Raw genomic sequence first — 72,089 nt, 5'->3', positions numbered from 1 at the left:
CTACAAATGAACTCTGAAAATGTTGAAAGTTGGCATGCTATCATCATTTCACCCACATAGCATGTGTTAAAAAGTTGAGAGGGCTACGACAAAAACTGGATGCAGTTCGTGTACAAAACGGACAATCTCTCTCGAAGTAGCAGCGTTTCGAACGAGAACTCTTCTCTTACAAAGGGATTTCATTTTTTTGAACTTATTTGAACTCCATACTTTTGGTGTGTTCAAAATGCACCATTCTAAGGCACATCACAAAATTTCAACAATTTCTGACTTCATTTGGTATATTTCGTGCATTTACTTATTTTTTTTGAGCTAGTTGACCCTGAAATTGAAAAGCACTACAAATGAACTCTGAAAATGTTGAAAGTTGGCATGCTATCATCATTTCACCCACATAGAATGTGTTAAAAAGTTGAGAGGGCTACGACAAAAACTGGTTGCTGTTCGTGTACAAAACGGACAATCTCTTTCGAAGTAGCAGCGTTTCGAACGAGAACTCATCTCTTACAAAGGGATTTCATTTTTTTAAACTTATTTGAACTCCTTTCTTTTTGTGTGTTCAAAATGCACCATTCTAAGGCACATCACAAAATTTCAACAATTTCTGACTTCATTTGGTATATTTCGTGCATTTACTTATTTTTTTGAGCTAGTTGACCCTGAAATTGAAAAGCACTACAAATGAACTGTGAAAATGTTGAAAGTTGGCATGCCATCATCATTTCACCCACATAGCATGTGGTAAAAAGTTGAGAGGGCTACGACAAAAACTGGATGCAGTTCCTGTACAAAACGGACAATCTCTCTCGAAGTAGCAGCGTTTCGAACGAGAACTCATCTCTTACAAAGGGATTTCATTTTTTTGAACTCATTTGAACTCCATACTTGTTGTGTGTTTAAAATGCACCATTCTAAGGAATATCACAAAATTTCAACAATTTCTGACTTCATTTGGTATATTTCGTGCATTTACTTATTGTTTTTGAGCTAGTTGACCCTGAAATTGAAAAGCACTACAAATGAACTCTGAAAATGTTGAAAGTTGGCATGCTATCATCATTTCAACCACATAGCATGTGTTAAAAAGTTGAGAGGGCTACGACAAAAACTGGATGCAGTTCGTGTACAAAACGGACAATCTCTCTCGAAGTAGCAGTGTTTCCAACGAGAACTCATCTCTTACAAAGGGATTTCATTTTTTTGAACTTATTTGAACTCCATACTTTTTGTGTGTTAAAAATGCACCATTCTAAGGACATCACAAAATTTCAACAATTTCTGACTTCATTTGGTATATTTCCTGCATTTACTTATTGTTTTTGAGCTAGTTGACCCTGAAATTGAAAAGCACTACAAATGAACTCTGAAAATGTTGAAAGTTGGCATGCTATCATCATTTCACCCACATAGCATGTGTTAAAAAGTTGAGAGGGCTACGACAAAAACTGGATGCAGTTCGTGTACGAAACGGACAATCTCTCTCGAAGTAGGAGCGTTTCGAACGAGAAGTCATCTCTTACAAAGGGATTTCATTTTTTTGAACTTATTTGAACTCCATACTTTTTGTGTGTTCAAAATGCACCATTCTAAGGACATCACAAAATTTTAACAATTTCTGACTTCATTTGGTATATTTCGTGCATTTACTTATTTTTTTGAGCTAGTTGACCCTGAAATTGAAAAGCACTACAAATGAACTCTGAAAATGTTGAAAGTTGGCATGCTATCATCATTTCACCCACATAGCATGTGTTAAAAAGTTGAGAGGGCTACGACAAAAACTGGATGCAGTTCGTGTACAAAACGAACAATCTCTCTCGAAGTAGCAGTGTTTCAAACGAGAACTCATCTCTTACAAACGGATTTCATTTTTTTGAACTTATTTGAACTCCATACTTTTTGTGTGTTAAAAATGCACCATTCTAAGGACATCACAAAATTTCAACAATTTCTGACTTCATTTGGTATATTTCGTGCATTTACTTATTTTTTTTGAGCTAGTTGTCCCTGAAATTGAAAAGCACTACAAATGAACTCTAAAAATGTTGAAAGTTGGCATGCCATCATCATTTCACCCACATAGCATGTGTTAAAAAGTTGAGAGGGCTACGACAAAAACTGGATGCAGTTCGTGTACGAAACGGACAATCTCTCTCGAAGTAGGAGCGTTTCGAACGAGAAGTCATCTCTTACAAAGGGATTTCATTTTTTGGAACTTATTTGAACTCCATACTTTTTGTGTGTTCAAAATGCACCATTCTAAGGCACATCACAAAATTTCAACAATTTCTGACTTCATTTGGTATATTTCGTGCATTTACTTATTTTTTTGAGCTAGTTGACCCTGAAATTGAAAAGCACTACAAATGAACTCTGAAAATGTTGAAAGTTGGCATGCTATCATAATTTCACCCACATAGCATGTGTTAAAAATTTGAGAGGGCTAGGACAAAAACTGGATGCAGTTCGTGTACAAAACGGACAATCTCTCTCGAAGTAGCAGCGTTTCGAACGAGAACTCATCTCTTACAAAGGGATTTCATTGTTTGGAACTTATTTGAACTCCATACTTTTTGTGTGTTCAAAATGCACCATTCTAAGGCACATCACAAAATTTCAACAATTTCTGACTTCATTTGGTATATTTCGTGCATTTACTTATTTTTTTGAGCTAGTTGACCCTGAAATTGAAAAGCACTACAAATGAACTCTGAAAATGTTGAAAGTTGGCATGCTATCATAATTTCACCCACATAGCATGTGTTAAAAATTTGAGAGGGCTAGGACAAAAACTGGATGCAGTTCGTGTACAAAACGGACAATCTCTCTCGAAGTAGCAACGTTTCGAACGAGAACTCATCTCTTACAAAGGGATTTCATTTTTTTGAACTTATTTGAACTCCATACTTTTGGTGTGTTCAAAATGCACCATTCTAAGGCACATCACAAAATTTCAACAATTTCTGACTTCATTTGGTATATTTCGTGCATTTACTTATTTTTTTTGAGCTAGTTGACCCTGAAATTGAAAAGCACTACAAATGAACTCTGAAAATGTTGAAAGTTGGCATGCTATCATCATTTCACCCACATAGCATGTGTTAAAAATTTGAGAGGGCTAGGACAAAAACTGGATGCAGTTCGTGTACAAAACGGACAATCTCTCTCGAAGTAGCAGCGTTTCGAACGAGAATTCATCTCTTACAAAGGGATTTCATTTTTTAAACTTATTTGAACTCCTTTCTTTTTGTGTGTTCAAAATGCACCATTCTAAGGCACATCACAAAATTTCAACAATTTCTGACTTCATTTGGTATATTTCGTGCATTTACTTATTTTTTTTTGAGCTAGTTGACCCTGAAATTGAAAAGCACTACAAATGAACTGTGAAAAGGTTGAAAGTTGGCATGCCATCATCATTTCACCCACATAGCATGTGGTAAAAAGTTGAGAGGGCTACGGCAAAAACTGTATGCAGTTCCTGTACAAAACGGACAATCTCTCTCGAAGTAGCAACGTTTCGAACGAGAACTTATCTCTTACAAAGGGATTTCATTTTTTTGAACTTATTTGAACTCCATACTTGTTGTGTGTTCAAAATGCACCATTCTAAGGCACATCACAAAATTACAACAATTTCTGACTTCATTTGGTATATTTCGTGCATTTACTTTTTTTTGAGCTAGTTGACCTTGAAATTGAAAAGCACTACAAATAAACTCTGAAAATGTTGAAAGTTGGCATGCTATCATCATTTCACCCACATAGCATGTGTTAAAAAGTTGAGAGGGCTACGACAAAAACTGGATGCACTTCGTGTACAAAACGGACAATCTCTCTCGAAGTAGCAGTGTTTCAAACGAGAACTCATCTCTTACAAAGGGATTTCATTTTTTTGAACTTATTTGAACTCCATACTTTTTGTGTGTTAAAAATGAACCATTCTAAGGACATCACAAAATTTCAACAATTTCTGACTTCATTTGGTATATTTCGTGCATTTACTTATTTTTTTTGAGCTAGTTGTCCCTGAAATTGAAAAGCACTACAAATGAACTCTGAAAATGTTGAAAGTTGGCATGCCATCATCATTTCACCCACATAGCATGTGTTAAAAAGTTGAGAGGGCTACCACAAAAACTGGATGCAGTTCGTGTACGAAACGGACAATCTCTCTCGAAGTAGCAACGTTTCGAACGAGAACTCATCTCTTACAAAGGGATTTCATTTTTTTGAACTTATTTGAACTCCATACTTGTTGTGTGTTCAAAATGCACCATTCTAAGGCACATCACAAAATTTCAACAATTTCTGACTTCATTTGGTATATTTCGTGCATTTACTTATTTTTTTTGAGCTAGTTGACCTTGAAATTGAAAAGCACTACAAATAAACTCTGAAAATGTTGAAAGTTGGCATGCTATCATCATTTCACCGACATAGCATGTGTTAAAAAGTTGAGAGGGCTACGACAAAAACTGGATGCACTTCGTGTACAAAACGGACAATCTCTCTCGAAGTAGCAGTGTTTCAAACGAGAACTCATCTCTTACAAAGGGATTTCATTTTTTTGAACTTATTTGAACTCCATACTTTTTGTGTGTTAAAAATGCACCATTCTAAGGACATCACAAAATTTCAACAATTTCTGACTTCATTTGGTATATTTCGTGCATTTACTTATTTTTTTTGAGCTAGTTGTCCCTGAAATTGAAAAGCACTACAAATGAACTCTGAAAATGTTGAAAGTTGGCATGCCATCATCATTTCACCCACATAGCATGTGTTAAAAAGTTGAGAGGGCTATGACAAAAACTGGATGCAGTTCGTGTACGAAACGGACAATCTCTCTCGAAGTAGGAGCGTTTCGAACGAGAACTAATCTCTCACAAAGGGATTTCATTTTTTTGAACTTATTTGAACTCCATACTTTTTGTGTGTTCAAAATGCACCATTCTAAGGACATCACAAAATTTCAACAATTTCTGACTTTATTTGGTATATTTCGTGCATTTACTTATTTTTTTTGAGCTAGTTGACCCTGAAATTGAAAAGCACTACAAATGAACTCTGAAAATGTTGAAAGTTGGCATGCTTTCATCATTGCACCCACATAGCATGTGTTAAAAAGTTGAGAGGGCTACGACAAAAACTGGATGCAGTTCGTGTACAAAACGGACAATCTCTCTCGAAGTAGCAGCGTTTCGAACGAGAACTCATCTCTTACAAAGGGATTTCATTTTTTTGAACTTATTTGAACTCCATACTTTTTGTGTGTTCAAAATGCACCATTCTAAGGCACATCACAAAATTTCAACAATTTCTGACTTCATTTGGTATATTTCGTGCATTTACTTATTTTTTTGAGCTAGTTGACCCTGAAATTGAAAAGCACTACAAATGAACTCTGAAAATGTTGAAAGTTGGCATGCTATCATCATTTCACCCACATAGCATGTGTTAAAAAGTTGAGAGGGCTACGACAAAAACTGGATGCAGTTCGTGTACCAAACGGACAATCTCTCTCGAAGTAGCAGCGTTTCGAAGAAGGAGAAGCGACCCCCACAACAAAACTGGTTCCGCGGCACGCCACGTGGTTCCGCTGCACGCCACGTGGTACCGCTGCATGCCACGTGGGACTAATGGTCTTTCATTTTTAAATGACTAGTTTAATCAAAAACAGATCTTTTACAAAAGGGATTTCATTTTTTGAACTTATTTGAACTTAAGAATTTTTGTATATATATGTGGTCGAAATGCATGATACCATGAAGTTAGAAAGGGCTAAACCATTCAAAAGTAGCAAATGAAGTTAGAAAGGGCTAAACCATTCAAAAGTAGCAAATGAAGTTAGAAAGGGCTAAACCATTCGAATTTGGAAACTATAATGGCACAAACAGAAACTAGACATATATAAATTGGTCCAAGAAGTACATGATACTAGTCCAAACAGTACATAATAATAGCTACCATAGATATATATACAAGTGTTCGACGTTCAGAACACTACTCGTCTGAATCATCTGAATCAGAATGTCCACCTTCCTCGAGGTGACGCTGGCCGTACTAGACGACTCGAATCTTGCGGTACAACTCGTATGAAATGTATGCATCTTTTTCTGCATACTCAATGTTGATATCATCAAGTGGGCCCTTCTCCCAAAGTCTGTGCTGAGACTTTGGGAAACTGGTCTTCATATCACCATATGACTCGTCGATCAAGGCAACTGCCATATGAGCCATCGAAGTCCTGTCATGTCGAAGCCTGAATATCGTTTGGAGATCAACGAGGCAACCAGCAGGTATCTCAATACCGAAGCTGTGCCTCATCTTCAGCTTGTCGTTCCTTATGTCAACGGAAGCAAAAGTGATGCCGCTGCGAAGGAACTCCATGAGTTCTGGACAATGCTTGTCACTCCTGCAACAGAAACAAATTAAATGGAACAAATGTTACATACTGCTGCAATAAGGAAACATGTTTCACTACAACTAAAGAGAAACTTATGTTTAGGATTCAAATAGAACATATGCAATGGAACCTAGAGAGATCACTATAGCTATCCAATGGAACCTAGAGAGATCACTAGCTATATGCAATTTTCATGACTATGACATATCATATTGCTATCCAATGGAACCTAGAGAGATCACTAGCTATATTCAATTTTCATAACCTTGGACCAAAGAACACCGCATAAAATTGTATCACTACAACTATGATTTCAATGGAACATATTGAACCAATCAGATTTTTTAGATTGTGGAACACTATTCCAATCAGATTGTGTTCCCTTCAACTAATCAAAATTATTTCACTACAACTATTTGAAGCGAACCAACTATGATTCCAATGGAACATATTAAACACTAGTTGATTCTAATACGATTTTTCAGATTGTGGAACACTATTCCAATCAGATTGTGTTCCCCTTCAACTAATCAAAATTGTTTCACTACAACTATTTGAAGGGAACCAACTATGATTCCAATGGAACATATTAAACACTAGTTGATTCTAATACGATTTTTCAGATTATGGAACACTATTCCAATTAGATTGTGCTCCCTTTCAACTAATCAAAATTGTTTCACTACAACTATTTGAAGGGAACCAACTATGATTCCAATGGAACATATTAAACACTAGTTGATTCTAATACGATTTTTCAGATTATGGAACACTATTCCAATTAGATTGTGCTCCCCTTCAACTAATCAAAATTGTTTCACTACAACAATTTGAAGGGAACCAACTATGATTCCAATGGAACATATTAAACACTAGTTGATTCTAATACGATTTTTCAGATTATGGAACACTATTCCAATTAGATTGTGCTCTCCTTCAACTAATAAAAATTGTTTCACTACAACTATTTGAAGGGAACCAACTATGATTGAAACAAATAAACTTACAATGTCATTATCTTGGATCAAAGAAAGCCTCATAACTTACCTCGCCCATTGGAAGATCAAGACATGGCGTGCGAAGCATAGTTGGATGACGGCAACACCACGTTGATCGGCCGTGTACTCCAGATCAAGCCCCACGAACTTCTCATGATCCGCTGCGTGGTCAAACCATCGTTCCTTCAACTGTTGAAGAAAAAACGGCACCTCCCTGCTCAGGTTCGTATACACGACACGGAGCTTGGTCGTGCCATGTGCGAGCACCTCATGAAAGCTAGTTGGCATGGTGGAAGAAGAGAAGGGAAGAAGAGAGGAGAAGAACAGAGAGGGCGGCGCGCGAGAGAAGAAGAACAGAGAAATGGCGACTGTACACTTCGGTTCGTGCTTTTCATCGCCCGAAACGACGCGGGATGCAAACCGTTTGGGCCTTTAGTCCCGGGTTGAGCCACCAACCGGGACTAAAGAGGTATACCAAACGGTTGCCACCACTACGGCAGGCCACGTGTTAGGCCTTTAGTCCCGGTTTGAGCCACCAACCGGGACTAAAGAGGTATACCAACGGTCGCCACCACTACGGTAGGCCACGTGTTAGTCCTTTAGTCCCGGGTTGAGCCACCAACCGGGACTAAAGGGGGATACGAATGGTTGCCACCACCACTGCCCGTCGTGTAGCCCTTTAGTCCCGGTTTGGGACACGAACTGGGACTAAAGGATCCTTACGGGCCGGGACTAAAGCCTCGAGGGAGGCATTGAGAATTGGGGCGACGTGGACGGGCCTTTAGTCCCGGGCCAGAGGCAGGCCGGGACTAAATGGTCCACGCCAAAGGCCCGTTTTCTACTAGTGACCGCCGTCACTTTGAGGGCGGAAATAGCCGTGCCGGGTCTACATGGAGGGAACCTAGTGATGGGTTGGACTCAGACCATGTTCTTACATGTTCCTATGGGCTGACCTATCGAAACCAGGTGGAAGAGTCCACTGGTCAAAGTCCATCCGACGCAAGTCAAAGGGCTAGATCTACGGGTCAACGGGGCTAGGGTTAGTCTGATCGGGTGGCTGTCAGGGGTAGCTATGCCACCGAAACATCGATCAGGTCCTAATGTATGTGTAAAAGTGATCTCACATGCGTAGACGCCCGTCGCGACGCTCCCGTGTGTGTCCCCCTTCATGTACGGCAATGTATGTCGTCACTTTGAGGGCGGAAATAGCCATGCCGGGTCGACATGGAGGGAACATGTATGATTTTTTTAATAAAACTAATCTGTATGTATATTTTCAATAAAAGATCTAATAAAAAAATAATTTATGAGTAACATATATGAATTTTGTTTAATAAAATTTTTGTGAAGCCCTAGCTATGCCTACAGCTAAGCTGTCGGCATATCTTCTGCCACGTCACCGATCTACGACATCGAGGAGGCCGTGTGGGGTCCGAAGCTATGCTGACGGCTAAGCTGTAGGAATAGATAGGGCTTATCCCCTTAGCATCCCGTGCCTGCAGGAAGCCCTTGTGCCTATGCCCTCCTCCTCCACCCGCGCCGCCGCCGTCTCCTCCCGCGCCGCCGCCTCCGCCCGCGTCGCCGCCTCCCACCTGGACCCTTCCCCGTCCACGCCCCGGCCACACCGCTGCCCCACCTCGGCCACCTCGTCCCCACCCCGGCCGCACTCGCACCAGCTGCCCCACGCGCGGCCGGCCCTCCCCTGCTGCAGCCCTCCATCCCCCCGAGCACCTTGTGCCCTGCGCGTTGCCGGACCTCCCGTGCTCTAGCCCTCCACCCCCGAGCACCTCGGCCCCGCGCATGGCCGGCCCTCCCGTGCTCCAGCCCCCCATCCCCCCGAGCCGGATTTCTTTGTACAGGGGCGACCCCGCGGTGCCACACTCCGACCCACAGCGGCTGATGTGCACCTGGACCGGCGCCTTCGGCCTCGGCGCTGCCGCCTGGGTCCAGCACCGCGTCACCGTCTCGCCTCGGTATGTCCTCCTCTAGTTCAGTGTTATCTACAGCAGCATTTCTCTTCAAATTTGCAAGAACCAAACAACCAATGGATTTCTTCTCTATTGTTCCCTTTATTTTATTTCTCGTAATGAATGGATGCTTGTACTGGTAAATGGATGATGGTGGACGAAATTACAAGAGAAATGGATTCAGATGTGGCTGAGCGTGAATTGCTTGTAATCTGGATAAACTGTTGACGCCAAAAATATATAATCTATGCATTTGGTTCTTGTCCATGTGACCATATTCCTGCTGCCATCCTAATGCATTTCTTAGGTAATTACATATATGTGTATGCAGGTTTTATTCACTTGGCATAGAAATTTTTAAAGTGTCAAGGCTTAATGTGAGGTGATGACCTAATTTTCTTTCACTCTCGTGGAATTAACAGGATTTGTGGTGTTTCATCTTCGTGGAGTGATCATCAACGTTAGAGGTGTTGGTCCACGATCGTACCTCCTCTGATCGACTACATCCTCTACATTCGAGGGTGAGTAACAATTCCAGCACCTCGTTTGCTTTTTTCCAGGTCACTAGATTTCATCTTCACATCAAGTCGCGTAACCTAGGCGTCTCCCGTCCGAAAGAGTTGCATCGATAAATATGCATTCAATTGCATATTTATCACCGCAGCTCTTTCGGATTGTCCAACGTTTTCCACGGACAGCCCGAGGATGTGTAGATTGGGTACGTTGTCCATGCTCTACCCCGTTCCGAGACAGAATTTCGGCTGCACCTCCCCGTTGTTCTCCGGATGCACATTCTCCCGGCATTTTCCGAGATGTGTATTTGGAGAACAACGGGCAGGTGCTGCCGAAATTCTGTCTCGGAATGGGGTAGAGCATGGACAACGTACTCAATCTATACATTCTCGGGTGGGATTAGGACCCATCTTTACCTATTAGAGATGTAGGTTAATTAGATGTCGTTTCTCGTCAACCCTATAAAAAATAAAACATTGATGTGAGTAATTTAAATAAATCCTTAATTTGTTCTGTGGCTCCAATAAATCAGAGATGGCAGATAATCAATGGATGTATAGTGGGTTTTTCCGTCGGAATCAAGTAACAGCAGAGTGGGTCGAGAAAACTGATGTGTTTTTGAAAGAGATACACCGCAGTCCAATGAGGATGGTGCCAGAATGCCCCTGTGCCAAATGTAAGAGACGTATGCGCAGAGATAAGAGTGAGATGACTAATCACCTTCGCACGCATGGATTTATGCCAAACTTTAATATGCCGATAAACTTTGCCCAACGGGACCGTGGTAGAGAGGAGGTGATACGACAACACATCGCTGGTTATGAGGACGATGGGGTTAGAGACATGCTAGATGATGTCTTTGCTGCACAACCGACACCTCCATCACATTCTGCGAATGAACCGAAGGAGCCGGAGGAAACCACAAAGGCCTTCCTGGATATCTTGGCCTCGTCAAAGAAACCTCTTTATGAGGGTTCCAAGCTCTCTGTGTTGGATGCCATCTCGCAACTGATGACAGTGAAGGCCGAGTACGGCTGTAGCCAAAATTGCTTCGAAGCATTTCTGGGAGTATGGGCTAACAGCCTCCCTAAGGGCCATGAACTGCCGAAAACCATGTACGCTACGAAGAAAATAATGAAGGCGCTCACCATGGATTATGAGAAAATAGATGTTTGTCCAAAGAATTGCCTTTTGTTTAGGCATGAGTATGCGAGAGACAACTACTGTAGTATTGGGGAACGTCGCATGGGAAACCAAAATTTTCCTACGCGCACGAAGACCTATCATGGTGATGTCCATCTACGAGAGGGGATGTTCGATCTACATACCCTTGTAGACCGCCCAGCAGAAGCGTTAGTGAACGCGGTTGATGTAGTCGAACGTCCTCACGTCCCTCGATCCGCCCCACGAACTGTCCCGCGATCAGTCTACGATCTAGTGCCGAACGGACGGCACCTCCGAGTTCAGCACACGTACAGCTCGACGATGATCTCGGCCTTCTTGATCCAGCAAGAGAGACGGAGAGGTAGATGAGTTCTCCGACAGCGTGACGGCGCTCCGGAGGTTGGTGGTGATCTTATCTCAGCAGGGCTCCGCCCGAGCTCCGCAGAAACGCGATCTAGAGGTGAAACCGTGGAGATATGTGGTCGGGCTGCCGTGGCAAAGTTGTCTCAAATCAGCCCTAAAACCTCCGTATATATAGGGGGAGGAGGGGGAGCCTTGCCTTGGGGTCCAAGGACTACCAAGGGGGTCGGCCGTGCCAAGGGGGGCAACCCTCCCCTTCCAAACCGAGTCCAACTAGGTTCGGAAGGAGGAGTCCTTCCCCCTTTTCCCACCTCCTCCTTTTTTTTTCCTTTTCTCTTTGATTTTCTTCCTATGGCGCATAGGGCGTTCTTGGGCTGTCCCACCAGCCCACTAAGGGCTGGTGCACCACCCCCAATGCCTATGGGCTTCCCCGGGGTGGGTTGCCCCCCCGGTGAACACCCGGAACCCATTCGTCATTCCCGGTACATTCCCGGTAACTCCGAAAACCTTCTGGTAATCAAATGAGGTCATCCTATATATCAATCTTCGTTTCCGGACCATTCCGGAAACCCTCGTGACGTCCGTGATCTCATCCGGGACTCCGAACAACATTCGGTAACCAACCATATAACTCAAATACGCATAAAACAACGTCGAACCTTAAGTGTGCAGACCCTGCGGGTTCGAGAACTATGTAGACATGACCCGAGAGACTCCTCGGTCAATATCCAATAGCGGGACCTGGATGCCCATATTAGATCCTACATATTCTACGAAGATCTTATCGTTTGAACCTCAGTGCCAAGGATTCATATAATCCCGTATGCCATTCCCTTTGTCCTTCGGTATGTTACTTGCCCGAGATTCAATCGTCAGTATCCGCATACCTATTTCAATCTCGTTTACCGGCAAGTCTCTTTACTCGTTCCGTAATACAAGATCCCGCAACTTACACTAAGTCACATTGCTTGCAAGGCTTGTGTGTGATGTTGTATTACCGAGTGGACCCCGAGATACCTCTCCGTCACACGGAGTGACAAATCCTAGTCTCGATCCATACTAACTCAACTAACACCTTCGGAGATACCTGTAGAGAATCTTTATAGTCACCCAGTTATGTTGCGACGTTTGATACACACAAAGCATTCCTCCGGTGTCAGTGAGTTATATGATCTCATGGTCATAGGAACAAATACTTGACACGCAGAAAACAGTAGCAACAAAATGACACGATCAACATGCTACGTCTATTAGTTTGGGTCTAGTCCATCACATGATTCTCCTAATGATGTGATCCCGTTATCAAGTAATAACACTTGCCTATGGCCAGGAAACCTTGGCCATCTTTGATCAACGAGCTAGTCAACTAGAGGCTTACTAGGGACAGTGTTTGGTCTATGTATCCACACAAGTATTGTGTTTCCAATCAATACAATTATAGCATGGATAATAAACGATTATCATGAACAAAGAAATATAATAATAACTAATTTATTATTGCCTCTAGGGCATATTTCCAACAGTCTCCCACTTGCACTAGAGTCAATAATCTAGTGCACATCACCATGTGATTCCAACGAATCCAACACCCATATAGTTATGGGGTCTGATCACGTCTTGCTCATGAGAGAGGTTTTAGTCAACGGTTCTGAAATTTTCAGATCCGTGTGTTCTTTACAAATCTTTATGTCATCTTATAGATGCTGCTACTATGTGCTATTCGGAAATACTCCAAATATCTACTCTACTTTACGAATCCGTTTCACTACTCATAGTTATTCGGATTAGTGTCAAAGCTTACATCGACGTAACCCTTTATGACGAACTCTTTAACCACCTCCATAATCGAGAAAAATTCCTTAGTCCATCAGTTACTAAGGATAAATTCTGACCGCTGCTAGTGATTCAATCATGGATCACTCTCTGTACCTCTCAACAGACTTGCTGCAAGGCACACATCAGGTGCGGTACTCAGCATGGCATACTTTAGAGTCTACGGCTAAGGCATAGAAGACGACCTTCGTCTATTCTCTTTATTCTGCCATGGTCGGGTTTTGAGTCTTACTCAAATTCACACCTTACAACGCAACCAAGAACTCCTTCTTTGCTGATCTATTTTGAACTCCTTCAAAACTTGTCAAGGCATGCATCTTGTTGAAACTTCCATTAAGCGCTTTCGATCTATCTCCATAGATCTTTGATGCTCAATGTTCAAGTAGCTCAATCCAGGTATTCCTTTGAAAACTCCTTTCAAACAACCTTGTATGCTTTACAGAAATTCTACATTACTTCTGATCCACAATATGTGAACCACATATACTTATCAGAAATTCTATAGTGCTCCCACTCACTTCTTTGGAAACACAAGTTTCTCATAAACCTTGTACAAACCCAAAATCCTTGATCATCTCATCAAAGTGTATATTCCAACTCCGAGATGCTTGCACCAGTCCATTTAAGGATCGCTGGAGCTCGCATACTTGCTAGTATCTTTAGGATCGACAAAACCTCATGGTTGTATCTCATACAATGTTTGCTCAAGGAAACCGTCGAGGAAACAATGTTTTGACATCCTACATGCAATATTTCATAAATAATGCAACAACTACTAACATAATTCTAACAGACTTTTAGCATCGCTACGGGTGAGAAAGTCTCATCATAGTCAACTGTTTGATCTTGTCGGAAACATCTTTGCGACAAGTCGAGCTTTTCTTAATAGTGACTTATCACTATCATCGTCTGTCTTCCTTTTAAAGATCCATCTTTACTCAATAATCCTATGATCATCAAGTAGTTCTTCCAAAGTCTACACTTTGTTTTCATACATGGATCCTCTCTCGGATTTCATGGCTTCTAGCCATTTGTCGGAATCTGGGCCCACCATTGCTTTCTCCATAACTCGTAGGTTCACTGTTGGTCAACAACATGACCTCCAAGACAGGGTTACCGTACCACTTTTTAGTAGTACGCGACCTTGTCAACCTACGAGGCTTGTAGTACCTTGATCCGATGCTCGATGATCACCATCATCAGCTTTCACTTCAATTGTTGTAGGCGCCACAGGAACAACTTCCTGCGCCCTGCTACACACTGGTCGAAGTGATGGTTCAATAACCTCATCAAGTTCTACCACCCTCCCACTCAATTCTTTCGAGAGAAACCTTTCCTCGAGAAAGGATCCGTTTCTAGAAACAAACACTTTGCTTTCGGATCTGAGATAGGAGATGTACCCAACTGTTTTGGATATCCTATGAAGATGCATTTATCCGCTTTGGGTTCGAGCTTATCAGACTGAAACTTTTTCACATAAGTGTCGAAACCCCAAACTTTCAAGAAACGACAGTTTAGGTTTCTCTAAACCTCAGTCTATGCTGTGTCATCTCAACGGAAATACGTGGTGCCCTATTTAAAGTGAATGCGGTTGTCTCTAATGCTTAACCCATAAACGATAGTGGTAATTCGATAAGAGACATCATAGCATGCACCATACCAAATAGTGTGTGGCTATGACGTTCAGACACATCATCACACTATGATGTTCTAGGTGGCATGAACCGCGAAATAATTTCCACATTGTCTTAACTGCGTACCAAAACTCGTAACTCAGATATTCATTTCTATGATCATATCGTAGACAGTTTATCCTCTTGTTACGACGAACTTCACTCTGAAACAGAATTGAAGTTTTCAATATTTCATACTTGTGATTCATTAAGCAAATACTCTAGTATCTACTCAAATCGTCATTGAAATAAGAATATAATGATATCCACTGTGTGCCTCAGCACCCATTGGACTGCATACATCAAAATGTATCACTTCCAACAAGTTACTATCTTATTTCATCTCAATGAAAACAAGGCCTTGCTCATGTGGTATGATTTGCATGTCACTAGTGATTCAAAATCAAGTGAGTATAAAGATCCATCAGCATGGAGCCTCTTCATGCAATTTATACCAACATGACTCAAGCGGCAGTGCCACAAGTAAGTGGTACTATCATCATTACCTCGTATCTTTTGGCACCAATATCATGAACATGTGTAACACTACGACCGAGATTCAATAAACCATTGAAGGTGATTATTCAAGAAAATAGAGTAACCATTATTCTCTTTAAATGAATAATCGTATTGCAATAAACACAATCCAATCATGTTCATGCTTAATGCAAGCACCAAATAACAATTATTTAGGTATAACACCAATCCCGATGGTAGAGGGAGCGTGCGACGTTTGATCATATCAACCTTGGAAACACTTCCAACACGTATCGTCACCTCGCCTTTAGCTAGTCTCCGTTTATGTCGTAGCTTTCATTTCGTGTTACTAATCCCTTAGCAACCGAACCGGTATCCAATACCCTCATGCTACTAGGAGTACTAGTAAAGTACACATCAACATCATGTATATCAAATATACTTCTTTCGACTTTTGCCAGCCTTCTTATCTACCAAGTATCTAGAGTTGCTCCGCCTCAGTGACTGTTCCCCTCATTATAGAAGCACTTAGTCTCGGGTTTGGGTTTAATCTTGGGTCTCTTCATTAGTGCAGCAACTGTTTTTCCGTTTCACGAAGTATCCCTTCTAGCCCTTGCTTTTCTTGAAACTTAGTGGTTTTACAAACCATCAACTATTGATGCTCCTTCTTGATTTCTACTTTCGCTGTGTCAAACATCGCGAATCGCTCAAGGATCATTGTATCTATCCTTGATATGTTATAGTTCATCACGAAGCTCTCACAGCTTGGTGGCAGTGACTTTGGAGAACCATCACTATCTCATTTGGAAGATTAACTCCCACTTGATTCAAGTGATTGTCGTACTCAGACAATCTGAGCACACACTCAACGATTGAGCTTTTCTCCTTTACTTTGTGGACAAAGAATCTTGTCGGAGGTCTCGTACCTCTCAACAAGGGCACGAGCATGAAATCACAATTTCATATCTTTAGAACATCACTTATGTTCCGTGACGTTTCAAAACGTCTTCGGTGCCTTGCTTCTAAGCCATTAAGTATTTTGCACTGAACTATCGTGTAGTCATCAGAAACGTGTATGTCGGATGTTCACAGCATCCACAGACGACGCTCAAGGTGCAGCACACCGAGTGGTGCATTAAGGACATAAGCCTTCTGCGCAGCAACGAGGACAATCCTCTTCAAAGTTTGCTACTATCAACTTTCAACTAAATTTTCTCTAGGAACATATAAAAACAGTAGAGCTATAGCGCAAGCTACATCGTAATTCGCAAAGACCATTAGACTATGTTCATGACAATTAGTTCAATTAATCATATTACTTAAGAACTCCCACTCAAAAAGTACATCTCTCTAGTCATTTGAGTGGTACATGATCCAAATCCACTATCTCAAGTCCGATCATCACGTGAGTCGAGAATAGTTTCAGTGGTAAGCATCTCTATGCTAATCATATCAACTATACGATTCATGCTCGACCTTTCGGTCTCATGTGTTCCGAGGCCATGTCTGCACATGCTAGGCTCGTCAAGCTTAACCCGAGTGTTCTGCATGTGCAGCTGTTTTGCACCCGTTGTATGTGAACGTTGAGTCTATCACACCCGATCATCACGTGGTGTCTCGAAACGAAGAACTGTCGCATAATGCTATCGTCGGGGAGAACACAATTTCGTCTTGAAATTTTAGTGAGAGATCACCTCATAATGCTACCGTCGTTCTAAGCAAGATAAGGTGCAAAAAGGATTAACATCACATGCAATTCATAAGTGACATGTTATGGCCATCATCATGCGCTTCTTGATCTCCATCACCAAAGCACCGGCACGATCTTCTTGTCACCGGCGTCACACCATGATCTCCATCATCATGATCTCCATCAACGTGTCGCCATCGGGGTTGTCGTGCTACTCATGCTATTACTACTAAAGCTACGTCCTAGCAATATAGTAAACGCATCTGCAAGCACAAACGTTAGTTTAAAGACAACCCTATGGCTCCTGCCGGTTGCCGTACCATCGACGTGCAAGTCGATATTAACTATTACAACATGATCATCTCATACATCCAATATATCACATCACATCGTTGGCCATATCACATCACAAGCATACCCTGCAAAAACAAGTTAGACGTCCTCTAATTTTATTGTTGCATGTTTTACGTGGTGACCATGGGTATCTAGTAGGATCGCATCTTACTTACGTAAACACCACAACGGAGATATCTGAATTGCTATTTAACCTCATCCAAGGACCTCCTCGGTCAATTCCGATTCAACTAAAGTTGGAGAAACTGACACCCGCCAGTGATCTTTGAGCAACGGAGTTACTCGTAGCGATGAAACCAGTCTCTTGTAAGCGTACGAGTAATGTCGGTCCGAGCCGCTTCGATCCAACAATACCGCGGAATCAAGAAAAGACTAAGGAGGGCAGAAAAACGCACATCACCGCTCACAAAAACTTTTGTGTTCTACTCGAGAAGACATCTACGCATGAACCTAGCTCATGATGCCACTGTTGGGGAACGTCGCATGGGAAACAAAAAATTTCCTACGCGCACGAAGACCTATCATGGTGATGTCCATCTACGAGAGGGGATGTTCGATCTACGTACCCTTGTAGACCGCACAGCAGAAGCATTAGTGAACGCGGTTGATGTAGTGGAACGTCCTCACGTCCCTCGATCCGCCCCGCGAACTGTTCCGCGATCAGTCCCACGATCTAGTGCCGAACGGACGGGCACCTCCGCGTTCAGCACACGTACAGCTCGACGATGATCTCGGCCTTCTTGATCCAGCAAGAGAGACGGAGAGGTAGATGAGTTCTCCGGCAGCGTGACGGCGCTCCGGAGGTTGGTGGTGATCTTATCTTAGCAGGGCTCCGCCCGAGCTCCGCAGAAACGCGATCTAGAGGTGAAACCGTGGAGATATGTGGTCGGGCTGCCGTGGCAAAGCTGTCTCAAATCAGCCCAAAAACCTCCGTATATATAGGGGGAGGAGGGGGAGCCTTGCCTTGGGGTCCACGGACTTCCAAGGGGGTCGTCCGAGCCAAGGGGGGCAACCCTCCCCTTCCAAACCGAGTCCAACTAGGTTTGGAAGGAGGAGTCCTTCCCCCTTTTCCCACCTCCTCCTTTTTTTTCCTTTTCTCTTTGATTTTTTTCCTATGGCACGTAGGGCCTTCTTGGGCTGTCCCACCAGCCCACAAAGGGCTGGTGCGCCACCCCCAAGGCCTATGGGCTTCCCCGGGGTGGGTTGCCCCCCGGTGAACACCCGGAACCCATTCGTCATTCCCGGTACATTCCCGGTAACTCTGAAAACCTTCCGGTAATCAAATGAGGTCATCCTATATATCAATCTTCGTTTCTGGACCATTCCGGATACCCTCGTGACGTTCGTGATCTCATCCGGGACTCCGAACAACATTCGGTAACCAACCATATAACTCAAATACGCATAAAACAACGTCGAACCTTAAGTGTGCAGACCCTGCGGGTTCGAGAACTATGTAGACATGACCCGAGAGAGTCCTCGGTCAATATCTAATAGCGGGACCTGGATGCCCATATTGGATCCTACATATTCTACGAAGATCTTATCGTTTGAACCTCAGTGCCAAGGATTCATATAATCCCGTATGTCATTCCCTTTGTCCTTCGGTATGTTACTTGCCCGAGATTCGATCGTCAGTATCCGCATACCTATTTCAATCTCGTTTACCGGCAAGTCTCTTTACTCGTTCCGTAATACAAGATCCCGCAACTTACACTAAGTCACATTGCTTGCAAGGCTTGTGTGTGATGTTGTATTACCGAGTGGGCCCCGAGATACCTCTCAGTCACACGGAGTGACAAATCCCAGTCTCGATCCATACTAACTCAACTAACACCTTCGGAGATACCTGTAGAGCATCTTTATAGTCACCCAGTTACGTTGCGACGTTTGATACACACAAAGCATTCCTCCGGTGTCAGTGAGTTATATGATCTCATGGTCATAGGAACAAATACTTGACACGCAGAAAACAGTAGCAACAAAATGACACGATCAACATGCTACATCTATTAGTTTGGGTCTAGTCCATCACATGATTCTTCTAATGATGTGATCCCGATATCAAGTAACAACACTTGCCTATGGCCAGGAAACCTTGGCCATCTTTGATCAACGAGCTAGTCAACTAGAGGCTTACTAGGGACAGTGTTTTGTCTATGTATCCACACAAGTTTTGTGTTTCCAATCAATACAATTATAGCATGGATAATAAACGATTATCATGAACAAAGAAATATAATAATAACTAATTTATTATTGCCTCTAGGGCATATTTCCAACATGTAGGAAGTGCGGTTCCTCTCGGTATGTTGAGGTGGTCAATGAGCAGGGTCAGAAGAAGCAGCTAAAAATCCCTGTGAAGGTTCTTCGGTATCTTCATTTCATAGAAAGACTGCAGCGCCTTTTCATCACTGCGGAGTCTGCCAAAATGACGAAGTGGCACAAGGAAGGGAAACGGTACAATCCAAAGAAAATTGTACATCCATCAGAAGGTGAAGCATGGAAGTCATTCGATACAGAATACCCTGAGGAAGCAGCTGAGGCTGGGAATCAAAGAATTGCTATATCAGGTGATGGGTTCAATCCATATGGTATGTCGTCTAATACATACAGCTGTTGGCCCGTGTTTGTTATTCTGCTCAATCTCCCTCCCGGCGCCATAATGCAACGCAAGACTATGTTCCTGTCGCTTATAATTTCGGGGCCTGAATATCCGGGGAAGAATTTGAGTGTGTTTATGCAGCCGTTGGTGGATGATTTGCACCACTCTTGGTACTTCCCGAGGTTGACATTCGACCGACATCTGCAGAAAATTTTTTATATGAAAGTTTGGCTACTGTATTGCATGCATGACTTTCCCGGCTATGCCCTATTCAGCGGATGGTGTACAAGTGGGAAGATGCCTTGCCCAGTGTGCATGCAGGCCTTGCGTTTCATGTGGCTGAAGAAGGGTGGCAAGTATGTTGCCTTTGACCTGCATCGACAGTTCCTCCCTCTAGACGATCCTGATAGGGAAGACAAGAATAACTTCACAAAAGGCCTAGTCATCCATGAAGTAAACAAGATTCCAACGTTTTCTGGTGCGGATGTGCTTGCTCAGCTGAAAGCTCTTAAGCCTGCCGACGAAGGGAAAGGCAAAGGCAAAGGCAAAGCCAAAGCCAAAGCCACAGGCGAGGGCGAGTGTGAGGTCAAAGGAAATGGAAAAGGGAAAGCCAAAGGTTTTGAAGGATATAGTGAGACGCACAACTGGACTCACATTACCCCCTTCATGCAACTTCCCTATTTCAAGGACCTCAAACTTCCATACAACATCGACGTGATGCACACCGAAAATAATGTCGTAGAGGCCCTTTTTCGCACGATCCTCAACATTCCTGATAAGACAAAGGATAATGTTAATGCTAGAGTCGATCAACAGAATATTTGTGATAGACCACGTCTACACATGTGGCCTCCCACAGGCGGTCGAAAATCTTGGTTCAAGCGAGATGCTGACTTCGTACTTACAAAAGATCATAAGATGGAAGCATTCAAGTGGCTGAAACACGTCATGAAATTCACTGATGTTTATGCATCGAATATAAGTAAGGGGGTCAATCTTTTAACTGGCAAAGTGACCGGGCTCAAGAGTCATGACTACCATGTATGGATTGAGCGGATTATGCCGGTGATGGTTCGAGGCTATGTTCCCGAGCGTGTCTGGCGTGTGCTTGTGGAGCTAAGCCATTTCTTCCGCATGCTTTGTGCTAAAGAAGTATATTTCGAGATGATAAAAGAAATGCATAAGAAGGCACCGGAGTTGATATGCAAACTAGAGAAGATCTTCCTGCCGGGCTTCTTTACTCCGATGACACTTCTCATTTTGCACCTCGCGAACGAGGTATTGTTGGGGGGCCCTGTGCAGAATCCTTGGCAGTACGGCCCTGAGAGACAGAACAAGCATTTGAGACAGAAATGTCGAAACTAAGCTAAGATTGAAGCTTCCATAGCTGAGGCAGTTATCCTAGAGGAGGTGGCAGACCTCAGGACATCGTACTATCCGTACCATGTTCCCAAGCTGCACAATAAGGTGTCTCGATACAATACAGAAGAACCCAAGTATAAACCCAAGCTGCCTCTATTCAACGGGCAAGGTGGCAAGGCTGGATGCACGACACCTTATATCATGCCACAAGATGAGTGGGAGGATGTCATGTTCTATATCTTGCACAACATCAAGGAAGTTGAGGATGAGTGGATGAGGTAATACCTTTGCACCGTTCTTTTAGTCAATTTGTTATGCCCACTTTGCCTTGTTCTAATACCCCTTTTCTTATTTTAGTCGATTCGTTGATGAAGAGTGGACGGGAATGCTGCCTCCTACTGAAGCAGAGGCACTTGCTCTTCTCCGAAAGGGTGCCGATGGAAGGAAAATTTTGTTGCGTGGTTCATGGAGAAAGTAATTTTTCACACTTCCCTATTACCGAGTCCACCCTGCAATTCAAATTAAACTAATCCACCCTATAATTTCAATTAAACTTGTAGGGAAAAGATCCGAACACATCAATGGATGAAGAGTTGAGATGGGTTTCCATGGGCTTTAACAGTCGGGTCATGACATGCTCAAAGTATGATGTGAATGGGTATCGCTTCCATACAGAGGAGCACCAGAAGAGTCGGCCTGATCCCAAAACTATAAATACCGGAGTCTTCACCGAAGGAGATAATAAAGTAGAATACTACGGAAGGGTAGGAAAAATATACAAGCTTACATTCAAACGTGGTTAAATGAGGAGTTAAATGAGGAGAGAGAGGACTAATACACATTTTAGTAGGGGTACCCCTGACTAAAAGATTTTAGCCTCAAGACTAGTTTTAGCCTCTCTTTAGTCAGGGGTGCTTGGAACTTTAGCCTCCTACACAAACTAGTTTTAGTCAGACTAGTTTTAGTCCATTGGATCCAAGCACCCTCCAGTATATGATACTACCCATTACAACCAGCCTAAGCTTGTCTATCTTCGGGCATCATGTTCATGTTTGTCTATGTTTGTGTCATGTGTTGTATCCCTCGCTATACTCACTCTACTTCTTCTATCTCAATGCAATGAACGTGGGAGGCATGGGCGAGTCGCTGCCTCGGGGACGTGGGAGGTGGGGGCGTGTCGCTTCGTCGGGAACGTGGGAGGCAGGGCCAAGTTCTGTGGGGCTGGTGTGGTGTGGGAACGTGGGGATTGCGTTTAGTAGCATTTCATTAACGATTAACGAAGGCAATTTCATTAACAATTTTTTAGGCCCTTAATTGTGTGATTAGATGGTCTAGATTTTAAGTTGGATCTCCCCTATCGTTCTTTTATAAAAGTAGTAGATGCAATGATACACAAGCTTTGCGTATTCATAAAAAACATATAAAATGCAGCCACTAGTGTGTCATGATATAAGCCGGAGTCTTGTGGTCGGAGAAAAACCGCATTTATACAAGATTGTTAGGATCTGAAATTCTGAATGAACGAAAATTTCGGCAACGGTGCATGAATGGTTTGGGGCTCTCTGTCCACCGTGGGCGCGTCTCAGCCGAAGCGTCCGGGAGTGATTGCTACTTCCTGGAGTAGAAATTCGAAATTCGGAGCTGCATCATGGCCTTGTTTGGGACCGCTCTGCTCCATCAAAAGTAGCTCCGCTCCACCAAATCTACTTTGGAGCAGTTTCATATAGAAGTTGTAGCCCTTTTAAAGAGAATGTATACATCCTCCCCTAAGGGCCAGTTCTTTTGAGCAGATTCTAGAGAATCTCGGTCTCAAAAATCCCGAGCATAAAAACTCAATTGACCTTTCAAAATCTCGACTAGATTATGTAGAATCCTAGTGCAATCCAAAATCCCTCGAAACTCCCACAATCTCAGGATTATGATAAGTCCCTCAAAATAAAACGTTTCGGAATAAAGGTATACCCATATCCGATCAGCTAATTACTTCGAAAATGCCACCGAGCTGTTTAGCCGCTTGACCGAGTAAACGACCGGCCGGCGGTCTCGCTCGAGGCTCACCTACCCTGCATCGGGGGGGAGGGGGGGAGGGGTGAATCTCACGAGCAGGTAGGGTTGCTTCGCGCCCCCGCCAGACCCACTTCGCTGTTGCTGGCGACCAGGTTCCCTCCCTCGCTTCGCCCCGCAGTCCGCCCCGCCCCACAGCTCCGCCCCGTAGCCCCACCCCGCCCGCATCTCCCACAACACTGCCACCGGACCAACCTCGTCGGCCATGCCCTCACAGCCGTCGGTCAGGCCCTTGCTGCCGTCGGCCTGGCCCTTCCCGTCGCCTAGCAGAGCTTCAGTTGCACCTCGTCAGCCTCCCATTGCCGCACCTCGACGGCCTCCCGGCGCCGCATCTCGACGGCCACCAGGCGAGCTAATTCAGATGCAGCTTGACGACCTCCGACGCTGAACCTCGATGGCCAGGAGCAGATATTTCAACTTCTGTCCAAGGGTTATACAAACATTTCAACATGCAACACTTTTTAGAATCTCAAACTACAATCTCCAAAAAGAATTCGACTACAGATTCTAGGAGAATTTTCCAGAATCTTGATTCTATAGAATCCTGCGTGAAAAGAACTGGCCCTAAGATTGTTAGGATCCGAAATTCTGAATGAACGAAAATTTCGGCAGCGATGCCTGCATGGTTTGGCTCTCTGTCCACCGTGGGCGCGTCTCGCCGGAGCATCCAGGAGTGATTGCTACTTCCTGGAGTATTGGGCCGCTAGACGATGACAGTTGGCGATTTGAAATTGCTTCACGTACGACGTTTGTCGTACGACAACCGTACGACACTTTCATCCTACAGCAGGGTTCGTTCCTATCCTGCCACTTGGGGCCGTGACCCAATGTCCAGCCCAAGCCCAAGACCCCAAACCTGCGTACTGTTCCCTAACCCCATCAATACTTTCCCACCTATTCGCTCCATAACTTTTCATGCCTCCTCCTCTTCCCTTCAAATCACGACGGCTGATCTTCTTCACGATCTCTTCCCTGTTGATCTGCTCTAGTACAGAGAAGTTTGATTTGTCTGATTCACATGTAATCTGCACCAAGATTTTTGATTAGAGGGGTAAACACCGAGGGCCAGCAAAAACATTACAAGGTATGTATCTGTTCCATCGTTAAGATCAAATATGTACCATGTCCTCTTCATGAGTTCATCCCTGCTAATTACCAAATCTGTCTGATTCCATGTAATCCCTGCTAATTAGCAAATTGATAAGAGGGAAAACAATCACAGCTGGTAAAAAAATCCAAGATATGTATTTTTCGCATTGTGGATCAAATCTGCTGTAGCAAAACCTGCTGTATCATAAACCCGTGGATCAAATATGCTATTTTCTTCTTCCTTTTTACGGTGCCACAACAGGTTATGCTTACTAACATGTTCATATTTAATTTATAGGCTCACGACACATATTTGATCTTATTGTTGGCTATTTTAGGTACGTGATGGAGTCAAATTTAACTTTGGATGAAGTGACAGAGCAGAGCATGGTATTTCACGAGGATGATGATGTTTTCATCGCGGAGGAGACTAGGGATTCTTTGGATTTCCAGCAAGCACCGATCATGATGTTGGAACCTAAGAAGGGGCTCATGTTTGATAGTGAGGATGATGCTGTCAGGTTCTACAATGGTTATGCAAAGAGAAAGGGTTTTGGTGTAGTAAGAAGAACCACTAGGCCGAGTGAAGATAACAAGCTTAATTATTTTACTCTTGCTTGTAGTAGACAAGGAAAGGCTCAATACTCATCAAATAACTCATTCAAACCAAATCCATCAACAAGGATGCAGTGTCCAGCTAAGAGTAATTTCTCTCGTCGTGGAGAAAAGTTTTGCATTACTTCTGTTACCATTGATCACAATCATCTTATAAGTACAAGCAAAGCCAGATTTCTGAGATGCCATAAGAAACTGGACTTGCATGCCAAAAGAACGCTAGAATTGAATGATCAAGCAGGAATCCGTGTGAACAAGAATTTTGGTTCGCTTGTTATGGAAGCCGGTGGCTATGATAAACTTGAGTATGGTGAAAAGGAGTGCAGGAACTATTTGCAAGAGACAAGAAGGCTAAAGCTTGGTGCTAGAGATGCAAATGATGTTTATCAGTACTTTCTTGATATGCAGTCAAAAGATCCAGATTTTTTTCATGTTATGGATGTGGATGAGGATGGACGACTGAGAAATGCCTTCTGGGCAGATGCAAGAAGTAGAGCTACATATGAATCTTTTTGTGATGTCATCACATTTGACACCACATACTTGACAAACAAATATAAGGTGCCGTTTTCTCCATTTGTTGGCGTAAATCATCATGGCGAATCAGTTCTGTTAGGTTGTGGTCTTTTGTCGAATGAAGATACCGACACTTTTCTCTGGTTATTCAAATCTTGGTTATGTTGTATGTCAAACAACCCACCAAATGCTATAATTACTGACCAGTGCAAAGCAATGCAAAATGCAATTAAAGAAGTTTTCCCACGGGCTCGTCATAGATGGTGTATATGGCATATCATGAAGAATATTCCTGAAAAGGTTAGTGGGTATGAGAAGTATGAGAACATCAAATATACGCTGTCAAAAGTGGTGTATGATTCCTTGACCAAACATGATTTTGACGAAGCTTGGTTACAAATGATCGAGAAATATGATCTTCAGGACAATGAATGGCTAGATGGATTAGACGACGATAAAAATCTATGGGCGCCAGCATATGTGAAAGATACTTTTTGGGCAGGAATGTCTTCAACACAAAGGAGTGAGAGTGTGAATGCTTTGTTTGATGGTTATGTCCATGCTAGAACAACTCTGAAGCAATTTGTGGAGCAGTATGGAAATGCATTACGAGACAAAGTAGAGAAAGAAAACAAGGCTGATTCTAAGTCATTCCAAGAGGTAATTCGATGTATTACTGACTATGACCTTGAGGGGCAATTTCAGGCCGCCTATACAAATGCGAAGTTTAAAGAGTTTCAAGATCAATTGAGAGGTAAAATATATTGCTATCCAACTTTGATGGACAAAGACGGGTCACCTTTGATGTTTAGAGTCAGAGAGGACCGCAAGATTTTTTTATGAAGGAGAGGATGGATATATCAAAGAGAAATGGGTTATTTCAGAGTTCACTCTCTTGCTCGACCAAGGGGAATGTGATGTGAAGTGTGTTTGTAGATTATTTGAATTTCAGGGCATCTTGTGTAGCCACATCCTTTCTGTGCTTGCTCTCATGGGGATAACAAAAGTACCTCCTAGGTATATATTGCAGCGATGGACAAAGGATTTTAAGCACAGACACACCTTTATAAAATGCTCCTACGATGATACGCTGAATACACCAATTATGCAACGTTATGATAATTTGTGCAAGCGTTCCCGTGAAGTGGCAGAAAATGGTGCTGAGTCTGATGCATTACATGACTTGGTCATGGATGGCCTTAATGAGTTATAAATAAAGATTGATACTTATCGCACTACCCATATAATTTAGGAGGTGGATCCTACTTCAAAACATGGAGATACAACGTTCAACAAAGAAAAAGTTGTACATAGCCCAGTCCCTGTTCGCAGTGTAGGTCGCCCTCCCTCAAAGAGAAAGGAATCTAAAGTAGATCAAGTAGTCAAAAGATTGAGAGCGAAGAAGAAGCAGGTACCAAAAGATACAAATGGAGCGTCAAGTCAAAAAGGAAGAAAGGTATCTAAATTTATACTCTCTTTTAAAGAACTTCTTTTTTCCTCTTATAACTTGCTGAAGTGTAAGCTACCTTATTGTAGAAAAGCAACATAAAATCAAAAAATGTGCAAGAAAGTAATCCTATGCCTTCACAACAAACCGAGGTAATATGTCATTCGGCTATGGTTCATATATTATTTCAGTATATTTGCCTTTGTCACAAGGTTTTTTCCGTGTAGGGAAATGCATATTGTGAAGGACGTGATGTGGGAAGTGTTTGTTTCTTTCCAAATAAGTTTCAGATAATGAAAGTGAAGCATTGGTGATTTTACAATACCATACTAGATTACTCATATATGTGACAATTTAGCGCTGCTACTTGTTCTAGGAACTCCAAACAAGTGAACCTGCTACATCAAGTCATATCAGTTCCTACATTGACATTCTCCAGGTTGTACACTTGTACCTTCAACTATTTGTCCAAAATTATTTGTCAATGGCTAATTGGATTTTTGAACTTTAAAGGGAAAGAAAGATGTCATGGATTTGTTAGATGCTAACTTGAATCGATGAATGGGACGTACTCTGCCGTACTTCTAAAGTAATTGAGAAGTTTGGCTTATAGCACTATACGCAAGTAATTATACTGGTCATTGCAACCATGATTATCCTTCAACACTGTGTGTCACTATGTTTTGTATGACCAGAATATTTTCTGAAATCTCATATTGAATCAGTAACTTTATATTGATGGCTAATCACATTGTCGATTACAGTAATATAGTATAATCATATTATACTGCATCCTATTTGGTCTCAGTTACCAGATTCAACACTAGCCAGATTTAAGCATGAATTGACTACTTCTAAGCACGCTGCTGCCTGGGCAAGATATATGTGATCTTATGCACTAAATTTCCTACTAAGGACCTTCAAGAAAATTGCCACTCACCTTGCCATTGGGGCTGTGCAATTTGTCGGTCACCTCTGCCATTCGATGTAGCAAGCCTGCTCCTTGCCTCCTTCCCTGCAACCAGCCAACCAGCACCCCCTTCCTATCTCGTTGTGCATCCCCTCCACCAGTTGGGAGCATGCCAAAAGTAACACCCCGCCCAGCCCAGCATCCAATCGACAGCACGCCATGACTTGCGCCTCCGACGAGATCAACTGCTAGCTTCATCTATGAGGCTGTTATCGCTTGTATCTGAAATATTCTTACGGAGTAGTATCACACGAGATGGCAAGGTAGCACCTGGTAGCAGCTAGAACACTCCGTCCAAGCCAGCAAAGGGATAAGGTCGCGCAGTCCAGCTAGGGGATAAGGCAGCGCAGTCCAGCTAGTTGAAAAAAGAAAAAACAAATTACTTTTTAAGAGGTGGGGCTTACCAGGAAAGGAGATGCACGCAGATCCAGCCCCGGCCCGAACCCAAGCCCAGCATGTGCACGATGCAGTTTCGTTGCCCCGCGCGTCGTAAGTAGCTGCTGCCACGTAGGGTCGTACGTTTATCGTACGAGAAATGTCGTACGTATAGCAGCGCCGTTGGCGATTTGAATGGTAGTGAAATTTATGTGGCTCGCGTGCCTGCTTGGCTCGAATCACTCGTTGAAGTTGGAAGGGCGCGCGCGCGCTTGGGGAATGCACAACACTATAATTACTGGACTACTGGACTACTCCTGCAGTGGCCTTGTTTGGGTCCATGGGCTAGAGTTAGTTTGAGCTAGTTTTGGTTCAACTAGCCTTAAAGTATCCAAACATAAGGGTTAGATTGGAGCTACTTACATCTAACCCATCCAAAAAAACTCTCCCACCCAAGAGGTGCTAATTGGAGCTAGTTCTCATGAGGTTCATTAAAAAATATTTCTCTCTCTCTCCCACCAGCCAAGAGATGCTAATTGGAGCTAGTTCTCATGGGGCCCATTAAAAAATATTTTTCTCTTTCCATAAAGTGCATCTATTATCAATCTAACCCTTCCATCCAAACACCTATTTGGCTAGAGTTAGTTTAGAGTTAGTCATGAGATAGAAACTAACTCTAACCACTAGCTAAGCTAGAGTATCCAAACAGGGCCAGTGCACAGAGGTGGCGATGCGAAGTCAAGAATAGCCAGCGCAATGCACATGTCCCGACTCCCGAGCCCCAGTCACCAGAGCCAAATTCAAAAGCCGCCGGTGCACCAGTGAGCAGTGGCACCGCCCCGCAGGCCCAGTCGCGCACGCGCGCACACTAGCAGTCCTACCAGCCTACCACACATAGATATATATATAGCGGAGGAAGAGGGCCGGCAGCAACCAAGCTCTTCCCCAGGCCATCCTCGCCGCCGCCTGTCTCGTGATCATGTTCAGCATGCAGCCCCCTCGCCCGCTGAGGGGTCCCAGCGGCGCCGACCAGGCCGCAGATGGCGACAGGGAGCTCCGGCGCGAGAAGAAGGTGGCCACGCGGGCGCGCGCCAAGGCCAGTTCCAAGCGGCGCGAGACGGAGAGTGCCAAGAGGAAGAGGGAGGAGGAGGAGCGGCTCGACGCGGAAGAGGCCGACTACCGCCGTTCATGGGAGCAAGGTTCGCTCGTTGTTCCCCCTCGTACACCACTTCTCTCTCTCTCTCTCTGTCTCTCTCTCTCTTCATCTGTATGTGTGTTTGAATTTTCTTGAGAATGAAATCATATAGAACCGAGTACAAATCCTACCAAATTACCAGGGTTTGAATGCAACTGACCCAATCTATCTATTCGGTTCTATGGAGCCAAAGGAGGTGTTAGGAAATTTCTCTAAAAGCAGAGTCATGAACTGTGCACTAAGCGTGGACGTTCTTGGGAATTTTAGTATTTTAATTAACTTGCAAGAAATAGATACTTCCTCCCATCCAAAATGTAGGTCCATTTAGAGTCTGGCGCAAGGTGTTAGGGTTGTTTGTAAAATGCCAATATCACCATTCACCTATTTCAAACACCTTTTCTGTTTCCTCCCAACTACAACAAGTCAATAAATAGTAGAGTTACGGTCCCAATTGTCGACGAAACGAATTAGGGGCTGAACTGGAACAACATCAGAAAATTTGCAGTCAGAGTGTAGAAAGGCCTAAATTTGGAATCAAATTCAAAAGAAAAAGAACTTAGATGGGAGCAAGTAGTAAGTTAAGAATATATTATGTGGGCATTTTGTGTTGCAGATATATACTTCTTGTGTATGTATAAGAAATGCCATGAGTGGACTACGGCTTATAACTTTGCAAAAATGTGTCAGTGCAATGGCTAGACTGGAATACTAACTTACTAACCATGTTTGGTTTGAAGAATTGTGTTGTGGATCGATAATACCACAGGTGGACAGCCTGCTAGCAATCTATGTTCTTTCTTCAAGCATGAAACATTCACCTCCATTTAGTACTATGACATGTTATTGTGATGTAGAACTACTGCCTCTGGAATCTGAATGTACACTGCTATGCATGTTGCAGGCAATGAACTCTTCTACAACAAAAAATATCAGGAAGCAGCAGGTCACTATACCGACGCCCTGAAAAAGAATCCAAATGAACCCGCAGTAAGGATTTTGGTTTACAGCGGTTATGCCTTATATAACATCTGAAGGCAACTTCTATGAGCTGTTTTATATCTGTTATTATTCTGTCACAGCACTTTTATGAGCTGTCATACTGTACATAATACATTGCTTAAATTTGTTTATCCAATCAGGCCCAACACCGATTTGTTTCTTTGATTACAAAAAATTCTATAACATAGCATATGTCATCTATGACCTGTCTTATATGTTTATATCGTTAGTTGTATGGCATGCTACGGGGGTCACCGTTTTATCTTAGCACCTGATCACTGTAATATTTTACTATGATGATAATGCTACTTTTATGATTGGCCATCCAGGTTTTCAGAAACAGAGCTCAATGTCACATTTTTCTGGGAGCTCTGCCCGAAGGATTGGAAGATGCAGAAAAATGTATCGAGCTGGATCCTAGCTATTTGATGGGTTATGTGTGTAAAGCGAAGGTTCAAGCCCTGATGCAGAATTATGAAAGTGCTATGGCAACATACATAGAGGGTTTGAAGTGTGATCCCAACAGTACTATTGCTATTGATGGCTTTAAGAGGTAGCATTCCAGTCCTCTGTTTGCCTTCTTGACACTATAACATGTACTGACATTTGTTTTTGTTGGACTAGATGTGTGATATGCATTGAGAAGTCTAAAGGCGGTGGTGTTGGGCCTGAGGATATAGAAGACATTTTGGTTAGTCTAGTTTATTTCCTTGCGACAAGTCTTTCATCATCATTTGTTTCTGTTTAATTTTTCCACATACGCCCTCCGTTCAAAAATATAAGACCTTTTAGGTATTTCACTAAAAGACTACATACGGAGCAAAATGAGTGAATCTATACTCTAAAATATGTCTATATACATCCGTATGTAGTTTATAGTACAATCTCTAAAAAGTCTTATATTTAGGAACGGAGGGAGTACATTTCTTGCATGTATGGTTCACTGTGACTCTGAAATTGTTTCTTGACTGGCAATGAAACCCTTCTAATTAGTAGATAAACTTTAAAAGTACCACTTAGAAATCTTAAATAGTATGTATGGTGTACATGAAGCACAGCTCAATGAAAACCTTCTAATTACTAGTTAAACTTTACCACTTCAAAACTATCTGGTTGAGTTTTATTACGCGTAGTGACTAATTATTTGCTCTCAATAATCCGAACAGAGAGATTGGCATTCGGACATTCATTTGAATGTAAGTGTGTGATTTCTGCAGGCCAGGACATCAGAGGCAAACCATGTTCAACATAAGAAAGAAATAGAGGAACATCTTTCCAAAATGCTACAAGATATGCAACAAGTTATAGCAGGACAAGATGAAGTTGCTAATGAGATACAGAAAGCTAATAAGCATATTGAGCATGTTGAACATCAGCTTTTGGAGTCAAAAAAGTTTCATAGTGAGGAACTTCAGAAGGTCAATGAGCATAGTTTGAATTTGCAACATCAGCTCACTGAATCCAAGGAGCGATATAACCAGCTTCAGTCCAAGCATGATGTCTCGCTAAAGGAACGAGATACTACACTCAAAGAGGTAAAAAAATTATGCCGGAGAGGTACGTCGATGTGCTACCAGTTCTCATTAGCTGAACTAAAGCACGCAACAGAAAATTTCAGTACTTCAATGAAGTTCAGAGAATGTGGGTTTGCCTCTGTGTACCGAGGTGTCCTGCAGAACATGGAAGTTGCAATAAAGGTGCTGAGACATGATGCTCAAGGACACTCACAGTTTGAACAAGAGGTAGTTTTACTGAACTCCCTCTGAAGTTTATTTTGCCTAAGTCATGCTAGAAAAAGTTGGTGATGCCTTGCTTATTTTCTGTCAAAACTGAAACTTGAATAAATTAGACTAGTTATAAATAATTTGTTTTGGATTTATATTGCAGGTTGGTATCTATAATAGAGTGAGACACCCCAACCTGGTAAATATGCTAGGAGCATGCACAGAGTCATCGACGCTTGTCTTTGAGTTCTTGCCAAATGGTAGTCTTGAAGATTTTCTTTCATGTGAGGATAAGAGGTGAACACTAACATGGAAGATTCGCATTCGTATTATTGCTGAGATATGTTCAGCTTTGATCTTTCTGCATGAGAACAAACCTGAGCCAGTTTTTCATGGTGATCTTCAGCCAGCCAACATTCTCCTTGATGCTAACTTAGTCTCTAAGCTTAGTGACTTTGGCATTTCTCATCTACTAATCCAGTCCAAGGGCAAAAACACTGAGCAACCTGCTGAGGACCGTACATATATGGACCCAGAATATCTTGTCACTGGGAAGATGATACCTCACTGTGATGTCTATTGTTTTGGAATTGTAGTCCTGCGCCTTTTAACTCGAAAGCCTCATATTGGTCTAAGGAAGATTGTGGATGATGCTAAGAAGCAAGATGACCTGAATTCTGTAGTTGATGCCTCAGCCGGAGAGTGGCCTTTTTTGCACGTCCTGCAGTTAGCAGAAATTGCTCTCAGTTGCACTGAGCCAAACAACAGGCATCGTCCTATTCTTTTAGGCGAGCTCTGGACAGCAGTTGAGACCATGAGGGATGTCGCAATGTTACCTTCACCTTCATCTTCGAGTTCGGTGCGGGCTGAAAGCATCATACCGTCACATTTCATCTGTCCTATAACTCATGTGAGTAGAAAGGATTTTTATGCTTTTTCCCTACTCAGGAGCACATAAATAGATGACAACAGTGAATGACTTGAGTGTGTCTTTTGTTTCGTGTATTTCTAGGAACTCTACTTGTAGCTCTTTTATCTTGTGACCAATCATCTGTTGTCATCATTTCAGGAAATCATGAAGGATCCTCACTTTGATGCAGATGGATTCACCTACGAAGGAGATCATGAAAACCGGAGATGGCTTAAAGAGAATAAGAGATCGATGTTGAGCAACAAGCCACTTAAACACATGGAGCTCATCCCCAATCACAATCTCCGTTCTGCCATTCAGGAGTGGCTCCAACAGCACAGCATGCTTCTGGAATAATCTTTCTTGCTGCAAGCTTTTGACATTATCGCAACGATTACCACCATGCGTGTCGATGCATGTTCCCTAAACCTTAAACCCTCGGCGATGCCTATGAATATCTTTGCTAGAAAAACGAGCTAGCTTAGCTATGCCATACCTGAACTAGTGATCACTGGAGTGGTTTATATTCTTGTAATACTACTGTTAAATTAGACCAAGCAAACCTTCCAGCATGCTGTGGAGTCATGTTTCTTAACATTTGGATCAACATCGAACATTTGGATCAACATTTCAATCCATGCATGTGCCATGGTATTTATGAAGAGTCATCACTGATGCGTGTTGTGACGCTACAGCTGATTACTTGGAGTAGCTCAATGATTAGAGTAGTATGTAGGAAAACATTAATGTAGATGTGTTAAGATTATGCAGGGGATCAGTACCGCACTTATTACAGGTGCAGATCAGGAGGCGTGAAGCTTGCACACATTGCAGCAGAAGGGTTAGGTAGTGGTGTTCTCATCTGTAGAAATGCTTGCCGTTGTTTTCTTGGTTTTGGACACCCGGGCATCACTGAATGGTGTAGTTGTTGTGGTAGGGCGGTGGCGTCTGGAATAGCCACCGGGCCTGAGGCTTTTGAGTTTGACATGGACATGTTAATTGATGATTTAAATCTTGAGAATTGTAACTGATAGCCAGAGAAAACACGAACGGAGAAGAAGTAGTACATGTTTCATACGTTGTAAGGTTGGGGGTTGAACATAGTACATGAGTTAGCTAGATCGTGGTCTAAGGGTGCAAGTTGTATTCAACAAATATTAACCGATTTGCATCCATATCAGTTTAAAAATCTTTTTGAAGGTTGCCACTAACCGATTAAATGAGGTGATGAACCATGTGGATGGAGTTGTTGTGCTACATGCAAGGTTATACCTTGTACATCAGGGTGGACACGGACCGGACCGTCCCTGACCAAGCCGTCGTTTGAACCGGCCGGTGGCGGTCCGGACTGGACCGGACCGAGCAACCGAGCGGTTCTGCTTTCACGGACCGGACCCGAAGCCCGGACCAGACCGAATGGACCGGTCAACAATCAACGGTGTTGATGTGTGCCCATGAAGCGCCCAGGTGGGCAACCTGTTAGATCAAGCCGTGAATCAACACACACAGGAGGGTGGACGTACACACGCCAGAAAGGAGTAAAGGAGAAAGAAGACACGCACGAACGCATTAAGTGGAGAACATTATAGGATGCACAATTGTCTGCATATTTTCTGCTCTTCCTTTTGACGCACGATCCGATATAACCGTGCCATCTCATGGACACATCATGGACAATCTCTACATGGTTAAACAACACTGTCTATGCAAACTAATTTGTGGTTGAATGGTTAGTAGTACTCTGGTATCCCTGCCCATCAGAGTTGAAATCTCAGATTTTACATTGATTCTTGCATTTTTCTGAATTTATTTCAGGTCTTTCTGACGACTTCATCAATCTTAAGATGATGTGCCGACTTAATCTTTCGACTTGAAAAAACTAAATGACAGTTCAGTACGATGGAGCTTAACTCAACACTAGGTGCGCGAGTGAATTGACGAAGTGGACAACGTGCCCGAAAAACTGTCAGCTGAAACTCTGACGAAACTGGCGAACTGAATTTTCTGAACGTGATGAAACTGAATTTTCTAAACTGACAGTCCTCGCTCACGTGGAGAAGAAACACAGGGATGCCTCGAACAGCAGCGGCGGTGTCAAAGCGTTCGACACCGTGCCCCAGTTCTACCTGGTGGCGCCAACAAGGCATTCGCCTACCTGGGTAGCCGGTGGCCGGTGTGCATGCTGTGCTCAAGTAACGGGCCATGCAACGTGGGCATGTAACCGTCTTATCTTAGTTCAGGTTAGTTAGATCAGCCCGTTACGGGAGCTCGTGTGATGGCTAAATTTCTGCTCATGCAACGGCAACATAACTACGTACGGGTGTACGTGGGATGGGACGGCCGCAATCCCCGTTCCTACCTATTCTTTCGTTCCGATTCCATAGTCGGGACTGGAGAACTCCAGATCGGAGGCAGTGCACGCACGACAGCAATGGCGAGCGTCGGCAAGAGGCTACGGTGCATGGGAAGGACACGGTGGTTCATCCGGGGGCTACCGATGGCAGCTTAGTTAAAGACCGGACCGGACCGAGATTTTTTTTGGGTTGAAAATGGCAGCCTGAACCGACCAGAATTTTTGTCGGTCCTGTACCACGCGGTCCGGTCCTTAACGGGCCACGAGCGGGTCAGAAAGCCTCCTCGTTCTGTCCAGTCTTAGTTATACATGAGCTTCCCTGGAAAAGTTGAGCCGAGTTATCTTGAAAATTAACTTTAAAAAACCTATGATAATGCCAAGAGACCCTCTCTTCTTCAAACTCTTCGCATGAAGGTTTTTTTTGCAAAAAAGGTGTCATCTCTGACAGTAGTGTTGCCATCAAGTTCAACGATGTTGGTATCTATTTCCGGGTCCAACCCAGAAGGGTCTTTGCTAAGGAGATCCAATGTCCCCTATTTTGTTCAATATTATGTGAGACATGTTAATTATTCTTGTTGAATTGGCTAAAGTGTCCGGTTGTATTAACGGGATAATTCGTTATTTAGTATGATGACTTTGTTTATTTCACAGTATGCGGATGCCATCATACTTTTTCTGTGCTTTTGAGGAGCTTTAAGGTCATAAAATCAATTTCTGTAAAAGTAAACTTTATGTTTTCAAGGAGCACGAGGATGATCCTCGGTTGATGCGCCACACCCACAATCGCCTTGCAAGTGGCCGACCTATTTTTCGACTCACAAAGCCCTCATGGCGGCGATGCTTCTTGATATATACGCCCCCAATATATCTACTTTTTCAAACAATTTTGCTTTTGTTTTGGCAACCAATTTGCAGGAGTAGAATGAAATTAACCCGGACCGGTGCTATTTTTAACGGAACTAGTTTCTTGTTGTTTTTTTGTGTAAAAATAGAATTTCTTCGAATTGAATAAAACTTTATGGAGAATTGTTTTCGAACACATAAAAAATATAGGTGCCAAGAATTACCGAATGGTCCACGAGGAAGCCACAAGCTCATGGGGCACGCCCATGTGATCTTGTGGGTCCCTCAAGCCTTCATTTTCCCTAATCAAAATCTACATATACCGTCTTCTCAAGGAAAATAACAGAGAGAAGGTTTTATCACGTCTTACAATAAGTATTTGCCGCCACCTCCTGTTCTTCATCGGGAGGCCTGATCTGGAGTCCGTTTGGGGCTTCAGAGAAGGGAATTCATCGCGGTCGTCATCAACAACCTCATGATGCTCACCACGGGGAGTGAGTAATCTTATTGTAGATATACTGGATGTAGATGGAGATGGATGAAATTCGTCATGTAATCGAGTCAATCTGTTAGGCCTTAATCCCTAGTATCCACTATGTTCTGAGATTGATGTTGCTATGACTTTGTTGTGCTTAATGTTTGGGCCCAAGTTACATGATTTTAGATGAAAACCTATTATATTTTCATGAATATATTTGAGTTCTTGATACGATCTTGCAAGTTATGTGGACATGTTATTGTTCTAATCCGTAGGCCCTAAGGTGGCAAAAATCTCGATACCCTCCGAGGATGACTGTAATTTAAAGAATTCATGTATTAACTATTTGCTAATGCTTTGTTCTGGTTCTTCATTAAAATTAGCACCTTAATTACCCTTAGTTTCCGTTACAGCCCTACTGCCACGGGAGGGTAGGACAAAATATGTCATGCAAGTTCTTATCGCAAAAACTTATGACTATATAGAGAATAAATACCTACATAGAATTGATGAATTGGAGCTACTAATCTGCCACTCGAGGTTGTGGCTCCTACATAATGAGTTTCATCCAAATATCCATCTTTACTCCATACACACGCCTTCATAATATTTTCTTTGCTCAAGTTACTATCGATGCTACTGTTACACTTGTTACAGAACTACTGCTACTGGTACCGTTACTACTATTACCATTGCTATCAATATTATGATATTATTGTGCTACTAATAAATTGGTAGAAAGGAGTGACTTCTCATGTGTGGTTGAATTAAGAACTGAACTTTTAAGACTTACAAATATTCTTTGGTACTATTGTGTCGAACCAATAAATTTTGGTGAAACACTATCCTCGAAGACTATTGCGATCACCTATACTTGTGGGTCATCAAGACTATTTTCTGGCACCATTGTTGAAGAGCACAACTTTATTTAATAAGTTTACTTGTGAGTTTAATGTCTGCTGAAATATATATACTATGAAGAATCTGAGAGACTCTAAAACAGAAGATCATGCGCTCTAAGACGAGGAGGGGTAATGAACTGCCACCTAGCTCTACACTTGATTCACCTTTTGTTTTAAATCAGTTTGCGATACCACCACCTCCTATTCAATTTGATAGGTCATAAGTAATAGACACTACTTCTTCTTTTGATGATATTCATGATGATGCTTCAGCTACTAGGAAAAGGGCTATAGATGATATAGACACTAATGGCGCACTAGACAAGTAGTGCGCCACTACTATATAGCAGTGGCGCACCATGTGCAGGTGTGCCATTAGTGTGATGGACACTAATGGCGCACCAAACACTCGGTGCGCCACTACTATATTTTTTTTTGCAAAACTACTAATGGCGCACCACCAGCTGGTGCGCCATTAGTAACCAGGGTTACTAATGGCGCATCCGTACGTGGTGCGCCACTACTATAATTTTTTTTTGCAAAACTACTAATGGCGCACCCCCAACTGGTGCGCCATTAGTAACCAGGGTTACTAATGGCGCATCTGTAGGTGGTGCGCCACTACTATATTTTTTTTTGCAAAACTACTAATGGCGCACCACCAGCTGGTGCGCCATTAGTAACCCTGGTTACTAATGGCGCACCAGCTAGCGATCTGCCATTAGTAACCCTGGTTACTAATGGCGCACCAGCAAAAATATATCTCCCTGCCACCCACGCCCCCAAACCTAGCAAGCCCTCTCTCGTCCTCATCCTCACCTCCTGCGCCCCACCGCATCGCAATCGCCGCCGTGCCATGGCGTCCCCCGGCCCGAACCACCACCGCCGCCAGGCAAGGCAACCGTGCTCTTCCTCTTCTCCCCGTCGTCGGAGCGCCAAGAAACCAAGAACCCGCTCTCTGTCTCCGCCGCGCAGAGCCCACCCCCTCCCCTCCGCATCGGTCCAGCTCAAGTGACCCATGGAGCAGTTCCACCACGGCCAACACGTGCGGCTGTGGAGGTCGCCGGGAACTCACGACCGCCGAGTCGGCACCGGCGTTGGCTTGGAGCACGTTACTCTGTGGCCCTCCGCTGGCGGGCTCGACCGAGCGCGCAAGGCTGGCAGCCGGTCATCCTCGTGCACGCGCTCACGCCGCCCTCCCTTGTGTGCACCTCCTGCGCGATGCCGGCGGCGCCGGCGTACGCCGTCCTCGCTTCAGCATTCAGGACCAGAAACCCCATCTACGGTACGAATACTACCCAGCCCCTCCTTTGCGCCTCTCTTTGCTCCCATTATTACCCTCCTCGACCATCAAGCGAACGCGTCCGTTAATCCCATCTCGCACGATTTCCAGACGTAGCATTGGGAAAACAAAGTGACAAGCCATGGAAACTCGATACAGATGCTAACTCAAAACATTTTTGTGCACAGTTCATAGGTGGTTCGCTGTTTTCGGTTGGTGCATGCCGACTGTTCGACAGAATGTGTCGGAGGTGCTTCCTGATGCAGTATTTCCTCCAAGCTTCCGCCCAAGCATTGTTCCAAGAGGATATGTTCTCGGGTCGCCAAGGCTTTGCCATACCAGCACTTCAGGGGACTCCCTAGATGTCCACGTCGGTGAAGTTCTAAGAGTTCTCAAGTCTTGTGATGCTGATGCTGACTTCAGCAAAGACCTATGTCGGTTTGCCGATGAGATTGACGGGGATGTTGTTCTGAAAGTCCTCCAGAAGCAGAGGTCCAATTGGCAGGTCGCGCTACTGTTCTTCACTTGGGCGGCTGGTCTGCCTACGTATGAGCACGGTCCGAGGATATACATCGAGATGCTTGACATCCTTGGGTGGATGAAGAAGGTCAGGCTTATGAGACAGCTCTTCGATGAGATTCCTGAACAACGTCGCGGGTTGGTCGTAACGAACAGGATGTTTGATGTCCTGTTGAAACGGTATGCAGGGGCTCGCAAGGTGCAAGAAGCGATCGAGATATTCTACAAGATTAATGATTATGGGTTTGAGGTTGACTTGGTTGGATTCCACATACTTCTGATGTCGCTCTGTCGTTACAAGCACGTCGAGGAGGCTGAGGCCCTCTTTCTTCAGAAGAAAGATGAGTTCCCTCCTATCATAAAGAGCTGGAACATCATTCTTAACGGTTGGTGTGTCAAGGGAAGCCTGCCTGATGCTAAAAGGGTTTGGAATGAGATCATTGCATCTAAGCTTAAGCTGGACCTCTTCACATATGGTACGTTCATAAATGCACTAACCAAAGCTAATTCATATCCTTTAAACACAAAAGTATTGAAATCGAGACACAAGTCAGGATTCTGGAGCATATTGTCAAGGTAACAACTCAATCTACATTTTCTAAGGTCTATGTGCATTGTTGTTGCATTATTGTAAGCTGCAACAATATAAACTTGCATATTCTAGGAGAAAAAAAATAGGAGGTGGATGTACCAAGAAGTGTCATGTTTAATTTCCTCCATTTCATAATTCATGTCTGCAATTTAAGCGGGGCATTAATTTCTACAGGAATTTTTCAAACTAACAATACAAGGCACTAATCTTGTGTTACTCCAAGTGTGAGTTAGAATTAAAAAAATGGTACCACCAGACTAGTTATCGATCCCTTTATACAATGATCAGATCACAAATGAAGTAAGTTGATCAGAGTATGGATATGAAGAGAGTATGATTCATGGACTTTTTAGGAACATGAACTATTGACAATGTTTGACAAGTTCCTTAGCTCTACATGATTGTTGTAACTAATCCCCCTTGAGCTGTTGACACTTCAATGCTAATGCTTCTTCTCAGAAACAAATGATATGTACTAGTCTCATCTCTGGTGGGAAACAACAACCACTACTTACTGGGAAGAATTTCCATCAACAGTGAGTGGGGAATACAGATCTAGCTATGCAGCATTTTGGTTCGTGTCATTTTTTATTTCCTGGAAAACCTGCAGGTGGTTCTGCAACCTCCATCGTACTGTGTTCGCCGTGTTCCTAAGCCAGTGGTTGGTGGCCTTGGTGTGACTAGCACCCCCGAGAGTTTCCATTGTCAGCAAATGATACATGAGAGTGGAAAAGTGAACTCTGAGCTACACTGCTGCTCCATGGTGTTTGCTCGGTGGCTCGAGCTTTCTCATTGAGATTCTGGAGTCATTGCATCTCCATGAACCTGCTGATGTACTTTGTAGCCGCACATCCTCAACCAGTGTTTCCAGGCTGCTGCTTTCTTGAGAGGATAATGGTGTTCTGTCCCTCTGCTCACCTGCATGCTTGCTGCTCTCACCTTGCACAGTAGTGTTCTCAACCCACATTTTTCTTGCATATGATTTTTTATAGCATCTATGGTGCCCTTAGGGTTTGACAACCATTCATCTGAGCTAGGAGTCTAAACTTGACTTTTGTACTTATATTTGTTCTGTTCTTATTAACTAGCCGCTTTCTTAGTTTCTCAAGCAGACTCTGGTGTGCCAGCATCATTGAGAAGTCTAGAAAGATCTTGGTTCTCCTCTAGATATTGTCCATTCTTCTGTCCATCAGTAGCGCCCAAGATTTTTGGTTGTTTGCGCTTCAGTTCAGTTATCGGAGACACAAGCGTTTTGAGTTGCAGTCCTAATGCTTGTCTATATTTGCCGAAAGCGAAATTAGTGGTTCTTCATAATTCAGTTGATTTGAAGAAGTAGAGAGTATTTGTGGATGTAGATATTCAAGGTTCTTCACATTAGTATATCTGAGTTATGGGAGAAGGGAGTGTTTGTAAGTCAAGCTCCCTAAGCATGTAGCCCGGGTAACAGATCTCTTATGGTTTTCATCATTGCAGTTGTAAGGTATAGCTTGGAGGAGGTATTTAGCTTGAGCTACCTTTTCAATCTAAATCATGCAGATGGCTGAAATACACTCTTTATTATAATCAAGTACTATAGCAAGGGGTTGCCTGGAAATATTGCTTGAGGTTATGACAGAAATAAAATAATTCACTTCTACTTTTATCAACATTTTATCAGTGCTGAGAAGAGTCTTTTTTGCTCAAGAGTTGGCAAAAATATTGAGAAGAGTCATTACTTTCAGCTTCCTTGTTGCAGACTCAGAGAAATACAATGTCGGCAATAATATTTACTTAAGTCTCTCCCAGTTTGGTTCCTATATGTTGCTGAAATAATCAAAGGAAATAACACTTGCTGTCAAACTTGCAACTTACCTTTTTTCATTATCTGGATACATTTAAATTGCAACAAACATATGCAGTACTATGAGATTACGGGCTATTAGCAGACCTACTGATATTGTGGCATTCAGTTTATTAGTTATATGATTACACATGTCAGATTTACTATCAAAACATGAAACGTTTTTTCGTATCACTTTTAAGATTGTTTAATATAAAGTGACAAAACTTCTGCTATAACAAGTGGGTAACTTTTATAGAAACTATATTGTTACCTATGATATCATGATAATCTTTTGATCGAATATTTTTAATACGCATATGAGATTTTAACAACTTGATCTGGTTCCATTTTCTTGACAAATTTGTGCAAAATGTTTCCAGGTACTTAATCTATTGATGCACATGGACATGATGAGTCTCTAGCGTTTATGGACCAACCAACCTGTAATCATGGACCTTATTGTCTTGTAGACCATTTGGTGTTTCGAGTGTTTTGGAGCTTGCACTTTGTGCATGTAGATACAAACTTGTGTGTTCTGGACCATCTAAAGTCTCTCATAGTAACCAATAGTCCTTATCTTTTTGTGACTTGTGTGTTCTAGATGATTGTTAAGATGGTCAAAACTATGCTTCCTCTAGGTTAATTGGTTTGTCAACTTGTGTTCAATGTATGTGCATGTTTATAAAAATATTTTCATTGTGGTGTAATATGTTTTTATCTTGAACCTTCTTGTGGGTGTGAGGATAATAATTGAATATTTTTAGAGCTGGTAGTATAACCTGTGGCGCACCATGTGCTCTACTAATGGCACACGTGGGAGGCATACTAATGGCGCACCTGGGAGGCATACTAATGGCGCACCTGGGAGACATACTAATGGCGCACCTGGGAGGCATACTAATGGCGCACCATGAGCTATATTAATGGCGCATTGCCTGGTGCACCATTAGTATACCAGATACTAATGGCGCATTAGTAAAAAATTCTAATGGCGTGATGCTAGTGGCGCACCTATAGTGCGCCATTAGTAGCCAAAATAGGTGTGCCACTAGCAGGCCTTTTCCTAGTAGTGTTCTACTTTGCTTGATAATACTATTGTGACACTTGGTGTATTGCTAGATGTTCATATTACTAAAGCTAAAGAAAATGAAACTGAATTTGATAAAATTATGATTCTCCTGTTACTCATTGTAATCCTACTAGAACTAAATTCTTTGATGTACCTAAGGATATACTATGGATAAGGAGATTGCTATGGAAATACATGTTTGTCAAAATAGGGAGAATCTTCCTGATTTAATTGCTAAGCTTAAAGAAAAGGCTATGAACCAAATGATTGTTGGGGAACGTTGCATGGGAAACAAAAAAAATCCTGCGCGCACCCAAGATCTATCTATGGAGATCGACATCTACGAGAGGGGGAGTGCATCTACTTACCCTTATACACTGCTAAGGGAAGTGTATATAACGCGGTTGATGCAGTCGTACTCTTCACGATCCAATCGTGATTCGATCCGATCTAGCGCCGAACGGACGACACCTCCGCGTTCAACACACGTGCTGCTTGATGAAGTATTCGCCTCCTTAATCCACCAAGTGAGGGCGGAGAAGTAGATGGGACCTCAACCAGCATGATGGCATGGTGGAGATGGTGGTGGAGGAGGGCAGTAGGGCTTCGCCAAGCGACTCCAGAACTATGAACAAGGAAGAACGAGAGAAACGAGAGGGAGAGGGCTGCCTCAAGGGCGAGGACTTCTTGTGTTCATCCCTCCTATCCCCTCCACTATTTAAAGGAGGCAATGGGCAGGAGGTGAGGTTATCCCTAGCACCTCCACCAAGGGAAGGGGCGGCGACCAAGAGGGAGTAGTCCTCCCTCCCCAAGGCACCTCCTAGGTGCCTTCCCCTTTTGGGTTTCCTACCCCTTAGCCACATGGGCCCTTGGGGGCTGGCCCAACAAGGCTTGGACGCCCCCTTACACCCGATGCACGTCCTAGGGGCTGGAGGGACCCTTACGGACTCCTTTGGAACCTTCCGGAAGCTTCCCGATACAATACCGATAAAACCCAAGACATTATCGGTAGGCAAAATGTGACTTCCCATTTATAAATCTTTACACCCAGACCATTCTGGAGCTCCTCGTGATTTCCAAGATCTCATCCGGGACTCCGAACAACATTTGATAACCAATGTTCATATCCCAATACTACTCTAGCATCACTGAACGTTAAGCATGCGGACCCTACTTGTTCGAGAATCATGTAGATATGACAGAGACACCTCTCCGTTCAATAACAAATAGCGGGACGTGGATGCCCATATTGGTTCCTACATATTCCACGAAGATCTTTATCTGTCAAAGCATGTATGTAGTTCCCTTTGTCCAGCGGTATGCTACTTGTCCGTGATTCGATCGTCGGTATCTCCAAACCTAGTTCAATCTCGTTACTAGCAAGTCTCTTTTACTCGTTACATAATACAAGGTCCCGTGACTAACTCCTTACTCACATTACTTGCAAGCTTCTTATGATGTGGTATTACCGAGTGGGCCCAGAGATACGTCTCCGTCATACAGAGTGACAAATCCCAGTCTCAATCCATGCCGACCCAACAGACACCCTCGGAGATGCCTATAGAGCATCATTATAATCACCCAGTTACGTTGTGACGTTTGATACACATAAGGCATTCATCCGGTGTCAGGGAGTTGCATGATCTCATGGTCATAGGAATAGATACTTGACATGAAGAAAGTAGTATCAATAAACTAATACAATCAAATGCTATGCTTGCGGTTGGGTCTTGTCCATCACATCATTCTCCTAATGATGTGACCCCGTTATTAAATGACAACTCATGTCTATGGTTAGGAAACCTTAACTATCTTTTATTAATGAGCTAGTCTAGTAGATGCTCACTAGGGACACGGTGTTGTCTATGTATCCACACATGTATCCGAGTTACCAATCAATACAATTATAACATGGGTAATAAACAATTATCATGAACAAGGAAATATGATAATAACCAATTTATTATTGCCTCTAGGGCTTATTTCCAATAGTCTCCCACTTGCACTAGAGTCAATAATTTAGTTCACATCACCATGTGATAAACACCCAATGAGGTCTCGGGTTTGATCATGTTTTGCTTGTGAGAGAGGTTTTAGTAAACGGGTCTGCAACATTAAAATCCGTGTTTACTTTGCAAATCTCTATGTCATATAGTAGATGCTGCTATTATGCCACACTTGGAGGTATTCCAAATGTTTGTTCCACTATACGTATCCGGATTGCTACTTAGAGTCATCCATATGGGTGTCAAAGCTTGCATCAACGTAACCCTTTACGATGAACTCTTTATCACCTCCATAATCGAGAAACATTTCCTTAGTCCTCCAGTTACTAAGGATAATTTTGACTGCTGTCCAGCGATCCAATCCTCGATCATTCTTGTACCCCCTTGCGAGACACGTGGCAAGGCACACATCAGGTGTGGTACACATCATGTCATATCGTATAGAGCCTATGGCTAAGGCATAGGAGACGACCTTCGTCCTTTCTCTTTCTTCAACCGTTTTCGAGCTTTGAGTCTTACTCAACTTTACACTAAGAACTCCTTCTTTGAATGATCCATTTTGGACTCTTTCAAAATCTTGGCAAGGTATGTACTCATTGAAAGTCTTATTAGGCGTCTTGATCTATCTCTATAGATCTTGATTCCCAATAATTAAGTACCTTTATCCAGGTATCCCTTTGAAAAACTCCTTTGAAACAACCCTTTATGCTTTCTAGAAATTCTACATTATTTCTGATCAAAAATATGTCATTCACATATACTCATCAGAAATTCTATAGTGCTCCCACTCAATTTCTTGTAAATACAAGTTTCTCAGAAGCTTTGTATAAACCCAAAAGCTTTGATCATCTCATCAAAGTGTATATTCCAACTCCGAGATGCTTGCTCCAGTCCATAGAAGGATCATTGGAACTTGCATACCTGTTAGCATCCGTAGGTTCGACAAAACCTTCCGGTTGTATCACATACAACCTTTCCTTATGGACACCATTAAGGAAGCTCTGTTTTGACATCCATTTGCCAGATTTCATAATTGAAAATGCAACAACTGCTAACATGATCCCAACAGACTTTTAGCATCGCTACAAGTGAGAAAGTCTCATCATAGTAAACTCCTTGAACTTGTCGGAAACTTCTTTGAGACAATTCGATCTTTATAAATGGTGACATTCACCATCAGCGTGTGTCTAAACGGCCTATCGTTCATCGGGCAAGTCTACCAAACTCCATACTTGGTTTTATACATGGATCCTATCTCGGATTTCATGGCTCCTAGCCGTTTATTGGAATCCGGTCCGACCATCACTTCTTGATAGCTCATAGGTTCATTATTGTCTAACAACATGACCTCCAAGAAAGGATTGTCGTACCACTCAAGGGAAGCACGATTCCTTATCAACCCACAAGTCTCAGTTGTAACCTGATTTGAAGTTTCATGATCATCATCATTAGCTTCCTCTTCATTTGGTGTAGACATCGCAGAATCATATTTCTGCGTTGTGCTGCCATCCAACTGAAGTGACGGTTTAATAGCCTCATCAAGTTCTACCTTCCTCCCACTCAATTCTTTCGAGAAAACTCTTTCTCGAGAAAGGACCCGTTTTTAGCAACAAACACTTTGCCCTTGGATCTGAGATAGAAGGTATACCCAATTGTTTCCTTAGGGTACCCTATGAGGAAACATTTGTCCATTTTGGGTTCGAGCTTATCAGGTTGAAATTTTTCACATAAGCGTCGCAACCCCAAACTTTAAGAAACGACAGCTTAGGTTTCTTGCCATACCGTAATCATATGGTGTCGTCTCTACAGACTTTCATGGTGCCCTATATAAAGTGAATGTGGCTATCACTAATGCATAACCCCCAAAACGAATGTGGCGAATCGATAAGAGACATCATAGTACGCATCATATCCAATAGAGCATGACTATGATGTTCGGACACACCGTTACACTATGATGTTCCACGTGGAGTGGGTTGTGAAACAATTTCCACGTTGTCTTAAGTTGCATACCTGATGTCTACGCACGCTTCTATTCTTGTAGATTATGTTGGGCCTCCAAGCGCACAGGTTTGTAGGACAACAACAATTTCCCTCAAATGGATGACCTAAGGTTTATCGAACTCAGGAAAGTAGAGGTTGAAGATGGTATCTCTCAAGCAACCCTACAATTAAGATACAAGAAGTCTCTTGTGTCCCCAACACACCTAATACATTTGTCAGTTGTATAAGTGCACTAGTTCGGCGAAGAGATGTTAAAAGGAAAGTGATATGGATGGTAAAACAAGGTATTGTAAATCTGAAATAAAAATGGCAGCAAGCAAACATGAAACAAAACCGAAAGTAATAAACGGTTTTCAATGGTGGAAAACAAGGCCTAGGCTTCATACTTTCACTAGTGGCAACTCCCAACAACATTAACATAGTCTAATCACATGATATTTCCACTAAAACATGCAATGGAGACATACTCGGAGGTCATTCCATTGTGATCAAGAGAGGACGAGAATTATGTAGGGCTACAAAAGCACACCTCAAAGTTCATAGTTCTCATCTATGGATTTCCCAATGTCACCGCGGCCATCCAAAGAGAGTACTACAATCACCACAACGTATCTCAAGGATAGTAAAATACAAGCACCAAGAGACTCTCAATATTCAATCAATTCACAAAAGAGGAAATCACTCATGAAAATATTCTTCTAATCAATGTCCAATAGACCGCTGTCACCATGGTCTCGGGGATTATACCAGATAAGATCAAGTGAGTACATCAATCCAATACATAGAAGAAGGGGAAACATCATGGGATCACCCTATATTAACATAGCCCATGATCACAATCAAGATCACATTATGAGAGAGAGAATTAACAACATAGCTAATGTAGAAGACCTCAGCCTCGAGGAGGAATTACTCCTACTTCATGAAGGGAGGAAGCAACGTCGATGGAGATGAATTCGGGGGCACTTCCCCGTCCTGGCAGGGTGCCAGCCCAGGAATTCTAGTCCCCCGAAACTTGTTGGCGATGGCGGCGGAGATCAGAATTTCTTATGGAGAAAAGGGTTTCAGAATCAGGGTTTCCTCCACGGGGGTAAAAATAGGAGCCAAGGTAGGGCACCAGAGGGGGTGGGCCCCACCCAGGCGGCCTCCTCGCGCGACCAGGGGGCAGGCCACGCCACCAGGACGCCTAGAGGCCTGGTGGCCCCCCTCTGGCCCTCCTTCGACCATCTGGAGTCTTCTGGAACGCTGATTTTTTATATATTTTTTGTGGAATTTTTCGGGCACTGTAAATATGGGTATAAACATGCAATTCACAGACATCAACAGACAGAAACTTGCACTGGGTGCACTGAGTTAGTAGGTTAGTCCAAATATGTTGAAAAATGTATGAAAGTGTACAAAACACATAGCAACATCACCCAAAACTTGCATGGAGCAAGCAGAAATTATATAACTTCAAAGTAAAGCAATTAATATATGCAATTCAAGTCAAGACAATAACAAGCAAGGGTCTATATCCAGTATTGAAACTAGCAAAGTAAGAACATAAAGGTGCAAGAGCTCTCGCTGTCCGTGACTTGAATATCTCCAAATGGTCTTTGCGTGCAAGAAGTGGGAGATGGGTTTAGAGCATAAAAATATTATATAGTTTAATTGACAACTCAATCTACTAAAGCTTCACACTTGGTCTCCTTCGTAATCTTATTTTGACTCATCCCCAGACCACTAGTCAGGGACAAGTCAAAATGATCCTCTCTCTTTCGACTTTGAGCACTCATGCAATGGATGAGCGCAAGAAAGATATGTTGGCACTTAGGATGGCAAAGATAATAATGATGGGGAAGGAAGACAAAAAAGGTGTGAAAGGCTCACATCAATGAGGATAATCATAGGCGAGAGAAAGCCAAATGATAGATATGATTCGAGGAGTAGGGATTGCCATGCAACGGATGCACATATGAGCTAAGGTAAGCTCTCCACTGGAACTAGTGGGGGTGCATCCAACTTACTTGCTCATGAATACCTAGAGCTCATTTGAGGAGGCTCATCATTGGAATATACAAGCCAAGTTCTATAGTGTAAGGGTCTCCACATAGTTATGCATGATTGATAATCTCTGTGGAGTACAAATATAACAATGGAGTACGAGTGTGGATCTTTCAAAAGGAATAGTAGTGTTGCCCCCTTCTCTCTTTTTTCACTTTTTTTCTTTCCTTTTTTTGTGGCCTCTTTGGCTCTTTCTATTTATCTCTCATTTGTCCTTTTTGGGATCTTTTCATGTGTCCTCTTTTGGGATCTTTTAATTTGTCCTCTTTGGGATCTTTTCCTCACTTAAGGGCAACACTCTATATTTTACAAGAATAAAAAGAATATCTTCATACTTTATAAGAAGTACTCAATATAAAGATAAATGAAAACTATCATGATGTATGCAAATGTATGCCTCTGCCAGTGTAGCAGGATATGCAATCTATACCTATACTAATTAGAGACTCTCCAAAAATTACCACGTTAATTAGAATTTAAGAGCCGTTCATCTATGTGGGACCGAATTATTACGGTCTAGATTAACCCTTATAATTTTTCCGCTGACATTTGCTCACTTGGGCTAGAAAACTAAGCCCACAGAACTTTCACCGTTAGAATATGCAAAAACTGCAGATTTGGTGGGTCCACATTAGCCTCCACGTTTAATCCTGGAAAGTTAAAATTATACGGTAGCTACAGATTCAATCCTTTTTTCTTTGAATGTCTTTGATCTTTTCAATCTAATCTAATCATATACTAATTAGAGACTCTCCAAAAATTACCACGTTAATTAGAATTTAAGAGCCATTCATCTATGTGGGACCGAATTATTACGGTCTAGATTAACCCTTATAATTTTTCCGCTGACATTTCTCAGTTGGGCTAGAAAACTAAGCCCACAGACCTTTCCCCGTTAGAAGATGCAAAAACCGCAGATTTGGTGGGTCCACATTAGCCTCCATGTTTAATCCTGGAAAGTTAAAATTATACGTAGCTACAGATTGAATCCTTTTTTATTTGAATGTCTTACCCCCTCCATTCCCTTATACAAACCACTATGAAAAGTATATTTTGCATCTATACAAGGCCACAAACAGTAACCGAGGTAAAAATTAGTGATGTTTTCTTGTACTAGCAACTTGTTTAATGCTCGCATGCATGTAAGCATAATGACACTTAGCTACTTTCTTCTTATTTTCTTCCTTGCATGCATGCAGCGTATTAATGATTCCAGTTAATGAGAAGAAAAGTTGTCTTGTAAAGTAGTCATTAAATTTTACCTTGGTACCCGTAATCTGAGTTTGTGGCCTTGTATAAGGGAATGGAGGGAGTAGATCTTTTCAATCTAATCATACTACCTTAATCCCATAGCAATCCACGTTGCCCCTTCTCTCCCGTTTCCTTCCAGGAAACGCCACCTCCTTCGTCTATCCCGTTTTTGCTGCTCCGCTGCATCTCCTCGGGACGCCTCCTCCTTCCTCTATCATGTTTTTTGCTGCTCCGCCGCATCTCCTCCCTTGGCGAATGTTTGACTTTGACCATGATGGCTAGGTTCTTCTACAAAGCGTTGGCAATGCTCCTCATCAAGGTGCTCACCCCCTCCATCTATCATCCAGCTGATTTTTTATGCAGGATTTCCCCGTATAATACTCTAGGTCTGATCACTTTGCCAATGACGTTCTCTCATGGCAGGTCTCGCCATTGTTCTATTATTTTGTATGTATCTCCTTTGTATCCGAGGATTCAATCTCGGCAATGGCTCAGCGCTCCCAGCTAGCTTTTGTTTCAAACCTAGGTATTTGATTACAATTGCTTTGTCTCTAAATATGATAATTATTTTAATTTTATTGTATAGTTATAATTTATCAATTATTAACTGACTACGATCCAATCTTTCAGCATTGATCCTGAGTGCTGTCTACAATTTTTTTGTGTGTTGACGGCTATGCGCTTAAAATTGTTTATACCAACCCTGTTGTTGCTTAGTAATCACCAAAATTGGCTTGAAAGTCTTCATTGGTCAATTTGACAGCTATTTGGGATTATCTCTATGAACTTTGTTGCTACTATGGGCACTCAATACACACCGAACATGAATTAAAAATATCTGTTGATTAATCCACGGGTGATTATAACTTACAAGTTCGACAGATATGAAGATTAATCAAAGTATGCTTCTACTCTTCTTTCTCATGGCGCACTGAGTGAGCTGATGCGGTGTTGGAATGGTGAGATGTGATCATGGGTTTCAGGATCAAAGATGGTAGTCAGAATTAGCTGAAGATGTGTTCCTGCAACTGCATGCATACCTAATTAGCTTAAGAACCATTACAAGTAATTAACTATTTATACTTATTTTTTCACCATATAATGTGCTACCATGGTCATGTTTACTCAATTCAAAATGCATGTTTTGGAGTTTACATGTGGGCTAACAGACCGTGTAAAACTGTGTGAAGCTACCCACTTAAGCAACACAATGGGTTTTTTAGAGTCCCCATGCTCTCTACTATTTTTTTCTTAATTTGTTATTGGACGCAGACTCATGTTTATGAAGTTTTGCGCCTAAAATAATCATTTACAGAATATGAGTATTATACAAAGATAGCATAAAATTATGCGCATCAGATGTGCGATAAGATTTCCAAGGTCGTCAACAAGAGTTTTGTTTATACTGTTGCAGGTGCTTACTGCATAATATGTACGATATTGTTAAAGGTATTATTTTTGTGTTAACTGTGCATGTATGATCTATTTCTGCAGTCTCCTTTGGGTTATTAGAACGGTAAGCTTTGTAGGGTCATTGACAAGAGTGACTTTACATGCAGGCTTACATACCAAGTAAAACTAGGTGCTACCTTCTTGAAGCAAACACAGGGGGTTGTTTTCTTACATTCATAGTTTCAGTTGGATTCCACAATATATTTACATCCTGAAAGTTGGTAATGTGATCTCTATATTTTTACACATGTGCTCTCTCTACTAATTCTTCTTAATTTGTTATTTCATGGAGCCTTAAAGTTTCCAAAGATTCGAGTTCAAAATAATTGTTTTACAGATGGGAGTATTGGGTACAAATGGTACATGATATGGGTGAGAACGTGGTAATATTTCCAAGGTCATCTATGAGAGTGTCATTTATACAACTAAAAGTGTTCAACTCTGTACCATATTATTAAAGGTATTATTGTTGTGTTTTCTATTTTGGCAGGCTCCTATGGGCGTTTCGAATTGAAATTAAGCTATCCCGTGTCATCGACAATAGCGAGATTTATATTATTTCAATTATTTAATTATGTAAGATAACGTTATATTCTTCGAAGTCTTATTTATTTGTCTATTTTTTTAGGCTTGCTCATAGGTTTCTTCTTCATTGGGGAGTTGCGCTTTGAGTATTAATATTCATCTTCGTAGTCAAGTTTGAGGTCTTTTTTGAGCTGAAGCCATCTTCGAGTTATTTCCTAGAAATGTTTTATCCAAATTGCATGTTTTCAATTTCACTGCACACTTGCATAACTCTTAAAAGAAAGTGGTCCAACGAAATTCCGGGTCCACTCATGGAATTCCTTGTGTTGTTCACATTCCAGTGTGATGGGACCATATTTTGATGTCTTGAGTGTTAGTTAAGAGTTCTCAGATTCTTAGTCATTAACATGGCTGATTGAACTTACTCCCTCATGATTGGTGACACTCCAATTCTTCTTTGTCATTATATGAGCTCTGATGTTCCATAGTTGTCCCCTGCAAATAATCGTATTAGAGAGGGTCCGTGTTCTTTTTATTTCTAGGAACCCGTTTATCCTATGTTTGCAATTTTAGTTAGGTCACCAGTATGATGGAATTCAAGTATTTCACATAGATAGGGATACATGCTTCGGTTTAGAAGAATGGTAGGTTCTAAACTTGAGCGTGATTTATTCTACTATGTGTGCAACTGTGTAATATATTCTTCGAACTAGAATTATTATGTATTCTTTCTATCTTTGTAGTCCTACTGTTATTATTATTTTTGTCATGGAGTTTGCTCATGACTAAGTTGACAATAGGTAAATCCTCTCAAACAACATATAGTATAAATATGCAGGTTAGTTCAGTTTGTGGTTGCTAAATTACATCTTTGTCTTACCACTCAAGATGACATTTGTATCTATGGAACTATTTAAAGGCTTGATTTTACATGAACATTCTTATTTTGGTTAAGATTTATTTCATAACTTCAGTTCACATATTATATGTAACACTATATGATTAGATACGAAGAAAATCATAGTAATTACAATGCTTCTCTAAATAATTGTCGTACCTAAGCAGACATGCATGTTCTACATTAGCACATGGTCCTTATTTGTTAACCCAGACTGTGCAAAGTTATAATGAGTTCCCTTTATAATATACAAGCGCATACGGTTCTAAATGAGGACTTCGATCAGTGACCCATTGTTGAATAAAGAAAAAATGATACGTGGAGATAAAAATAGGGAAAAGATATGAACATCTGTCTCCACACGGGTTCTATCTAATGGACATGTCAAGTTATATGTCGATGTGTGTATGTTATTTATCCTTATAAAAAAGAATTTTTTGCGTTATTTCCATGGGCTATGACCCTATACCAATTGGTAGAGTTGCCCACTGTGTACCATCTATTGTGTAGATCGATCATGTGGAAGTGGGTAGTTCTTACATAGTATCTTTGATATATTTTTATTGTCCAATCAATAAACATCATTAAAAATTCTATGTTATTCAATTTTTAAAATCTAGCCCGCGCGAATACATGGGTTGACGACTAGTGATACTAGCGCATCATGTAGCAATGATAAGGGAAAAGCCCAACTAGCATGCGGCTCCTCGATCAAGCAAAAGCATGTATGACATGAAGATCAAGTCATGAGATGGTGGATGTTGCATGGCAATGTATCTTGGAAAGGCTATGGAAATGCCTTAATAGGTAGGTACGATGTCTGTTTTGAGGAAGGATATAATGAGGGTTATGATGATAGAGCGTATCATGGCAAGAGTTTGGATGCATTGGCGAAGTTTGCACCAACTCTCAAGATGAGAAAGGGTAATGCACGGTACCGAAGAGGCTAGCAAAATATGGATGGTGGAAGTGCCAACAATCGAATACTCGCATTATTACGAAGAACTCATGCACTTATTATCGGTAACTCTCTATCTAGTCAGGAGATTCACAAAGAGACAAGTACCCCGAGGATGAGTGTTTGGGGGTTTGGTTATCCTTGCGCATCCTCGATCCATGATAGCGTGAGGATACTCTATATATTGCAACCCCTCCAAAGGTTAGAGATCCATCTAGTAGCTAGAGTTCTCAACTAATTTTTTAGTTTTTCAAATTATACACGGATTTACCAAAATAAAACACCTATCACTAATAGGCTCAAGCTCTTGACGCCAATAGTCCAAACATTACTCAAATCGATCCCTCAAAACTATTGCAAGTTACTACTATACTTAAATAGCAACCTCAGTTACCTTCTCATGAAAGACACACAACTAAGTGCAACAAGCCAATTCTCTAAACAATATTAGCATGAAAACTCAAGAGAGTTCCAAAAGCAACCTAAATAAAAGCTCTTAAAAATATAAAGCATGAAAACTAAGAGCTAAGCATGATAACAACCATGAAAAGATAAAGAACACACAAAAAAGATAAGCATGAAAACCTATGTTGTGTACTAGGGTGTAGTGGACCTTGTTTATCTCCCAAACAAATAAGGCTAGGTTCCAACTTGTTATGAACAGAAAGCAAAACTAAAACAAACTAAAAAGTAAAGAGCAGGGCACTCCAAGCATAGCACATAACATATGGAGTGACAAAAATATAGCATGGAGAAGGACGAACTGATGATTGTTGATGGAGAAGGGGATGCACGGGGGCATTCCCAAGCTTAGATGCTTGAGTCTTCTTGAATATTTCTTGGGGGTTCATGGGGGCATCCCCAAGCTTGAGCGCTTGACACTCCTGGATCTTCTTTTATCATCTTCCATCGCATACTTGAAAACTCCCTTCATACGAGACTCATCATAAGCTGATTAGAGTGGTTAGTGCCCATAATAAAATAATTTATTATCTACTGGAAAAAAATATTTTAAGGAAGAGATACTGTTTCTCAATATTGCCAAAAGGTTTTTGCAAAGACAAAGCAAGCTTAAGATTTGCAAAACAATGAAAACGCAAAACATGGCAGAATCTGGGAAAACCAGAATACCACGTAGTAAATAATTGTTTCGGGGCACTTCTGCAACTCAAATACAAAAACTCAGAACATACGCCAGAAAGTCAATTATATAGAGCATACTGCCAAAAACATTCAGGTCAAAAAGATGATCTGGTGATTTTTGGTGAATGTTTCCGTCAAGAAGACATAATCTGTTTCTGGACAACATGTCACAACTTTTGAACTTTCTTGCAATCGGAGTCTAAAACATGGCACAAAGCTTAAAAATAAGGGATTTTTATTTTTGTGCCCCTCGTTCGTTAGTTCTACTCATTCATCCCCATGCTCTTAACTTTTTCTCACTTTTCCCCACTCCCTTGCTCGAAACCCTCAGAACAGGTTACAACGGACGTTGCCATCGGGTCAACTCCTTTGACCTTAACTCTCACGAGTGGGGCCGCGTAGGGCCGAGTCCACCTTTGACCGTTTACCCGTATAGTGGTTTCGTATGCTGACCGTACAGTGGTATTCATATACGTGGGCGCATGCAACTCACCGCGGTCGTGGGGTAGCACGTGTCCATGGGACATGCCCGAAACGTCCCATCGTATAAAGACGGGGAACCACCTCCCAGCGCATCGCCCCTACCATTTCCCCCAAATCCCCTCCCTGCGGCATCATCTTCCTCTCCTCCACCGACATCATCTCTCTCTCCTCCATTGCCTCCACCGCGCCGTCTCGCTGTCCCCCACCGCATCCTCTTCCTCGCCTTCATCGCCTCCATCTATCCGATGGCGGAAGCTCATGGCGATGCCGGCGCAGCGGCCCGAGATGTAGTGGAGTTGCAGGGCATGGTGACCGCGGATGAAGTGAAGGATGTTGGTGGCGTCCACGGCGGTGCGGGGAAACTCGCAACCACTGTGGATGTGGAGAAGTAGGTGGCGGTCTCCGCCTCAGTGCTGCCGGAGCAGAAGGTGACGGCGTCGAGCGGCACTGTCCATCCCGATACCCCTGATGCGCAACCTGGCGAGGAGCAGGAGGTATTTGCACTTGCTTGTTAGTTGCAATATTTAGGATATTAGCCTGTAGAGTTAGTTGCATTGGTTAGATTGTGATTCATACGGTAGTACAGATGGTTAAAGTAGTTGGTTTGATGGAGGGGCCTGGGTTTTCTATATGGGAGGATGGGGGTTTTTTTGTTGGAAAATGCTAGATAGACCTGTATGAGAGATAGGGATCTGTGTGCTTCAATGCTACACATATGTATGTTTATTAGATTTGATTTTAATGCTACATAAATTGGGTTTTTTAATGCTACAGACATGTATGCTTATTAGATTGGGTCCCTATTAGATTTGTTTTTGAATGCTACGCAGATTGGGGTTTCGAATATCATATGCCCAAATGGAATCCATTGATTAAGAAGTTATTTGATTCATTAGTATATAAATTTATCCACAATATGTAGTTATATTAGCTCTGTTGTTCAATGTGTGTGCATGACAGTGGAAAATGCAAATATAATCATAGTATATTAGCCCTATGATCAATGTGTCATGTGTGCATCTCTAAATTTTCAATTGGCTTATGTATTTACTAGTGATGGATGTAATTGTATATTCAGGAGGATGATGGTGGGGGAAAAAGAGGAAGCTAGCCTATACTGGGTTCGACCCGTATGATCCAGAGTATAGTGACGACGAAGAATATGAGGTAAGCCTACTTGAAATTTAGATTGTTCATTTAGTTCCTTCGACATGGTGTATATGAATCTATAATGTATTAATGCAATTCATTCATGTGTGCAGTATGATTCTAGAGAAGATGTGTACAAGGGCAACTTCGCGTCCTTCACAGCGAAGGAGGTGGAGAAGATCAAGGCCAAGGGAGTTGCTTCCTTCTACAACCGCAAGATAAAGAAGTGGCACTGCCCCTACTGCACCACCAAGCCAAAGCCAAAGGATGGCCGCTTCGATCACCTTGTGTGTCATGCAGAGGATGTAGCGATTCGCCGGGAGGACTACATGATCAGGGGGCAGCATGCTGCCCTCGCGAAGGCACTGACTCCGGTGTGATGTGATGATGTGATGAACTGAATGTGGCAGCATGTTTTATCTTTATCTTTTGGGTTACTTTTGGTAAACTGAATGTGGTTGTTTATGATGTGATGAATAGAATCTATGGTAGTAATGTATATTGGTACCCAATGTATTATGCTATCTATATTTGTCTGTCCTTAAATTTGCCTCTGGTGTATGGTCACTTCTGTTTAGATGTTGTGAGCTATGAGTTTAGGTGTTGCAATGATCACACATGTTGTTTCCGTGTTGCTTCGCTGATTAGACATGCTGCAAAAAATCCTTGGCCAACTATCTATGTTTGTATAGGAGATCATGTGTGCAAAATTTGAGCTGATTTAGAGGATGTCACAGAAAATTCAATTTGAGAAATGTGCTCCAAATGAGCTCCCAGGCTATGGTAAATAGCCCCATTTGTAATCAAGTTTTCCTGGACCTACTCTAATTGAGCCAAATGTTTTTATTAACACCTATTCAATCTATATAGTGTAGATTCGAAGTCTGACTATTTTTTGAATTAATCTTCGTATTTTTACATTTTATTTTGAAAATATGCTTTAATATAAAAACTATTAAAAACACGTTTAAAATATAAAAATGTAAAACTAAGTTTAGATCCTTCTTATTCACTTTGAAATAAAGCTTTGGTGATTTTTTTGATTTTTTAAAAAAATTCAAAAACAGAAGGTAACCCTACCTCATCTCCTTGAACTCTATGAAATCTTGTAGGTGATAGCTCATATGTGTGAAGGTTTTCTCATGAAAATGACCATAGATGTTGTGTCCTTAAATTTGCGTGTGGTGTATGGTTACTTCAGTTTAGATGTTGTGAGCTATGAGTTTAGGTGTTGCAATGATCACACATGTTGTTTGAGTGTTGCTTAAGTGATTAGACATGTTGCAAAAAAAAAACCTCGGCAAACTATCTATGTTTGTATAGGAGATCATGTGTGCAAAATTTGAGGAGATTTAGAGGATGTCAAAGAAACTTCAATTTGAGAAATGTGCTCCAAATGAGCTCCCACGCTAGGGTAAACAACCCCATTTGTAATCAAGTTTTTCTGGACATACTCTAAATGAGCCAAATATTTTTTATTAACACCTATTCAATCTGTATAGTGTAGATTCAAAGTCTCACTATTTTTTGAATTAATCTTCATATTTTTACATTTTCTTTTGAAAAATATGCTTTAATATAAAACTATTAAAAATACGCTTAAAATATGAAAATGTAAAACTAAGTTCAGATCCTTCTTATTCACTTTGAAATAAACCCTTGGTGATATTTTTGATTTTTTTAAATTTTTCAAAAACAGAAGGCAACCCTACCTCATCTCCTTGAACTCTATGAAATCTTGTAGGTGATAGCTCATATGTGTGAAGGTTTTCTCATGAAAATGACCATAGAACAAGTTTATGATTTTTGGTTGGTAACATGTCATATAAGACAACATTGTGCGCATGTTTCATATTTTTTTGATTTTTTTTAAATTAATGGTGCTCATTTGACCTCGATCGTGCCAGCTAGGGTTTTTCATGAAAATGACCATAGACCAAGTTTAGTATTTTTCCTCGTTAGTGTGTCTTATAAAACAACGAACGGCGAAGGTTTCATATTTTTTCAATTTTTTTAAATTAATTATGCTCGGTCAAAGCTTTCGTAACCCCGTTGACCAGCTCAAAACCCCTCTAAACCCCGCGGGGTTTCGCCTAACCCTACCTCCCAACGTCAGCCGTACGATCACACCCTGGCGCCAAGCGACAACCCTCATATGTGGTCTTCTAGAAGGAATTCGGTGGGCAGGCTGCGTGCAGGCTCCGGGCCGTTGGATCACAAGGGCGGCTCCGCATCGTTGGATCACAAGGATGGCTCCGCATCGTTGGATCATGGGGCGATCTGCGAGAGGCGATCCCGTTGGTTGTGCTCGGCTGCTCGCCCACCACTGACTCCACGAAAAAAAACCGATGGTGTTGGGCCCAAAAGGAAACCAAGCTCTAGTTGGGCCGTCGAATCGCGTCATTTTTTTGCATCGTTTTTGCATCATTTTTTGCATCGTGTGTGAACGCGCTGGCTCTTTCATATTTGACCACGATCACAGTCCACTCATCAAACCAACCATAGTTTCCCACGCGTGTACACTCCTGATGCCGCGGTGGGTGTGAAAACGGGGCGGTTTAGGGTTTAGGTTACAATGGCGATTTAAGCCGGACGGACACTCCCCTCCCTTAGCCATAGCTCTTCGCCTGCTCCATTTTCCCGCCGGGACCCGAGCACTCCCCTCTCCCAGCCCATCAGCCATGCTACCACGCCACCAGTACTACACAATCGAAGAACGTCTCTACCTCCTTCGACGGGCCCAAATCCGGAGGCAAGCGAGGCTACCTCTAGAGGATTTCGAGGAGCCGGAGGAGGAGGCACCATCGCACGAGCCGAAGGTGGAGGCATCGCCGGAGGAGGAGGCAGCGTCGCAGGAGCCGGACGTGGAGGCACCGCCGCAGGAGCCGGAAGTGCAGGCACCACCGGTCTACTATCTGTGGCCCAACCAAGTGGTGATCCTCAACTCCATCCGCTCGAAAGTAGCTACGCACGCCGGACGCGTTCGTCAGAAGCAGATGCAGGCAGCGCGGGCGGCGCGGGAGGAGGCATAGGTGGTGGCCTAGGAGGACCAGGTTCCTGCGCAGGCGGATCAAGCCATCTCCGACTACGAAGACCCATAGTGCACTAGGCAATACGTAGGATATATATCGTAGGCTTCCCTATATTGTATGCTTTCGTTATTATGATCTCTGAGCTATGTTTGTTGATGCTTCAGCATGTATGCTTCCTTATTATGCTCTCTGAGCTATGTTTGTTGATACTTCAAAATGCTGATGCTTCAAAAAATATATTACATGCTTTTTGTTGATGCTTCAAAGCCCTAAACCCTAAAATACCTAAACCCTAACCCTAAACGTAGCACTGCATCCTAGCCTTGGTCTATGGCACTTGGAAGGTGGAGACGCGTGCGAGAAGAGAGGAACCAGTAGCAGTGACTGTCGCTGCGTCCGTGACGGCGCGCATGCAGGCAGCCTAGCTCAATCACATGGCATGCACAACACGCTTCGGTATCATGGCGACGCACGTCGATCGGTATACCCTAGAGTTTAATTGCCATGCTGAATTGATGCTGTGATGGTCAAAGGCTGAGACGATGTAAACTGTGAATCGATCGAGGAGGCGACGGACGCTGCGTCCCGTGGCGGCTCACAGGAAGGCTGCATCCGTGGCGGGGCGCATCGATGCATGCTGGCAGGCAGGCAGGCGGTTCATGTCGCGCATTCATAGCATGCTTATCATGGCGGCTCGCGTGTAGAAATCATGGTCGCTCGCCACTTTAATTGCCACGTTGAATAGATGCAGTGAATCGGGGAGACAAGCGTGTGACATGAGACGAACCAGCAGCAGCGACCGTGTCTGCGTCTGGGCGGCTAGTGATATGTCTCCATCGTATCTATATTTTTTGATTGTTTCATGCCAATATTCTACAACTTTCATATACTTTTGGCAACTTTTTATACTATTTTTGGGACTAACATATTGATAGAGTGCCCAGTGCCAGTTCCTGTTTGTTGCATGTTTTTTGTTTCGCAGAATATCCATACCAAACAAAGTCCAAAGGCACTAAAATACCTACGGTGATTTTTTATGGAATATTTATGATTTTTGGGAAGAAGAATCTACGCGAAACGATGGCCGAGGAGGTCACAAGCCCAGGAGCCGCGCCCCCCTAGGGCGCGGCTGGCAGACTTGTGACCAATCCCTAAGGCGGTTGGTGCCCTTCTTTTGCGGCAAGAAAGCTAATATCCGTAAGAAAATCGTGTTAAAATTTCAGCCCAATCGGAGTTATGGATCTCCGGGAATTTAAGAAATGGTGAAAGGCAAAATCTGCGAGCGCAGAAACAGAAGGACACATAGAGAGAGATCCAATCTCGGAGGGGCTCTCGCCCCTCCGCCGGCATAGAGACCATGGACCAGAGGGGAAACCCTTCTCCCATCTAGGAAGGAGGTCAAGGAAGAATAAAAAGAAGGGGGGCTCTCTCCCCCTCTCTCCCGGGGCGCCAGAACGCCGCCCGGGACATCATCGTGTGATGGCGATATACACCAACACCTCCGTCATCTTCACCAACACCTTGATGTCCCACAAGCGTATGGGATCACAAAAGTTTTCGAGGGTAGAGTATTCAACCCAAATTTATTGATTCGCCAAGACGGGAAGCAAAAGAATATTCTCAAGTATTAGCAGCAGAATGTATCAGATTCAACCACACCTGAAAGATTAGTGTCTGCAAGCAAAGTATCAGTAGCAAAGTAGTATGATAGCAACGGTGCCAGAAACGATCTGTTGACACGGCAGACTATTCCTAACATTTGTATCAATGGCGCCAACACGTGGACGGGGGATTACTCTTGAGAAGAATGCTTCCCCGGCTACGGCTCCAACAAAGTCTTGGAACAAGTAATAGCGGAGTAGCGAGGAACAACAGTAGCAGCAGCAGCAGAGTAACAAGTAACAATAGTAGTGACAACAGTAGCAAAGTAGCCCAATCCCTTTTGTAGCAAGGGACAAGCCTAGGCAAAGTAACATAGCGAGAACTAGTAGTAAAAGACTCGGCAGTGGATCGGTGATGGATGAGTGTGACGGATGTGATTCATCATGTAACAGCTATAACAGGGAGAGATATGTGACTAGCCCCCGTTCGTCGATCTAATGTAGGCATGTATTCCGTATGTAGTCATACGTGCTTAGGGAAAAGAACTTGCATGACATGTATTGTCCATCCCTCCCGGGCAGCGGGGTCCTAATGGAAACTACGGGATATTAAGGTTCTCCTTTTAATAAAGAACCGGACCAACGCATTAACACGCGGTGAATACATGAACTCCTCATACTATGGTCATCTTCGGGAGTGGTTCCGGCTATTGTCACTCCGGGGTTGCCGGGTCATAACACATAGTAGGTGACTACTACTTGCAAGATAGGATCTAACACACACATATATTGGTGACAACATAATAGGTTCAGATCTGAAATCATGGCACTCGGGCCGTAGTGACAAGCATTTAGCATAGCAAAGTAGTAGCAACATCAATCTAGAACATAGAGGATACTAGGGATCAATCCCCGTCAAGAACTAACTCGATTACATGATAGATCTCATCCAACTCATCACCGTCCAGCAAGCCTACGATGAGATTACTCACGAACGATGAAGAGCTTCATGGAATTGTCGATGGAGAAAGGTTGATGATGACGATGGCGATGATTTCCACTCTCAGGAGCCCGAAACGGACTCCAGATCTGCCCTCCAGATGAAGAAGAGGATGTGGCGGCACCTCCATATTGCAAAACGCGATGAAACCTTCTGTCTGATTTTTCAGGCGAAACGGAAGATATATAGCTGAGATTGGGGCTGGTGGTGCCAGATGGGCCCCACAAGCCTGCACGACGCGACCCTAGGGGGTGGCCGCGGTCTGTGGGCCTTGTGGCCCACTAGCACGCCCCCTTCGGTGGATATTTGCGCAGGTATTTTTCTTTTATTCTATAAAAAACTCCGTAAATTTTCAGGACATTCCGAGAACTTTTATTTTTGCACAAAAACAACACCATGGCAATTCTGCTGAAAACAGCGTCAGTCCGGGTTAGTTCCATTCAAATCATGCAAATTAAAGTCCAAAACAAGGGCAAAAGAGTTCGGAAAAGTAGATACGACGGAGACGTATCAACTCCCCCAAGCTTAAAGCCTTACTTGTCCTCAAGCAACTTAGTTGACAAACTGAGAGAGACAAAAGAAAAACTTTGACGAACTCTATTTGATCTTGTTGTTGCAACTATGTCTAACTCATAACCAGAATTTCAGCGAGATCACAATCAAACCACATAAGCAAATGACATCTAGGTCCCACGGTAAACTCATATCAATGGCATAATCATCTAGCGAGCAAATAATAATAAGCCTCAAACGTCAACACTTCAATCAAAACAACATGAAGCAGTACGAATAGATGGTATCTCGCTAGCTCTTTCTGAGACCGCAATACTTAAATGCAGAGCACCTTCAAAGACCAAGGGCTGACTAAACATTGTAATTCAAGGCAATGAAGATCCAATCATAGTCATACTCAACATAGTTAAAAGCAAAGCATAAAAATGACAAGGTGCTCTCTAATTGGTGCTTTTGTAAGAGGAGGATGACTCAACAGGAACATAAATAGAAAGGCCCTTCGCAGAGGGAAGCATTGATTTGCAGAGGGGCCAGAGCTGAAGCTTTGAAAACAGAGATAATAATTTTGGGTGGCATGGTTTCATTGTCAATGCAATGACTAAGAGGTCTCAACATCTTCCATGCTACACATGCTATGGGCGGTTCCCAAACAGAAAATTAAAGTTTGGACTCCCCCACCACCAATCAATCACACTCCACGGCTAGCCGAATCCTCGGGTACCGTCCAAACCAACCTCAATCCTGGGGGAGTTTTGTTTGCAATTATCTTTTCGATTTGAGCATGGAACTTGGAATTCCAATTACCGGCCCCTTTCTCGTGAATGATAGGGAATAAACACATATCGAGGATAACACGCCTAGCATGGAAGATACCAATAGCCCCCTGTCACCACATGAGCGGTTCGGGCATGCAAAACAGATTATTTCTTGAAGGTTAATTTAGAGAGTGGCACATGCAAATTTGCTTGGAATGGCAGGTAGATAGTGCACATAGGTAGGTATGGTGGACTCATATGGAACAACTTTGGGTTTATGGAGGTGGATGCACAAGTAGTATTCCCGCTTAGTACAAGTGAAGGCTAGCAAAAGACTGGGAAGCGACCAACTAGAGAGCAACAACAGTCATCAAAATGCATTGACATTAACTAGCATTGAGTGCAAGCATGAGTAGGACATAAATCACCATGAACATGAACATCATAGAGGCTATGTTGATTTTGTTTCAACTACATGCGTGAACATGCGCCAAGTCAAGCCACTTGAATCATTCAAAGGAGGATACCGTCCTATCATACTACATCATAGTCATCTCAACATTCATGTTGGCAACCAAGGCAAACCATTATAAGCTCCTAGCTAAGTAAGCATGGCATAAGAAACTAAGATCTCTAAGTTGTCATTGCAAACATGTTTCTCTCACAACAAAGCTGAATCAGGCATGATGAGCTAGTCATATTTACAAAAACAAAATAGATCGAGTTCATACCAGCTTTTCCAGGCTCAGTCACTTCATCATATATCGTCATTATTGCCTTTCACTTGCACGACCGAACGATGTGAACAATAATAAGAGTGCTCGTGCATTGGACTACGCTGGAATCTGCAGGCAAACACAAAGGAGAAGACAAAGTAATATGGCTCTTTGAAAGCTAAACAGGTATGCATGCAAGAGCAACTAAACATTGTAACCAATATCTTCTACCTTGACCCAAAGAAAAAGAAAACTATCTACACGGGAAAGCTCCCAACAAGCAAAAGAAGAAAAGGGAAAATCTTTTTGGTTTTTTTTTCTCAAACTAGACAGACACACGAAAATAAAACGATAAAAAGAAAATAAACTAACATGGATGATAGAGTGGCAAAGTGTGAACACCGGCTAACATAGTGAAAGCATAAACAAGAATGTAAAGTCGGTGAGAACACGTACTCCCCCAAGCTTAGGCTTTTGGCCTAACTTGGTCTACTCCCAAGGATGGTCCTGGCAAAACCCAAAATCATAATCGGGGTTATACGGGAGCACTGCAGCCACTCCTTGAATAGCTGCCTCACGGAGACGAGCAGCCTTCTCTCCCTCTCAGACTCCTCTGCCTCTCCTCTGGTTATGTAATATCTCTGTTTTACGTGAAAGTCAAAGAAAGAAGGAGCAGGAAGGTTAATATGGAAAACACGCTGCCGGTTAAATATCAATCGGTATAGGAGGGATTTGTCGTCCCTCTCAAGGAACTGGTAGCGTGTCAAAGTGTCGCGGTCAAGGGAAGCTGTATGGAGCGGGGGATCCCCTTCGCGGATGGGTACTCCAAGAAAATTTGCTATGCGAGTGGCATAGATCCCACCAAAGAAATCCCCTCCAATAGCATTCTTATTCAGCCTCCTTGCTATAATAGCTCCCATGTTGAAGCTTTTGTCACCCGTCACTTTGCTCTTAAGGATACTAAGGTCGGGTGCGCGGAGGTGACAATGCTCAATCTTGCCATTAATGCATGTGCCTATGAAGAGGGCAAAATAATGCAAGGCAGGAAAATGAATACTCCCCATGGTAGCTTGCGTAATGTCTCTAGTTTCTCCAACCGTAATACCAGCGCAAAAATCTCTAACCGAAGATTTAGGAGGATCATTGCGGTTACCCCAAATAGGTATTTTGCAAATTCTACTGAAATCCTCTAAATCCATGGTATAGGATTTATCATAGGGATCAAACAGTACCGATGGCTCACGGCCAGCTGAAAATTTGAATCTACGAACAAAAGAGGCAGTGAGAGCAACATACTGTTCACATTTATCGGAGATGAATTCTTTGAGTCCGACGTTGTGAACAAGTGCATCAAACTCATCTTTGAAACCTGCCTCAATCATAAATTCATCAGAAGGCATTCACATGGTTGTACCTGCGCGTCCCTAGGTTGGTAAGTTCCAGGCTCCCGAATCGCAAGACGGGGATCTCTCTTGCTTGAGGAACCACCATGATAGTTTCTCCTGAACATCTTCCTTTTCTGAAATTTTCAGTGACCCAAAGGAAAGGTAAACAAGGTTCAACTAAACTCATAGCAACTACTCCCTCAGGTGCCTAGAGACCATATTACGCATCAAAACTACTTGGGACCAGCTAAAATTAGCATGCAAAGCTCAAGAACATGGTCACCAAGGCAACAAAAATACGCGGAGTATAAGGCACTAGAGCAAAAACTAATTGGACCAATGGAGGAGTCACTTACCAAGGAGTAATTTCCCCAAAACAGTTCGGAGAACGGAGATTTGAGCAAAGAGATCAAAAATTCCAGCAAGAGGAGCAAGAACACGGGTTTGAGCTGCGAAACGTTTTTTTCTCGAGGTAGGAGAAGAGGATGAGAGCAAGAATGAGTGGAGGGGGTGCCCGTGGGCCCCACAAGCCTGGGTGGCGCGGCTAGGGGGGTGCCCGCGCCCCTAGGGCTTGTGGCCCACTGGTGTGACCCCCAGACAAACTCTTTGTCCCAATATTTTTCAAATATTCCAGAAAAAATCATACTAGATTTTCACAGCGTTTGGAGAACTTTTATTTTCGGGGTACTTTTCCACCGGACGCTAAAACAGAAAACAGGGAAAACTAAACTAAACCTATAATTTTTCTTCTAAGCAACCGAAAGTGAAAGCTTGGAACAGAGGTTTGTGACTCCTCAATTCATCCATCTCATGGTCATCGAAAGAAATCCGTCAATGGGGTTGATCAAATCCCCTCGACAAAAGTTTCTCGAATCGCAAAAGAAGACAAAGAATTTTCGAATAGTGACTAGGTAACCTCAATGGGGATGTGTATCTCCCGAACAAGCAAATCATACTTCATCTTGACACGAGGAACAGGGCATTCAAAGCTCCCAATAAGAATCGATGAAGTTTTTTCGATAGCATTGATGCAATGTACTCGATATTGTTTCTTCGGAAAGTGCACCGTATGCTCATTACTGTTGACATGGAAAGTGACATTGCCTTTGTTGCAATCTATAACAGCCCCTGCGGTGTTTAAAAAGGGTCTTCCGAGGATGACAGCCATGGCATCGTCCTCGGGAATATCCAAGATAACAAAGTCTGTTAAGATAGTGAGATTAGCAACCACAACAGGCACATCCTCGCAAATGCCGATAGCGAAAGCAGTTGATTTGTCGGCCATTTGCAGAGAGATTTTAGTGGGTGTCAACTTCTCCAGTTCAAGTCTACGATAAAGAGAGAGAGGCATAACACTAACACCGGCTCCAAGGTCGCATAACGCAGTTCTAACGTAGTTGCCTTTAATGGAGCAAGGTATAGTGGGCACACCGGGATCACCTAGTTTCTTAGGAGTTCCACCCTTGAAGGTATAATTAGCAAGCATGGTGGTAATCTCAACCTCAGGTACCCTCCTCTTATTAGTGACAATATCTTTCATGTACTTAGCATACGGAGACATCTTGAGCATATCCGTCAAACGCATTTGCAGGAAGACAGGTCTGGTCATCTCAACGAAGTGCTCAAAATCCTCATCATCCTTTTTCTTGGATGGTTTGGGAGGAAAGGGCATGGGTTTCTGAACCCATGGTTCCCTTTCTTTACCATGCTTCCTAGGAGTGAAGTCATTCTTATCGTATATTCTATTCTTAGGCTGTGGGTTATCAAGATCAACACTAGGTTCAATCTCCACATCCTTTTCATTGCTAGGCTGAGCATCTTCATGAACATCACTATTCGTATTATCATTAGGCTCATGTTCATCACCAGATTGTGTTTCAGCATCAGAGACAGAGGCATCGTTTGGACTCTCAGGTGTAGCAGCAACAAGGTTACTAGCGTGCAGGTTCCTATCATCTTTCTTCTTCTTTCTAGGATGACTAGGTGCATCAGTGCTAACTCCTTGAGAATCTTGTTTAACTCTCTTCGGATGACCCTTAGGATACAAAGGTTCCTGGGTCATTCTACCGCCTCTAGTGACGACTCTAACGTAATTGTCATTCAACTCATTGCGCAAGTCATTCTAAGCTTTAAGTACTTGTTCTACCTGAGTAGTAACCATAGATGCATGTTTACTCAGAAGTTTAAGATCATTGACATTTCTGTCCACACAAGCAATTAAATGACTAAGCATACGAGCATTATTTTCCAATTGTCTGCTAACATAATCATTGAAACTTTGTTGTTTGGAAATGAAGTTATCAAATTCATCCATGCATAAGCTAGCAGGTTTATCAAAAGGAATATCACTCTCATCAAACCTACACAGAGAATTTACTTATACTACCTGTATCGGGTTATCGAGACCATGGATCTCTTCGATAGGTGGTAGATTTTTGACATCTTCAGATTTAATGCCTTTCTCTCGCATATATTTCTTAGCTTCTTGCATATCTTCAGGACTGAGGAATAGAATACCTCTTTTCTTCGGAGTTGGCTTAGGAGGTGGTTCGGGAATAGTCCAAGCATTCTCATTGCACAAGATGTTATTCAGTAGAATCTCAGCTTGTTCTACAGTTCGTTCCCTAAAAACACTACCGACACAACTATCTAGGTGGTCTCTAGAAGCATCGGTAAGTCCATTATAGAAGATATGAAGTATTTCGTTCTTCTCAAGAGGGTGATCACGCAAAGCATTCAGTAGCTGGATGAGCCTCCCCCAAGCTTGTGGGAGACTCTCTTCTTCAGCTTGAGCAAAGTTGTATATTTCCTGCAAGGCAGCTTGCTTCTTATGGGCAGGGAAATATTTTTCAGAGAAGTAGTAGACCATATCCTGGGGGCTACGCACACATCCAGGAGCAAGAGAAGTGAACCAGGTCTTAGTATCATCCTTTAGCGAGAAAGGAAACATTTTGAGCATATAGTAGTGGCAGATCTTTTCCTCACTAGTGAATAGGGTGGCTATATCATGCAGTTTGGTAAGATGGGCTACAACCGTTTCAGACTCATAACCGTGAAAAGGATAAGATTCGACTAGAGTAATTAACTCAGGGTTGACAGAGAATTCATAATCCTTATCGGTCACAAAGATAGGCGAAGTAGAAAACTTCGAGTCGTATTTCATCCTAGCGTTCAGAGATTTTTCTTTCCACTTGCGCAAAAGTTTCTCAACATCATAGCTATCCTTACACGCAAGAAAGTCCTCAGCTATTTCTTCCTCCATAACATAGCGCGTATCAGGCATAACAGGCAATTCAGGCATAGTAGCAGGTTCTACTTCAACAGTATCAGCAGTTTCAGAAGCATCATCACATCTAGCAGCAACTCTAGCAATATGTGCATCAAGGAATGCACCTAGTGGCAAAGCAGTATCAGGCATAGCAGGCATAGTATCAAGCATAGCATCATCAGGCATAGTATCAAGCATAGCATCATCAGGCATAGTGTCAAGCATAGCATCATCAGGCATAGTATCAAGCATAGCACCATCAGGCACATGCGACATATCAGGATTTCTAGCAGGAGGCGAAGTTGCAAGCTTACTCAAAACTGAAGGTGAATCAAGTGTAGAGCTAGATGGCAGTTCCTTACCTCTCCTCATAGTGGAAGGTAGGATTTTAGTTTTTGGATCTTTCGGATTCCTCATAGTGACCAGCAGACATCAATCCCAAGTGACTCAGAGAATACAGCTGTGCCTCCTCGGCAACGGCGCCAGAAAAAGCCTTGATGTCCCACAAGCGTATGGGATCGCAACAGTTTTCGAGGGTAGAGTATTCAACCCAAATTTATTGATTCGCCAAGACGGGAAGCGAAAGAATATTCTCAAGTATTAGCAGCTCAATGTGTCAGATTCAACGACACTTGAAAGATTAGTGTCTGGAAGCAAAGTATCAGTAGCAAAGTAGTATGATAGCAACGGTGCCAGAAACGATCTGTTGACACGACAGACTATTCCTAACAGTTGTATCAATGGCGCCAACATGTGGACGGGGGATTATTCTTGAGAAGAATGCTTCCCCGGCTACGGCTTCAACAAAGTCTTGCAACAAGTAACAACAGAGTAGTGAGGAACAATAGTAGCAGCAGCAGCAGAGTAACAAGTAACAATAGTAGTGACAACAGCAGCAAAGTGGCCCAATCCCTTTTGTAGCAAGGGACAAGCCTAGGCAAATTAATGTAGCGAGAACTAGTAGTAAAAGACCCGTACGCAGTGGATCGGTGATGGATGAGTGTGACGGATGTGATTCATCATGTAACAGCTATAACACGGAGAGATATGTAACTAGCTCCCGTTTGTCGATCTAATGTAGGCATGTATTCCGTATGTACTCATACGTGCTTAGGGAAACGAACTTGCATGACATCTAATGTCCATCCCTCCCGGGCAGCGGGGTCCTAATGGAAACTACGGAATATTAAGGTTCTCCTTTTAATAAAGAACCGGACCAACGCATTAACACGCGGTGAATACATGAACTCCTCATACTATGGTCATCTCCGGGATTGGTTCCGGCTATTGTCACTCCGGGGTTGCCGGGTCATAACACATAGTAGGTAACTACAACTTGCAAGATAGGATCTAAAACACACATATATTGGCGACAACATAATAGATTCAGATCTGAAATCATGGCACTCGGGCCCTAGTGACAAGCATTAAGCATAGCCAAGTAGTAGCAACATCAATCTAGAACATAGTGGATACTAGGGATCAATCCCCGTCAAGAACTAACTCGATTACATGATAGATCTCATGCAACTCATCACCGTCCAGCAAGCCTACGATGAGATTACTCACGAATGATGAAGAGCATCATGGAATTGTCGATGGAGAAAGGTTGATGATGACGATGGCGACGATTTCCCATCTTCGGAGCCCGAAACGGACTCCAGATCTGCCCTCCAGATGAAGAACAGGATGTGGCGGCGCCTCCGTATCGCAAAACGAGATGAAACCTTCTCTCTGATTTTTTTCCACGCGAAACGGAAGATATAGAGCTGAGATTCGGGGCGGTGGTGCCACATGGGCCCCACAAGCCTGCATTGCGCGGCCATAGGGGGTGGCCGCGAACTATGGGCTTGTGGCCCACTGGCACGCCCCCTCCGGTGGATCTTTGCGCAGGTATTTTTCTTTTATTCCAGAAAAAATCTCCGTAAATTGTCAGGACATTCCGAGAACTTTTATTTCTGCACAAAAACAACACCATGGCAATTCTGCTGAAAACAACGTCGGTCCGGGTTAGTTCGATTCAAATCATGGAAATTAGAATCCAAAACAAGGGCAAAAGAGTTCGGAAAAGTAGATACGACGGAGACGTATCGCACCTCCATTATCTTCCCCCATCTATATTCAGCGGTCCACTCTCCCGCAACCCGATGTACCCTCTACTTGAACATGGTGCTTTATGCTTCGTATTATTATCCAATGATGTGTTGCCATCCTATGATGTCTGAGTAGATTTTCGTTGTCCTATCGTTGATTGATGAATTGCTATGATTGGTTTAATTTGCTTGTGGTTATGTTGTTGTCCTTTGGTGCCCATCATAAGAGCGCGCGCGTGGATCACACCATAGGGTTAGTAGTATGTTGATAGGACTATGTATTGGAGGGCAAGGGTGACAGAAGCTTCAGCCTAGCATAGAAATTGATGCATACGGGATTGAAGGGGGACCAATATATCTTATTTCTATGGTTGGGTTTTACCTTAATGAACGTTAGTAGTTGCAGATGCTTGCTAATAGTTCCAACCATAAGTGCATAGAATTCCAAGTAAGGGATGACATGCTAGCAGTGGCCTCTCCCACATAAAACTTGCTATCGGTCTAGTAACGTAGTCAATTGCTTAGGGACAATTCCGCAACTCCTACCACCACTTTTCCACACTCGTTAAACTAACGTAATTGTTCCTTTATCTAACCAGCACCTAGTTTTTATTTACATGTTCTTTATTTTTTTGCAAACCT

General features: G+C 42.7%; 1 protein-coding gene, 1 long non-coding RNA gene and 2 pseudogenes across 2 annotated transcripts; 3 read left to right on the top strand and 1 right to left on the bottom strand.

Moving 5' to 3' along the window:
* The first annotated feature begins 26,161 nt into the window (after window positions 1–26,161).
* LOC123410216 lies at window positions 26,162–27,426 on the top strand. Its single transcript, XR_006613008.1, has 3 exons — window positions 26,162–27,145; window positions 27,226–27,288; window positions 27,364–27,426. It is a non-coding gene; the product is annotated as an uncharacterized LOC123410216 (long non-coding RNA).
* A 2,034-nt stretch (window positions 27,427–29,460) lies between these two features.
* On the top strand, window positions 29,461–33,784 carry LOC123413050 (annotated as a pseudogene).
* A 5,322-nt stretch (window positions 33,785–39,106) lies between these two features.
* On the top strand, window positions 39,107–40,266 carry LOC123408215 (putative pentatricopeptide repeat-containing protein At3g15200). The gene is made up of 2 exons (XM_045101378.1): window positions 39,107–39,170; window positions 39,356–40,266. The coding sequence occupies exons 1-2, from the start codon at window positions 39,107–39,109 to the stop codon at window positions 40,264–40,266; spliced, it is 975 nt and encodes a 324-aa protein (XP_044957313.1).
* Window positions 40,267–40,837: 571 nt separating this feature from the next.
* LOC123408214 lies at window positions 40,838–56,173 on the bottom strand (annotated as a pseudogene).
* Window positions 56,174–72,089: the final 15,916 nt, after the last annotated feature.

Source organism: Hordeum vulgare, chromosome 7H (genome assembly GCF_904849725.1).
Source record: "Hordeum vulgare subsp. vulgare chromosome 7H, MorexV3_pseudomolecules_assembly, whole genome shotgun sequence".
NCBI classification, from domain to species: Eukaryota; Viridiplantae; Streptophyta; class Magnoliopsida; order Poales; family Poaceae; genus Hordeum; species Hordeum vulgare.
Note: the sequence above shows the minus strand (reverse complement) of the source record. Positions and strands in the feature narration are given on the sequence as shown.

Excerpts from the sequence above, each read along its gene's own strand:
- LOC123408215 (XM_045101378.1), top strand. The coding sequence starts at position 39,107 with ATGCCGGCGGCGCCGGCGTACGCCGTCCTCGCTTCAGCATTCAGGACC. Across the intron at positions 39,171-39,355 it reads GACCAGAAACCCCATCTACG|TTCATAGGTGGTTCGCTGTT; the intron begins GTACGAATACTA and ends TTTTGTGCACAG.